Consider the following 72089-nt stretch of genomic DNA (forward strand, 5'->3'; position numbering starts at 1 on the left):
GCCTTAATCACAAAATAAAATTGTATACCAGTGTTTCTGAAGTGAATGGTGCTAATGCGGCAGAGAAATATAAAAAAAAATTAAATTTAAATTTTGAATCTATCCCGAGCATCGCCGGGAACGTTCAACTATTTATTGATTTTGATATGATTGATTATATTCAATGAATCGGTTTCGAACTACCGCGAGTGTATTAGAAGTAATTGATTGTTCGGAAAATTTAAACAGTTCACATTGTTTGCCTTTTTTTATTTTAGGATAATTGAAAAGTGTGTATCAATATCACAAAGTTGCATGTTTTTGAGTTCAGGAACAAGGAGAATAAATATAATTTTCATTTTTTATTCTTTCTTCAGTTAATCAGGGTGTACAATTTTTCTTGAAACGGCACAGAAATTTTATAGTTTTATATTCAATTTTTAAAAAAATTTGAAATTTTGAAGCTAAGAAAATCTTCACAAATTCGATCTTAACCGTTTTGTCTGCAAAGCCTACAACTATTCACTGGGCTTGCGTGTTTGGAGTGTGTAACTGCATAAATCTAGTTTATATATAAAAAAAATCCGCTTTGTTTCAATCGTGTAGGTCATTCGCATATCCAGGTGCGACAGCCGAAGTGGTGAGGTGTCTCTAATTATTAATACAGCGCTATTTCGAACGTATTCACACCAAGCCGCTGTGCAATGTCCGGGACAGTGCCGTGTTGTCGCCGTGAAAATGAAAAAATATCGTTGCCGACGATATTTTCTGCGTCCCGGAGAGTGCATGGCAGCAACTTGCGATGATGTGACTATGTGGCAGTGAAATATTTTCGTTTTTTTTTGCATTCGCGCCACAGCTTGGACACTGCCCGAAAGCAGTGAGAATAGCGCTTAACTCTGTTATTGTAATTCGCATATAACTTTATATAAACAACCCATAGGTGAATAGGTATGACAAGAGTGAATAGATAAAGGGGACTGACGCAAGAAAATCCAAACGGACCGTCAAACGCTGACGGTACACGAGCAAAGTGAATAAACTTTACTACCACGCTAGACTTGTTAGCAAGGGTATTGTAATCACTAAAAAAAAGTTTACAATAATTTAAGTTTTTATTCTTTTTGTTTATTTTGATCATTCTATCATTTAAAAGAGCGTACAATAGATTGATTTGAATTTTATTCAGTTTGTTCATTTAATTGAATCATTTCCTGGTAACAACAGGATATGTGTATGAACGCAGCGTTCCAATTGTGTAGACTTGCTTGCCCGATCGATGTCGCAATCGCTGAATTTTTCGTATCAGTCTAGGAAGTAAAATTAAGGAAAAAATAAACAATTGTTCTCATTACGGAAACTTTGAAATTTTACCAAGGTTCTCCCGCTGGAGCAATTTTACCTATCCGTTTCAATATTTCTGAGCCTTCCAGTTGATCATTGGATCATGTTGTAATAGTTGTTCCTAGAGTTTCCACGAAACTGCTTGGAGGCAACAGTTCGGCAGCAGTCCCAGCAGCAGTAGTAATAGTCCCAGCAGCAACAGTAGTCCCAACAGCAGCAGTAGTCCAGCAACAGCAGTTTCTGGATTAGGATTTACTCTGGTCAAATTAAAAAAAAAACACACACACAAAGTAAGACAAACCTTCTTCATGTTCTCGTGCTGGTATGTTTCACTCAAGTTCGGCATTGGAAGCTTCAAGCGCACCCGGTATAGACCTCAGCTTCCTGTGACTACGGCCGCGTACAGATTCCGCTCGTAATTAACATGAAGCTACTCAAAATGACAAAAAAAATACATTTTATTCATCACTTGCAATTATTTTCTTGTTTACTTACATTGCAAAGTCGGGTGTCTCCGGTAGTAAAATAGTCTGCTGGAAGACAGTGAAAGTCAATTCACAGCTTTGCAAGAATCCGTGTGATTCCTTGGAAACTGCAGCGTATCGCCAAAGTGTTTATCTCCAAACGAAGTGCATTGTGAAGAAGTGACCATTGTATCGTCGGATAACGACACAACTCAAAATTTTGAATATTTATTGTCGTAAACTATCATCTCACAAAGCTTCTAGCAAAGCTGTGTCCATTTTGCTCCACTAACCAGTACAGAAGCTTATGGGACCACATTTCCCATGTTTTTCCCGAAACAAGTAGGTTGGCTGATCGTACTCACCTGTCTCATTGTTTTTCATTGGACCCTAGGAATGAATGCAAGATTTTTCTAAAACTGCAATACTTTTCAACTAAAATCGTGCGCCCTTTGGGTCAGTTTTATTGATGATAGGGAATTATTTTCGTTAAGAGAAAGTCACACAAAGGTATAATAGAATTTAGAGTAAAGGAAAGGTAATTGATGGGGGAGCCTGAGAATAAACCCATGGTTAATTCTTATTGATATCGACTGACAAAGCAGACTCTGTAACCTTGCGGCCACGCAGCTTCCGTCTTAAAAGGTTATGCAATTGTGCTCGCGATAAAAAAATATTTTTGTTGGTGTAGACAAACGAAATATTTTAGAAAAGTTAATGCACATTTATTCACGCATATCATGTGAAATTTTCAAAAAAAAAAAAAAGCACTACAGTCATTGTACCAAAACATAATTTTTCCAACGTCTCTCGCGGTGAACATGTTACAGAAAGAACTTCTTATCAGAAACACAAAAACAAAATATAATCTGTATTGAAAAATAGCAAATATTTGCTTCGTCTAATACCTGCTTAACAACTTTGCAAAAGACACTGAAGAGCTAGGATGTCTCTAAAAAGAGCTATAGCTGTTCAAAGTTAAATATGGCGATTTAAATGCAGAAAATCTTGTTTTCTGCCAACATTACCAATGTACCGGCGTCAGTAGGATTCCCATCAGAAGTAACCTATCGTCACGAGTTTGTACACTTAGCAAAACAAATTTAGGTCAATATTCTAGGCGTAGAAAGAATCTACAACGTGTTTCAAAGGTTACTTCTGATGGAAATCTGACTGACGCCGGTACAATGGCAGTGTTAGCAGAAAACATGGTTTGCAACATAAATTTCTACATACTCAACTTTGAACAGCTCTAGTATTTTTTGGGACACCCTAGCTCTTTAGTGTCTTCGGCCAAGTTGTTAGGCATCAAAAAACCTACCATTTGAAGTCATGAAACCTATCGTTTGAGCCATTTTGAGCTCTTTAGATTGGAAAATGCATAAAAGTTGGTTTTTCCATACAAATCTCCATATAAATTTGAAATGCAATGCGCCAAGCAGAGACAAAACCAATCGACTTCCGATACATTTAGGATTGTTTGGGGCCCCAAATAGAACAAAACAAACTTGGTTCTGGCTTTCTGCTATCAAGTTTCGTTTTTTCCATATATCGATTCCCCACCCTAGTACATATCCTTCCATAAAATACAATAAGTATTTCGATTGTTTCAAATAACACAAGTGTATAAATACCGATGAATTTAGAATTGTTAAAAGCCATATGGTGAGCGCATACTTTACTTTCACTGATAAGTGGCTGTATCTGTTTTGACAATGCAAAAAGCGATAATTCACATAATTATTTTATATAATTTAATTATTATATTTGCCCAGTGGAAGTTACTTCGATGTACCCAAACATTGAGCAATTTCGGATAGGTATTATGTAACATTGGTTTACCAACAATAAAAAGTAAAAAGAGTAAAAAGTTTTGAAGCACTGTTTTCAGACACTCTGTCTTTTGAAAGATTTCAAATTAATTTTGAAACGATGTAAAACGAGCTTACCATTGCACAGTGGTTCAATGGGGCAAAAAGTGGAACTTAATTCCATAGCGCCTCTCATCTTCATCCTAGCTTAAAAGTGTCTTCGGAACAATTATTTGTATGAATGACCATAATCGCAAATTGTCAAAAAGTATGAAAAAGTTACTACACTAAAAATAAAAAAATCAACTTTTTTGTGTTAAGAAAATTTAAGAATATGAAACTTTGTTGAACAAATGAAAAACCTATCTTTTTTCGGTACAAAGTTATAAAGTGTATTACATGGAACTTACTTAAAACTTAGTTTTTTGTACTTAACTTTTGTTAGTTGCATTTTACACGAAAGTGTTGTTCATAGGGATTGTTAGGGCACATATAACACACATTTTTGTCAAAGACCGTATATCTCCAGGACTTTTCCTTATAAAGTTATATCATAATTTACCTTATTTATTCGAAAAGTTCAACAACGTATAGGTTAAAAAGGGGCAAGTGGAATCATGATGTCAATACTTTTCCTTAAGGTTAAGCTGAAGTACTATAAACTCCTTTAGGTTCCATTTGTCCCAATTCACCTATATAAAAGTACGGCTTAACACAAGAAATACTAACTTTCTTGTGTTAAGAGAAAGAGGAATGATTTATTCGGCAAAGTTTTATAACGTGAAAAAATATCAAACTTTGCTGAACAAATGAAAAGCCTATCTTCATTAGGTACAGAGTTACAGAGTATATTCTATAAAAGTTACTTAAAAGTTAATTTTTTGCACTTAACTTTTGTTAGTTACATTTAACAAGAAAACGTAATTATAGAGAAGCATTTGGACATACAAAACACACGGTTTTTGTTGAAGGCCACACATCTCCGGAACTTATCCTTACAAAGTTGTAGCACATTTCAGCATATTTTTTCGATAACTTTAACAACGTATAGAATAAAGATCAATCCACCTAGGGTTGGGACGGATGGAACTAATAACAGTTTTGAGCACTCGAGCTAAACTTCGAGAAAAAGTATTGACATCATGATTCTGATTGCCCCTTTTCACTTTATACGTTCTTAAAGATATCGAAAAAATAAGCTAAAACATACTATAACTTTGCAAGGAAAAGTCCTGGAGATGTGTGGCCTTCAGGTGTGTTTTGTATGTCCAAATGCTTCTCTAGAATAACGTTTTCTTGTAAAATGTAACTAACAAAAGTTAAGTGCAAAAAAATAACTTTTGAGTAACTTTTACAGACAATACTCTGTAACTTTGTATTGAAAAAAAGATAGGATTTTCATTTGTTCATCAAAGTTTCATATTTTTGAATTTTCTACAATTTTGCTGAATAAACTATTCTTCTATCTCTTATTTTTTCTATTTTTAGTATAGTAAACTTTTCATTTTTTTTGACAATTTGCGATTATGCGGGTCATTTATGCAAACAATTGTTCCGAAGACACTTTCAAGCCAGGATGAAGGTGAGAGGCGCTATGGAATTAAGTTCCACTTTTTGCCTTAATCGACCATGTTTTAAAAATAAGTTAAAGAATAATCAGAAACTAAATAGGGTGCTCTACTAGTGATTAAAAATATTTTAACAGTCAACACGGTTTATTTGATTGAGTGTCTTTGGCAAAGTTATAGTTGTAGATAACTATGTTGTCTTTCGAAAAAAATAACTGTGAAAAAAAAATTACAAAATAAATTGTTGGTTCTGTTTTTCAAACCAGTAGAATTTTTTTTCTTTAATTTCTACATGATCGGACAGTCCGCAATATTTAGGGAATCTTTTTCATTTACAAAAAAAAAGCAGATTATTTATGAAATGAGCTGTTTTACATAATTAATTTTTGATTGTAAAATTTAAATATTTATATATTTAATATGTTTAAAACAAAAAATTTTTTCCAGAGAATATTTTTTTGGAAAGACAAAACTATTATCAACAACTCTACCGAAGACGTCACACCGATCAAACAAACTGTTTTATCTCTAAAATATTTATAATCATCAATGCCGTCGTGTTTCAAAAAATTGAATCAATAGCACAAAATTACGTCTTCTGCCCAAAGAAACGTCTATGCAAAGTTTGAAACTTCCAGAAGAGTATTCTACGCTTGCACAAAAGAGTTTCCTAAACACTACCGTTTTCATTTTCAAAAAACAACAAACATTTAATTTTTTTTTTGAAAAATTTGGTAAAATCGACTGAAATAAAAACGCGTTTCTGTTATGTAATAGCCCTAAAAACAAAATTGAGTCCAATCGGTTGTTAAAATTTTGCTTCAAGAAGACCGCTTTTAAAAATTTTAATATCCGTAAGTCGCTTGTCGTGCGAGGGAAACGTAGCTTCCAAAAAACGCGTAAGTTTCAAAATCCGCGAGAAAATACCGAGTAAATTCTGAAATCCACGTGAAAAAATTTTACTTGTTTGAATTTTTTAATCATGTTTAAAAATTAAAAAGCAATGTTATTTCCATCTGCGAATGAACATGAATATCAGAAAAAAATACCAAAAACCATTTAAAACTTATCGCGTAAAAAACGACTCTTCTGAGAAATTCGGGTGAAAAACACGTAAATTTCAAAATTCGTGGTACATTTTACAAGTACAGTAAAGTTTTTTTTTACACGATTCTACGTACCGTGCAAAAAAACCGCGTTATTTGGAAAAACGACGTAAAAAAAATCGTGTAAAAAAACTGTAAAAAACAGCCTACTATAGTCTGTTACCGTTACTGTTACTCATTGCAACAATTTTACGCGAAGACGAAAAATCGTGCAAAAAAAAAAACCGCGTTATTTGAGAAACGACGTAAAAAAAAGTCGCGTTATTTGGAAAATCGTCGTAAAAAAACGTGTAGAATAAAACCGCTTATAAAAAAAACCGTTTAAAACAAAACCGTGTAAAAAAAGACTTCACTGTATTTAGAAGATTTTCCATTTCTTACCAGTCCGTATCCGCCGTGTAAAAAGCGATTTTGTTGATTAAAAAAATGGAACTAATCGGATTAGCACACTGAAAGTAATTTTAAATGTTTCTTATTTTAAACTAATCTAATATTTTTGGAAAATTTAAAATGGCGAAAAACATCATAGTAAATTCGGGACCTGAATTTAGTGGAAAAGATGAACAAAACATATAATTTTTCCCATAAATTTGGCTACAGTTTGAAAAGCTAATCTGTTAAAGCTTATCAAACATATCTGTTCTTCTTATATTTATTTGGATCAGCATTAACACAGGCTTTTTGCTCAAAATAAATTGTGTTTTTATTATTTTTATATTTAATTTTTAAATTTAAATTTTTAAATTTAAATATTTTTTTTCAATATTGATTATATTGTAGGTAAAAAGACAAAATATGTAATATTAATTTCAAAAACTATGCGCTAATAAGCAAGCAAGTCTGTTGCCAATTGCCGTTTTTCTCAACTGCTATTGTGTAAAACTAATATTGAAAAGCTTGAAACACTCGATACTCGCTAGATCAGTTCAAAATAAAAAATAATCAAGTTTTAAACCGTCTCTCGTAACCACGTTTATGAGATGCGGCAAAGTCAATGGTACGGAAGCACGCCTCATGCTTGGAAACTTCTGTGTACAAATATGCTGTTGGGGTAAAAGTTTTCAATATTACAGAAAAAAAATTTGATTTACACAAAAAACTGGACCAAAAAATTTCCAGTTTAGTCGATCAAGTCTATGTTTCGTGAAGCTTTAATGATTAAGGGCATCCCTTTTGAGAATCATGAATCATCATTTTATTCTACAACGAAGTTTTGCAAAATTACAACGATTTATGCAAGTTTTCATTTCTTACAAAGTGCACTGGTTTTAGTACATGCGCTCTTTAATATTTCAAAGCAAATTAATTTTTTTTTAGTTATACAGCAAATTATAAATTTCGCAACATGTAAATACATATATTTACTTTTCCAGCTAAATATTATGTGTTTACAAAAACGCATTTGCCATTGATTTATAATCAATGTTTTGAAACAAAATTTAATAACAGTTCCCTTAACAGTGGCTAAGAAACAACGTGTCAGTCTAATTTTGGCAAAAAAGATACCTAAAGAAGTGCAGTTAAATTCCACAACAAAACTTTTTTGCATTGTTTCAATTCGATCAACCCGTTTCTAGCAAGCATAGAAGACTTTATAATTTATTTTTACTAAACGCTTGCAAAAAAACTGACAATTTTCGTCCTACACATTGAACAATTAAAAGCATTTTTTATTGACTCCACAAGCGGTTTGAAAAAAAAAAAACAACCAAAACGGCCGGACATTCATATTATCCTTGTGGTTCGAACTGTTTTTTTGTTTGTTTTTTTTTTTTTTTTTGCTGAAACACTGACCTGGCAAGTGCAATGGCACTTATTAAAGATGCAGAAGAGTAATCACCAACACCAAACCAACACCAAAACAACACACTTGCTGGTTACCAACCAGCATTCGTTTTTCATCTAGCGCGGATCAATTCCGTTTTAAATTGGCTAGATTTTCCACTTCACTTAAGAATGACATCCACCGCACTTAACTTTCTTGGGCTTTACGTTTTTATTCACATGAAAATAATAAATTTCACACTGCTGCACTGCCCATTCCAGTAAACGTATCACCGAAAACAACACCCACCATTAATTAGAAGCCGCATAAACACTTTCGACACTTTTTAACCCGCCGCGACAGTATTTTCTTACTTTAAACACGCGAAAACAAATTTTTAACGCGACACGAAATAATTAAACTTCAATCACAACTCGATTGAAAATAAAAATATGTTTGCGCTACGTTTGCTTTCGATGAGAATAAACAAGAGTTCAATACACACACCAATACAATAAATCGTGCATCTGTTTGCGCGACGTTGCTATCGGTGAGAATAAGGTCTGCGCCAAAGCGAGAAAGACAGAAAAAAACCGAAAGAATATGCCCGCGGCGCCAAAAGAGAAAGACGAAAAAACAGAAATAGAGCGTCCAGCGCACACACCAATGCGAGAGATCGTGTATTTCGAGCGAATTTCGTTCAACCCGCATGAATTTTGAGAGAAGCGGGTCGGATGGTCCGAATCGCGTTCCATGAAATTCTGACTGGGTCGTAAAAAAAATGAGTAGCACCCGATCCCTGAGTAAGAGACATCTCCGGAAAGAGACGGATAAAGTGTGTTGTGACATGCTACCTGCACTTACTTGTCTCTTTGGAAACAAATGTACAGTGCAATCAGAACTGCTCTTACTCGTCTCTTTAGAAATTTATGTGCAGTCTCCCAACGGCGTGTGCTTTGCACGCAAAAAAATGAGTAGCACCCGATCCCTGCCTATACGTTCCCATTTCATTTGATTATAATCGAACTTAAGCAACCGTTATGTATTAAATCGTTAATAAAACAATGAAAGTCTATTATCTCAAAGAGTACATAACTTATTTGAACATAACTAGTGTCATACGAACGAGTCATCTCTCGAACTTACAAATAACAAACTTCATAACAATTTGATATGTGACTTAAACGTTATGGGAAGAAAAGAAATTCAAAGACTATTTAAAACTACCTGCTTTGATCGATATTTGTGGCCTCAACATAATTTAAATGTGATATCGTACTATTTGAACGTTCCAAATTTATTGATTCCTTTCGATGTGTTTAAAGTCTGCAAATGCACGACGAATCGGTCATAGGATATGGTCAAAGTCAAATAACAACTCGTTTGAAATGATTGGTTTTATCGAAATGACAACATCCTCGGCTTTTGGCTTCTGTACATCGCCTTAATTCTGAATAATTTAATATTGGGTGGTATTCGGTCATTTTCAGCAGATTTTCTGGCATCAATCTGACACCGGAAAACCCATATTGGTAGGTATTTAGTTATTTTGTTCGTTTTCCACAAACTAAAAGTGGTCGTCTTTCAATTCAAAATGGTGTCCAGGGTCAATGTTTGGTTTCTATACATCATCTCGATTACGGAAATATCCATATTAAGTTTTATTCGGTCATTTTCGACTGTTTCCTAGAAGTTGCCATTTAGCAATTCAAAATGGGTTCTGAGGTCAATTGTTAGCTCATTGCATCATTCTGGTTCCAGACATACTCGTATTGGATGGTATTTGGTTATTTTAGGCTGTTTTCACAAACCAGGAGTCGCCATCTAGAATTTCAAAATGGTAATAAAGATAATTTCTGGCCTCTGAGCGTCATTTTGGTTGAATGTTTTTAGAGGTAACAAATATGTCCTTTATGGTTCGACGCCCATCCCTCTTCTGGAAGCACATGTTTCTGGGAAACAGCTGAAAATGATCGAATAACACCCAATACCGGAAGTCGCCATCTTAGAATTCAAAATTGTATCTGTGTTCGATTTTAGCTCCTGTGTATCACTCGAGATCCGGATATTGTTATATTGGGTGGAAATCGGCCATTTTTGGCTATTTTCCAGAAACCGGAAGTTGCCATCTTACAATCCAAAATGTTGCCTGAGGTCGATTCTGGAACATATTTGTTACCTCTAAAAACTTACACCTTTGTTACCTCTAAAAACTTACACTTACCATTTAGTTGGTTAGCTCTCGAGATGTGCAGAAATTTCTGTTTCATTTGTATGGAACCCCTCCGTTCCAAAAGAGGGAGGGGTGTCGAACCATTGTGGACATATATGTTACCCCTAAAAACATTCACATGCTAAATTTGGTTCCCTTTACTCGGTTAGTTCTCGAGATGTGCAGAAATTTATGTTTCATTTGTATGCCACCCCTTCCTTCTAAAAGAAGGAGGGGTGTCAAAATATTATGGACTTATTTTTCACCACTAAAAACATTCACCTGCCAAATTTTGTTCTATTTAGTTGATTAGTTCTCGAGATGTGCAGAAATTTGTGTTTCATTTGTATGAAACCCCTCCTTTCCTGAAAAGGGAGGGGCGTTCAACTATTATGGACATATTTGCTACCCCTTCAAACATCCACATGCCAAATTCGGTTTCATTTGCTTGGTTTGTTCTTGACTTGTGCAGAAACTTATGTTTCATTTGTATGGGACATCTCCCTTCCAGAAGAGAGTGGGGTCTCAAACTATCATAGAAACCTTTATCTGCACCAAAGCCCCTACATACAAATTTTCACGTCGATCGGTTCGGTTGTTTTCGAGCCTATATGGAAAAGACAAACAGACAGACATACAGACCGGACTGCATACATATACATATAAAAGTATAGATTTCAACATCATTATTTTAGAACCTAAAGAGTGAATATTTATTTGTTGGATTGGAGCGTGCATGTAAATCTTTTTTTACAAATAAAAGTTTGAATGAGAAGACTGAGTCTGACTGCTAGGGGATTTAATTCAGGTTTTTCTTATACCGTCAGTAATATTCAGATACTTTTTTAGGATATTTTTCCTGATTGAGCTTCGCCAGTGATATCGGTGAAACGTTGATTCCAGCAAGGTCTTTGTTGAATAACTAAATTTTCTGTGCTCTGGAGTATTCTTTTTGAATGCTTTCTTGAGAATATAATATGGGTATTTATGTCGAGCTCGTAAACAAATACCCAGCCGTAAAAATACTCACCTCCATTGACGAGTAATGGAAGATACACAGTTTACGGCTGGGTATTCATATACGAGCTCGATGTGAAGACCCCTAATGATACGATTGTTGTAGTAGATGGTATCTCCGCTATTTCGTATACAGATGCAGATGGTTGCAACTCCGTCGGTAGAAAGTTTCTTCCACATCCTGATGTTGATGGTTCCATGAATGAATTGTGTAGATGCTCTTCGAGATCAAATTCATTTTTCACTTTGATACAATAAAATCTACACGAATCACAAATTGATAAAGACGTATTAAAATGAGCTTGACTGTTCAATATTTTTAATTTTGCAATAACGTTTTCGTTTAATTTGCGTAAGTTTGATGAGCACCGACGATCAGGAAAGGGTTTACAGCACTTGGGCTTGGTGTATTTCATTTTCACTTTATTCATCTTCACAAAATGCAAACTGTTACTAACACTTCTGGAGAAGTGCAATCGTATTTATAAACGAAAACAGATATTATAGGTAACCCAGTATTTATGTTGCGTACTTTACAAACAGTTTTTTTTATAAGTGAGTGGGGGGGGGGCGGTTTTTAGTAGTTTATGTATTTGGGATAAATATTACTAAATAATGAGTATGTGTGTCCAATCACAAATGGTGACTTCTCAACACTGTTAGAAAAATTGTAATTTCAATTGTTAGGATTTGTTTGCTTTCGCAATTAGGACTTATCATTCGCAGGGATTTAAACCCAGGCTTCAGAATACTCCTCTTCGTTGAAATGTGTGGATGTAAAATATTGCTCTTGATACCAGTAGGCAGCAAACACGTGCCGCTTATGCATTCCACACATAGTTTTGCTTGATTTGATACAGCTCTTAAGCAAAAAACATCAAAGGTAGCAATTTTCACAACCACGAACTTTTATAAACGCAATCCAAAAAAGAGCACTGTGTGCGAAGAAAAAACATTAATTTACACATCTCCGATTGAGTGAGCACTGATTTCAGCTGCTCAGTTCTCGACGGAGTAAAGATTTAAAATCCAGTTGTGGTTTCAAACGAATTCTTTATAGAATTAAATTGCTCTCGGGTTTTGTAGGATTTCCTTTGCTTTGCCTAAGTAATGCAGTTGACATTGATATTAATGCGTTTCGCGTTGACGGTGTTAAGAGATTTTGAATATTGATCTCATCTACGTGACCTTTCATATGATGAAATATTTCCTTCTTTCTTGTTCGCCTGCAAAAACCAAGCAATTACCAGCAACACCGTCAACGAATATTAAAAAACCTAAATTAATCCACCTAGCGGTCAGACTCAGCCTTTCTCATTCAAACTTATTATTTGTAAAAATAGATTTACATGAATGCTTAAATCCAATCAAGGGGTATATTCACTCTTTGGGTTCTAAAATATTGATGTTGTAATTAAAGTATAAAATATGAAATTTGACGTAATGTTAGTACTTAAGAAATATCGAAATAAAAGCAATGACTCTTAATTTCGAACAATTTAATCACGAGCGATGCCGGGAACGTTCAGATAGTACGATACCACATTTAAATCATGTTGAGGCCATATATATTGATCGAAGCAGGTAAAGTGTTGAATAGTCTTTGAATTTCTTTTCTTTCTAAAACTTTTAAACAGCATATCAAATTGTTATGAAGTTTGTTATTTGTAAGTTTGAGAGATGACTCATTTGTATGACACTAGTTATGTTCAAATAAGTCGTGTAATACTTGAGATAATAGACTTTCGTTGTTTCACAAATTAAAACATAACGCTTGCTTGAGTTTGATTACAATCAAATGAAAAGGTAACGTATGGGGCAGCCAAACTTTGAAACCACGTGTTCAATCATAATTCATCAGTTAACCCTTAACTAGCCCGTTCATCTGATACCAATATTGTTCAAATCGGTTGCGTAGTTTCTAAGATAATGAAGTTTCGTGATTTTCACATTTCGATACATTACAGACGAAGTTACAGACCGATTACTGCAAAATTCAATAGGCTGTTATGAGGTAGGTAGACCTTTTATTTGATACTAATTCTGTGGAAATCGGGTCAACCATCTCTGAGAAATATGAGTGAGTCCAAGTAAGTTGTCTTGGAATATGTTTCTTTTCATAGCTGGATTTCACATTTTCAAACATAACAGGCAAAGTAATAATCCGTTTGTAGAAAAAAATCATTAGGGTCTTATGGGGCAACAAGACCTTTCATATGACACTAATTTTATAAAAATCGGGCCAGCCATCTCTGAGAAACGTGAGTGAGATTAAATAGTCTCCAGAACACGTTTCTTTCTATAGCTTCTGAACCACATGTTCAATCTTCATAAAATTCAAAAGTTAAGGGTTTTTTAGGTAGCCCGTTCATTTGAAACTAATTTTAATCATATCAGATGTGTGGTTTCTGAGATATTGATGTTTCGTGATTTTTACACTTTGATACATAACCTCTAAACTAGAAATCAGATTACAATTAAATTCAATAGGGTCTTATAGGGCAACTAGACCTTTCATTTGCAATTAATTTCATTGAAATCTGTTCGGTCAGACCATCTCTGAGAATAGTGAGTGCGAAAAAAGGTGCACATACACACGTACACACCCACACACAAACATATACACCTATACATGCTTATATGCAGAAAATGCTCGATTAGTCTAACTGAGTCGAGTAGTATATGACATTCGATCATTTGAATCACTTTTCTACCTTTTAATTAGCCAGTGATCGTTAGGAGGAAGTCAATATGTTTACTTTCATTATGTGATTTCACATTTTCAGGAACAACGGACAAAGTTACAATCCGATTGCAATGAAATTCAATAGCAACCTATGGGGCAACTAGACCTTTCATTTGACACTAATTTTGTGAAAATCGGTTCAGCCATCTCTGAGAAAAATGAGTGAGTTTAAACAACCTCAGGATAACTTTTCTTTACATAACTTTTGAACCATATGTTCAATCATTACGAAATTCAAAAGTTAGGGGTTCTGGAGACAGCCCGATCATTTGAAACTAATTTCATTAAAATCGGTTGTGTGGTTTCTGAGATATTGATGTTTCGTGATTTTAACATTTTGATACATAACCTCTAAACTAAAAATCCGATTACAATGAAATTCAATAGCAATCTATGGCGCAACTAGACCTTTCATTTGCAATTAATTTTATGAAAATCGGTTCAGCCATCTCTAAGAAAAGTGAGTGAGAAAAAAAAGTTGCACATACATACACACACACATACACATACACACATACACACATACATACAGAAAATGCTCAGTTCGTCGAAAGGGGTCGAGTGGTATATGACATTCGGCCGTTGGGACCACTTTTATACCTTTGGTTTTTCCAGTGATTGCTATACCTTTCTAGGAGAAAGGCAAAACAGATTACATTGCATCATGGTTAGCACAGTAGCTGGCAGGGCAAGAAATGACACTACACATTTGTGAGTAGAGCAAATCCACCCGGTCGACTCAAATTGTTAATCAGATGAGCTAGATCGCGCCAAATGACCTATAGTCGAATATCGACAATTTTCAATTTAAATGAGACGTTGCACACGTATTTGGCTTAGCAAACTGAGCATTTTTCACAGATGGAGAGATTTGAGCTATATTTTAAAAGGGCGTATGCCTCTTGGCATAGGTTTTATTCGAAGCATTGTAGCCAAGAAACTGTTGGTTGTATAGAAAAATTGTCTGAGAATGAGTTGTAGGGAATTAAAAATGCATCATAAAAAAATGTACACTGTACAAAAAAAAACTTTTTGACCAAAAAAAATTAAAAATAAACATTAAATTTCAATTTAAAAAAAAAGAGTTGAATTTTTTTTCAAATAAATTTGACATTAATACGCAACTTTAAAAAAAATCCATTTTTTATTCTCACTCACTTTTCTCAGAGATGGCTAGACCGATTTTCATGAAATTAATTGCAAATGAAAGGTTTTGTTATCCCATAAAACCCTATTCAATTTTATTGTAATCGGATTTTTAGTTTAGAGGTTATGTATCAAAATGTAATAATGATGAAACATCATTATCTCGAAAACTACACAACCGATATTAACAAAACTGATTTCAAATAAACGGACTAGCTGAAATACCCTTAACGTTTGAATTTCATAAAGATCTAGTTGCCCCATAAGACCCTATTGATTTGTTTTGCAAACGGACTATTACTTTGCCTTTTATGTTTAAAAATGTGAAATCCAGCTATGAAAAGGAACATATTCCGAAGACTACTTGAACTCACTCACTTTTCTCAGAGATGGCTGATTTCCACGAAATTAGTGTCAAATGAAAAGTCTAGCTGCCTCATAACTTCGTGTTGAATTTTACTGTAATCGAACTCATGCTTGTCTTTTCTCCTCAGAAAACCTCTAGAGTGCAGGAGAACATCTTGCACTGCGAAAACTACTGCTCTCACACTAAAGAGCAAATCATCGCTCATGCTGGAAGAGAGCGACAAACGATTTTTATCTGCTGAGCTTCCTGAAAACACTGCGGGGAAATCTGAGATCTCTCCCTTGCGGGACAATAAACTATGGTGTACTTTCTCACACGTGTGACGTCACGCACAATAATTACACTGCAGAGCTATCTGTGGTGCGTTTCACAGTTAGTTTCTTTAACATGTCAGAAGAGGAAAAGAGATTGGGAGAAAAAAATAGACTGCGTTGCTCGTGCCGCTCGTGCCGGTCGAATTTACTCTGGCGAAATTCGTTTTCGCAGTGTAGCTACACAAGGACTACACTTTTACCCGTTAGGTTTTTTTCACATTCCGGACTACTCGCAAGTGGACATTGTTGTGTGCTTCTGCGTTTTCTCAGTAGAGTGATTCATCCCTCTTGTTTCTATCAGATGTGGGGTGAGCTGGAAGTGTGTTTGTCTCTCTGTAAGCTGATTGAGACACTTTGGAGTGAAGAAAAGAAGCAGTGTGGTGAAAGCATTTGCTACACGCAGGCACATACTGGAAGGAAAGTGCGCGGTGAATTTTTTCTCCTCTCCTTTCACATACTGAGGATAATGACAAGCATGATCGAACTGTAACTTCATCTGTAATATACCGAAATGTGAAAATCACGAAACTTCATTATCTCAGAAACTACACAACCGATTTGATCAATATTATTATTATGAGGGTTAACTAATGAATTATGATTGAACACGTAGTTTCAAAGTTGGCTGCCCTATACTTCCCATTTCATTTGTTTATAATCGAACTTAAGCAACCGTTATGTATTAAATTGTCAATAAAACAACAAAAGTCTATTATCTCAAAGAGTACACGACTTATTTGAACATAACTAGTGTCATACGAACGAGTCATCTTACAAACTTACAAATAACAAACTTCATATCAATTTGATGTGGCTTGGCTCAAAATGTCCATACATTTTGAAAAGAAATTCAAAGACTATTTAAAACTATACCTGCTTTGATCGATAAATGTGGCCTCAACATAATTTAAATGTGGTATCGTACTATTTGAACGTTCCCGGAATCGCTCGTGATTAAATTGTTCGAAATTAAGAGTCACTTCCCTATTTCTTAAGCACTAACATTACGTCAAATTTCACATTTTATACTTCAATTACAATATCAATATTTTTAAACCCAAAAAGTGAATATTGGATTGGATTGAAGCGTTCATGTAAATCTATTTTTACAAATAATTAGTTTGAATGAGAAAGGCTGGGTCTGACCGCTAGGTGGATTAATTTAGGTTTTTTATTTATTTATTTCGTTAAGCAAATGTAGACTACAGTTATAATAATACAATGTTTTCTTATATTATATACATTATTTCCAGTAGTTAGTCGTTTTCTGATTTGATTTCTGCCCATAGTGATGTCGATATTCTCGCAGTGCTGATTATAGTGACGCATCATGCGATTTATTGGGCCATTTTTGAGTAGTTAGTTCTGTGAGAGTTTTCCGAAAATATTTTACGATTTCTTAGTTGACGACTAGGTGCATAAAAATTAAGTTGCGATAATAATTTAAAGGATTGCACCCGTTGAGAAATAATGTCATTGAAAAAATAAAGCATTAGATGTTCGCGGCGTCCTTTAAGTGCTTGTATGTATATAAGCACTGTTGCCAACTGTACAGATTTATCTGGAAATGTACAGATTGTCTCGGTTTTTCCGGTACAGAATTCTGTACCGTTCAGATTACAGATTTCGAGAAAAAGTACAGATAAGTACAGACTTTTTAAATGGTTAGAGATTAGACAAAACTTATTGACCGACTACAACGATACAATGAATGCGATCTTGCAATCCACGCACTTAGAATTTACTGCCAAATCCCGGTAATTTGCTGCCGAGAATGGCACCACTCGGTTAAAAAACGGCAGCTATTACATTTTTTCGTCTCGATTTCAGGGGTTATATCTAGTGGTCCCCTTGGCTCTGTGGTTAGCGATGTCGGTCGGCTAGCCCTCCCACACGGTTGTGATATCGGGTTCGATTCCCGATCGAGTCGAGGATCTTTTCGAGCTGGAAATTTCCTCGACTCAGCACTGGGGCACGGTGTATCGTTGTACTTATCCTACACATGCAAAATGTGCCAAAAAACAATATCGATAACGAATTCTCTCAACTAATCTAGTTGATCGAGACCGCTATTAGCCCCAAGGCTAAGCGTGCGATATTGTTTTTTATCAACCAAAAAAAATTTTTTTTCGCCATTTTTATTGGCCTAAATCATGCTAAAAATATCCAAGAATCAAAATCTACATCGCACAAGTACAGATGAGCAATTCTCGCTGAATCTAGGCCACTAGGTGCACAAGGTCTTTCGAATTTGATATAAATGCACATAGTTATTAGAAATAGAGAAAAAATGATAATGCCATTTTTGTTTGATCGAACTTGTTGACCCCTTGGTCACCAAGGGGCGAAACAGTTTTCAGAAAAGTTGAAATGTAAGCAATTCTTGATGTATTATTTGAGCTATATCTATAGAATTCGTAATGTAAAGTACTACAAGTAGCACTTTTCTGTAAAGAGGAATGATAGGGCTTTCATTTGAAGTGATCAGAATTCGGGCCGCCATCTTGAATTTGGCCGCCATCTTGGATTATATCAGAAAAATGCAATTTTGACCGTGTTCGCAACTACCGATTTTCGATTTGAGACCAGAAAGCTGAGAAAAAATGCTATAAGATGCAAGAAAAAAATTTGGTGAGCATCAGTGTTAACCCATCAATTGAAGCTATTTTTCAAGCTGAGTTTCAAAATATTCATCGTACATCGCGCGATCAACGTAGTAACCTGTCTACTGAGACCAAGTGGATGCACATGTTATGTCCATTTGAGCATGTTCTGTATGTGTGCGTGTATGTGTGTGTGTGTGTATGTGCAGATTTTTATTCTCACTCACTTTTCTCAGAGATGGCTGATCCGATTTTCATGAAATTAATTGCAAATGGAAGGTCTTGTTGCCCCATAAGATCCTATTGAATTTCATTGTAATCAAATTTTTAGTTTAGAGGTTATGTGAAAATCATGAAACATCAATATCTCAGAAACTACACAACCGATTTGAACAAAATTGGTCTCAAAAGAATGGGCTACCTAGAAAACCCTCAAGTTTTGAATTTCATAAAGATTGAACTTGTGGTTCAAAAGTTATGGAAAGAATCGTGTTCTGAAGACTGTTTAATCTCACTCATGTTTCTAAGAGATGCCTGTACCGATTTTCATAAAATCAGTGTCAAATGGAAGGTCTATTTGCCATGTAAGACCCCATTGATTTGTTTTGTAATCGGACTATTACTTTGCCTGTTATGTTTAAAAATGTGAAATCCAGCTATGCAAAGGAACATATTCCGAAGACTACTTGGACTCACTCACTTTTCTCAGAGATGGCTGACCCGATTTCCACAAAATTAGTGTCAAATGAAAGGTCTAGCTGCCTCAGAAGACCCTATTGAATTTTACTGTAATCGAACTGTAACTTCATTTGTAATGTGCCGACTTGTGAAAATCACGAAACTTCATTATCTCAGAAACTACACAACCGATTTGATTATTATTATCAGATGAGCGGGCTAGTTAAGGGTTAACTGATGAATTATGATCGAACACGTGGTTTCAAAGTTTGGCTGCCCTACACGTTCCCATTTCATTTGATTATAATCGAACTTAAGAAATCGTTATGTATTAAATTGTTAATAAAACAACGAAAGTCTATTATCTCAAAGATTACATGACTTATTTGAACACAACTAGTGTCATACGAACGAGTCATCTCTCAAACTTACAAATAACAAACTTCATAACAATTTGATATGTGGCTCAAAAGTTATGGAAAGAGAAGAAATTCAAAGGCTTTTTAAAACTATACCTGCTTTGATCGATATATGTGGCCTCAACATAATTTAAATGTGTCATTCTGTGCCGAACACGCATCAGTACTGGACGTGTTTGGTGATCGGTCCGATAGAGTATAAAACAAAAGACGTGTGAACAAGTGTTGGCATTGTTTGCCTGGTCGAGTGAAATAAATCCGGGTTCAAGGTCGTTCCTTTGTGCAACTGTTTCGCATCGTGACTGCCAGCTGGTGCGTAAGCCGATTTGGCTGCTGGCTGGATTGTGCTACAGCAGTGGACGAGACACAAACGAGGAAAAAGAAGAAGCCATCAGTGTCAGCGAGTCGTATCGCTGTGTGGAGTGATCTCACACCTGGCTCGCTGCTGGTGGCTGTTTGGTGCTGCTGTATTGGTGCTGCTGGCTGTAACGGCTGCTACTTCGAACGATCGGACAACCAACCTTACTGGAAGGGAGAAATAAAAAGGTACGTGTTCTTGTCAGCGCTAGTGCGCTAGACTTAAGATGGATGTAGATCCCTCGCCTCCCGCGCCACCATCCCCGAACCCCTCTGACCCTGACCCTTCTGTTACCCCCTCCCCTGTTCATTCTTCAGTCCCCCCTCGCCCCAGGCTTTACCCAGACGGAGCCCAGGGCAGCTATACTGTTTATTTTCGGCCAAAGGCAGGACCGAAATCGAAAAAGTTGAACCTCTTGCAGATTTCTAAAGACCTGACGAAGGAGTACAAGGGCGTGACCGAAATTTCCAAGGTCCGGCCTAACAAGCTCCGTGTCGTGGTCGGTAACCTGAAAGAGGCCAACGATATAGCTTGCTCTGAGCTCTTCACACGCGAGTATCGCGTTTACATACCCGCACGAGACGTGGAGATCGACGGTGTCATAACCGATTCGAGTCTGTCCGTCGAGTGTATACTGCAAAGTGCCAAAGGGTGCTTTAAGAACAAAACGTGTCCCGAAGTAAAGGTGCTCGACTGCAAGCAATTGCGGTCAGCATCGATCATCGGTGGCAAAACAGTATACACTCCGTCAGACTCGTTTCGAGTTACGTTCGCCGGGTCTGCACTACCAAGCCACGTCTCGATCCACCGGGTTCGTCTCCCTGTGAGGCTCTACGTGCCCCGCGTCATGAACTGCCTGAATTGCAAGCAGTTAGGCCATACAGCCGCCTACTGCTGCAATAAGGCACGTTGTGGCAAGTGTGGGGAGTCTCATGCGGAAGATTCTTGCAGTGTTAACGCTGAAAAGTGTATTCACTGCGGAGAAAATCTGCATGAGCTCTCGACATGTGCGGTGTACATGCAGCGCAGGGATAAAATAAAACGGTCTCTCAAAGAGCGTTCAAAGCGTTCCTACGCTGACATGCTGAAGAAGACCGTTACCACTTCTCCCGTTACTTCGAACCCCTTCGATCTGTTGCCCTCTGAGGAAACCGATTCTGACGATTCACCAGCGGGAGCATCTTACGCCAATCCTGGGGAGTCTAGAAAGAGGAAAAGTGTTTCCTCTCCTAAACTTCCCAGAAAAGGTCCTAAGATTTCTCAAAGTGAAATGAAGGTTACAAACAAACCAAACAGTGCTGCGGAAAAACCGAAGCAAACTCCTCCTGGGCTGGCAAATTTAAAGTCCCAGAAGGAGTTCCCAGCACTGCCAGGAACATCTAAAACCCCAGTTGCTCCTTTTACACTCCCAGTTGATGAAACAAACTCTGGATTAGTGAAATTTTCTGACATTGTGGACTGGATTTTTGAAACTTTCAATGTACCCGATCCAATTAAAATTTTTCTTACAGCATTCCTCCCAACAGTTAGATCATTTTTGAAGCAGTTGACTGCCCAATGGCCTCTCCTTGCAGCGATTGTATCCTTCGATGCCTAATTCAACTGCGTATATGAAGGATTCTATCTCTGTCTTACAGTGGAATTGTAGAAGTATTTTACCAAAAATTGATTCGTTTAAAGTTTTGATAAATAAAAACAAATGCGATGCATTTTCCCTTTGTGAAACTTGGCTTACTTCAAATATTGATCTCAACTTCCATGATTTTAATATTATTCGCCTTGATCGAGACACCCCATATGGAGGAGTACTTTTAGGGATTAAAAAGTGCTATTCTTTCTATCGTATTAACCTCCCCTCGATTCCAGGCATCGAAGTTGTCGCATGTCAAATGACAATACAAGGTAAAGAGCTTTGTATTGCCTCAATATATATTCCCCCCAGAGCACAGGTTGGGCAACGGCTGCTCTTTGATTTAATAGAACTTCTTCCCTCGCCACGTTTGATTTTGGGAGACTTCAACTCTCATGGCGTGGCTTGGGGTTCCCCATACAATGATAACCGCTCCTCTTTAATCTATAACCTTTGCGATGACTTCGACATGACTATTTTAAACAACGGTGAAATGACACGTATCCCGAAACCTCCAGCGCGCCCAAGCGCTTTGGATCTATCCTTATGTTCGACGTCGCTACGGTTGGATTGCACATGGAAGGTAATCCTCGATCCTCACGGTAGCGACCATCTGCCTATTCTTATTTCAATTACTAACGGGTCAACTCGCATGCGACCAATTGACATTCCGTATGACCTCACACGAAATGTCGATTGGAAGTTATACGAGGAAATGATTTCAAAAGCGGTCGAGTCGATTCAACATCATTCACCACTTGAAGAATACAACCTCCTCGCGGGCTTGATTCTCGACGCCGCGTTGCAAGCCCAAACGAAGAAATATCCCGGCGTAACGATCAAAGAACGGCCTCCCACTCCGTGGTGGGACCAAGAGTGCTCCGATGTCTACACGCAAAGATCCGACGCGTTTAAGGCCTACCAGACGGGAGGTATACCTGGCGACTATTTACGGTATTCGGAGCTTGATACCAAGCTTAAAAGCTTGGCTAAAGCAAAGAAACGTGGATATTGGCGTCGGTTCGTGAACGAGACGTCGAGGGAGACATCGATGAGCACTCTTTGGAACACAGCCCGAAGAATGCGGAATCGCGTAACGGTCAACGAAAGCGAGGAGTCTTCAAGTAGGTGGATATTTGATTTTGCCAGGAAAGTATGTCCGGACTCTGTTCCTGAGCAAAATATTGTTCGCGATGCGTCTCCGGGCCACGACGCGATAGAATCACCTTTTACGATGGCAGAACTTTCAGTTGCCCTCCTGTCCTGTAACAATAACGCGCCTGGATTAGATAGAATCAAATTCAACTTGTTGAAGAATCTACCCGGCAATGCCAAGAGGCGCTTGTTGAACTTGTTCAATAAGTTCCTGGAGCAAAACATTGTACCGCAGGATTGGAGGCAAGTGAAGGTGATCGCCATCCAAAAACCAGGGAAACCAGCTTCTAATCACAACTCTTATAGGCCGATTGCAATGCTATCCTGTATCCGGAAATTGATGGAAAAAATGATACTCCGTCGTTTAGACCACTGGGTCGAATCAAATGGTCTACTATCAGAAACTCAATTTGGCTTCCGCCGTGCCAAAGGGACGAATGATTGTCTTGCGTTGCTTTCAACAGATATTCAGCTGGCGTATGCTCGTAAAGAACAAATGGCGTCTGCGTTCTTGGACATTAAGGGGGCTTTTGATTCCGTTTCTATTGACATTCTTTCGGGTAAACTTCACCGACAAGGATTTTCTCCAATTTTGAACAATTTTTTGCACAACTTGTTGTCCGAAAAGCACATGCATTTTACGCATGGCGATTTGGCAACTTTTCGCATTAGCTACATGGGTCTTCCCCAGGGCTCATGTTTAAGCCCCCTTCTTTACAACTTTTATGTAAATGACATCGACGAATGTCTGGAAAATTCATGCACGATAAGACAACTTGCAGACGACAGTGTAATCTCTGTTACAGGAGCCAAAGCTGCCGATTTGCAAGGACCATTGCAAGATACCTTGGACAATTTGTCTGCTTGGGCTTTACAGCTAGGTATCGAATTCTCTCCGGAGAAGACTGAGATAGTAGTTTTTTCTAGGAAGCATGAACCTGCTCAGCTTCAAACACAATTAATGGGTAAAACGATTTCTCAGGTTTTGGTACACAAATATCTTGGTGTCTGGTTCGACTCTAAAGGCACCTGGGGTTGTCACGTGAGGTATCTGATGAAAAAATGTCAACAAAGAGTGAATTTTCTTCGTACAATAACCGGACAATGGTGGGGAGCCCATCCAGGAGACCTTATAAGGCTTTACCAAACAACGATATTGTCTGTTATTGAATACGGGTGTTTCTGCTTCCGCTCCGCAGCAAACACACATTTGATCAAACTGGAGCGAATACAATATCGTTGTTTGCGTATCGCCTTAGGTTGCATGCAGTCGACCCATACGATGAGTTTGGAGGTTTTAGCTGGAGTACTACCATTGAAAAACCGCTTCTGGAGCCTGTCTTCTCGTATTCTAATCAAATGTGAGGTCTTGAACCGTCCCGTGATTGAAAATTTTGAAAGGTTAATCGAACTTAATTCTCAAACCCGTTTTATGACATTGTATTTCAATCACATGTCCCAAAATATTAACCCTTCTTCGAATATTCCAAATCGTGTCGACTTATCAAATACTTCTGATTCTACTGTGTTTTTCGATACATCCATGATAGAAGAAACTCGTGGAATCCCGGATCATTTACGCGTGCAGCAGATCCCTAAAATTTTTTCCAATAAATATCGAAACATCAACTGCGACAATATGTACTACACTGACGGATCACTTCTTGATGGGTCCACTGGCTTCGGTATCTTCAATAACAATTTAACCGTCTCCCATAAGCTCGATAATCCTGCTTCTGTTTACGTCGCAGAATTAGCTGCAATTCAGTACACCCTAGGGATTATCGAAAAAATGCCCACGGACCATTATTTCATCTTTACGGACAGTCTCAGTTCCATTGAGGCTCTCCGATCGATGAAAGATGTTAAGCACTCTCCGTATTTCCTGGGGAAAATACGGGAACATCTGAGTGCTTTATCCGAAAAATCTACTCAGATTACCTTAGCGTGGGTCCCTTCTCACTGCTCGATACCGGGTAATGAGAAAGCGGACTCTTTGGCTAAGGTGGGCGCAACAAACGGTGATATTTATGAAAGACCAATTGCCTTTAATGAATTTTTCGCACTTGTACGTCAGAATACGATCATCAGTTGGCAAAATGCTTGGACCAGAGGGGAATTGGGAAGGTGGTTACATTCCATAATCCCCAAAGTATCGACGAACCCGTGGTTCAAGGGGTTGGATGTAGGTCGGGATTTCATTTGCGTGATGTCCCGGCTTATGTCCAATCACTATAGATTTGACGCGCTCCTCCGTCGTGTTGGGCTCGGGGAAAGTGGTATCTGTGCCTGTGGTGAAGGTTATCACGACATAGAGCATGTGGTTTGGTCATGCCCTGTACACCGTGACGCCAGGTCTAAATTAATAGCTTCCCTGCAGGCCGAGGGTAGACAGCCGGCTGTTCCTGTTCGTGATGTCTTGGCGAGCCGTGACCTATCCTACATGTCCCTTATATACGTTTTCCTGAAATCCATCCACGCCCCAGTCTAGTCCCGTTCCCCTCCGTCTACACCCAACAAAACGACAAGAACACGTTTGAACCTTAAGCACGAAACCAGCAACCAGACCCCGCACAACAGAACCAGAACCCAATGACTACGAGCCTCTGTCCCAACTCACGACATCGTGGCTCAGCAGAACGAATCCATACATGCCATTCGACGATTATCAGACGACCATTGAACAACAAAACACTGATTGGAAATCCCATGCTAGTTTTAAGTTAGACTTAATTTCAGCTCGTAGTCGGCAGCGAGGATAAAAAATTTGCTTTAGTTTTTAAGTCATCAGATATAATTGGCGCCGTTAAACATTAAATTGTATTTGTGCCGTGTCAAATAAATGTTATGTGAAGAAAAAAAAAAAAATAATTTAAATGTGGTGTCGTACTATTTGAACGTTCCAAGTTAATTGATTACTTGCGGTTTGTTTGAAGTCTGCGAATACACGACGAATCGGCCATAGGATATGATCATAGTCAAATAACAAATCGTTTGAAATGATTGGTTTCATCGGAATGACAACATCCTCGTCTTTTGGCTTCTGTACATCGCCTTAATTCTGAATATATTCATATTGGGTGGTATTCTGTCATTATCAGCAGACTTTCTGGCATCAATCTGATACCGGAAATACCCATATTGGGAGGTATTTTTGGTTGTTTTCCAGAAACTAAAAGTGGTCGTCTTCAAATTCAAAATAGTGTCCAGGGTCAATGTTTGGTTTCTATGCATCATCACGTTTACGGAAATATCCATATCGAGTATTATTCGGTCATTTCCGACTGTTGCCTATAAGTTGCCATTTAGCAATTCAAAATAGTGCCTGAGGTCAATTGTTAGCTCCTTGCATCATTCTGGTTCCAGAGATACTCATATTGGATAGTATTTGTTTATTTTAGGCTGTTTTTCACAAACCGGTAGTCGCCATCTTGGATTTCAAAATGGTATTTAGGATACTGGTTAAAGAAAAATTCATATTGGGTGATATTTGGTCATTTTGGACTGTTTTTCAGAAGCCGAAAGTCGTCATTTTGGACTTTAAAATTGCCTGTGAAATCAATTTCTGTCATCTGGGCGTAATTCTGGTTCCGAAAACATTCATATTGAATGGTATTTGGTCATTTCCGGCTGTTTGCCAGACACCGGAAGTCACCATCTCAAAATTCAAGATTGTGTCTGTGATCAATTTTTAGCTTCTGTGCATCTCTCTGGTTCCAGAAATACTAATGTTCAATGGGAATCGTCCATTTCAGGCTGTTTTCCAGAAACCGGAAGTTGCCATCCTACAATTCAAAATGTTGTCTGAAGTCGATTTGTGGCTCCAGTTCATCATTACGGTTGCGGAAATGCCCATATTGAGTGGTATTTGGTCATTTGCCGCTGTTTTTCCGACACCGGAAGTCGCCATTTTGGATTTCATAATGGCATTTGGAGACAATTTCTGGATTTTGAACAGCATACTGGTTAAAGAAAAGCTCCTATTGGGTGATATTTGGTTATTTTCTGCTGTTTTCAGAAACCGAAAGTCGCCATCTTAGAATTCAAAATGCTATCTGTGGTCGATTTTAGGTCCTGTGTATTATTCTAGATCCGGATATTATTATATTGGGTGGAAATCGGCCATTTTCGGCTGTTTTCCAAAAACCGGAAGTTGCCATCTTACAATCCAAAATGTTGTCTGAGGTCGATTATGGAACAAATTTGTTACCACTAAAACCATTCACCTGCCAATATGGTTCCATTTAGTTGATTAGTTCGCGAGATGTGCAGAAATTTGTGAAGAAACGTGTACTTCCGAAGAGGGGGGGGGGGCGTCAAACCATTATGGACATATTTGTTACCTCTAAAAACATTCACATACAAAATTTGGTTGTATTTTCTTGATTGGTTTTTGAGCTGTGCGAAATTTGTGTTTCATTTTCATGGGATCCCTCCCTTATAGAAGAGGGAGTCGGGTTTTAAACCATTATGTACATATTTGTTACCACTAAAAACATTCACCTGCCAAATTTTGTTCCATTTGGTTGATTAGTTCTCGAGATGTGCACAAATTTGTGTTTCATCCAACTATTATGGACATATTAGTTACCCCTTAAAACATCCACATGCCAAATTCGGTTTCATTTGCTTGGTTTGTTCTTGAGTTGTGCAGAAATTTATGTTTCATTTGTATGGGACCCCTCCCTTCCAGAAGAGGGAGGGGTCTTAAACTATCATAGGAACCTTTATCGGCACCAAAAACCCCTACATACAAATTTTCACGACGATCGGCTCGGTAGTTTTCGGGCCAATATGGATCAGACAGACAGACAGACTTGACTGCATTTTTATATGTGAAGATTACAACATCAATATTTTAGAACCTAAAGAGTGAATATACATTTATTGGATTGAAGCGTTCATGTAAATCTATTTTTACAAATAAAAAATTGAATGAGAAAGGTTGGGTCTGACCGCTAGGTGGATTAATTTAGGTTTTTAATACTGAGCAGTTCCACAAAAAATGTCCCAGTTTGAATATTTCATTTAAATTGTCATTATTAATTTGGCTGAAACTTTGCATAGATGTTTCTATAGGCAAAAAATGTCATTTTATGCTATTGGTTTAATTTTTTGGTGCACGAGTCATTTTTGAGAAGCTACTGAAAATGCTATTTTGGGAAGGTATTGATGATTACAAATATTTTCAGGGCCATAACGGTTTGTTTGAACGGTATGACGTCTTCGATAAAGTTGTAGATTATACTTTTGTCTTTCCGAAAAAAAATATACACTATAACTTTTTTTTGGTTGCATTGTTTCAGTTATTTTTTGTAGTTCTTATAAAAAAATAGATTTTAAAAAAATGTGCTTTTTAGATAGATATCGGCTCTATTATCGTCAGATTTTACCTATTATCGCCCGGGGGGTAAATGATGTCCTAGAGCGTTGAATTTTTGCATGATGGTTTTTCATAATGCAGATTATCTTCCTGCAAAAGATTAGTTATCTATGTCTTCGTTGGCCCCCCGGGCGATAATAGCTAAAACCTGACGATGAATTTACATTTTTCTCTTTTATTTTATTCAATAAAAAATCATTTTAAAATGTTTATTTTTTTTGGTGAGACAAAAATATCAACTACAACTTTATCGAAGACGTCATACCGATCAAACAAACCGTTTTGGCCCTGAAAATATTTGTAATCATCAATACCTTCCCAAAATAGCATTTTTCGATAGCTTCTCAAAAATGAGTCGCGTTGCAAAATATTAAACCATTAGCGCAGAATGGCATCTTTTGCCTATAGAAACGTCTTTGCAGAGTTTCAGCCAAATTAAAAATGACAATTTAAATAAAATATTAAAACTGGGACATTTTTTGTGGAACTGCTCAGTATTAAAAATCCTATCGCTTTTTTAGTATCACACATGCTAGTGTTGTACTCATTGTTCTCACTAAACTTGAAAAAAAAAAGTAGTGGCGTACTAGTTGTAGCATTAATCGATTATGATATATGGACATATATGGACATAACATGTGCATCCACTTGGTCTCAGTAGACAGGTTACTACGTTGATCGCGCGATGTACGATGAATATTTTGAAACTCAGCTTGTAAAATAGCTTCAATTGATGGGTTAACACTGAGCTCACCAAATTTTTTTCTTGCATCTTATAGCATTTTGAAGTAGAATACTTCTCTCAGGAAGATCGGCTACATAGGGATGTGAAATGAAAATCTAAAACCGAAAAAAGTGAAAAATATGTCCAATTTCATATGCTAATAAATCGGTTAGTATTCGATGGATTTCCTTCGTTCTTGCAGCAACAGATTGGAAAATCTTCTAAGATTCTTCCCAAAATAAGAAAATTGTAATTTTATTATTCACACTATTGTACTATTGAAAACAGTCAAGCCTTGTCAAAACGAAAAATTCGACCTCTGATTGGTCGTTATATGATTGCTTCCCAAGCACGGTCGACAGGATCATATACCTTGCAATTGGAAACATGCTATTTGGCCTATATAAGAGCCTGTTTCAGCCGGAGCCGCTCATAATAGTTCAAGACAGCGACAACAGCAGTCGTCCTTCCTTAGCAGCAGCACTAGCCCTGTGGTTAGTCACCACGTCTCAGGAGCAGCGCGGTTTTTCTCAGCGTGTGCCACCAGACAGCTATTATTCCCCCCGTGCTGGGGCAGCATGAAGATTGCCATCAGGAAATCCAATTTTGGTATCAAAATGCCTTTTTTAAGGCAAATAAACAAGTCATTGAAAGTTAATAATTTTTGTCAACGCAAGCAAGCATTCTGTGTTGCATCCTAGCAATTTAAATCTGTCGCACCCGTCGAATTTACTGAATGTGAAATAGCTTCCACAGTGCATGTTGTCCGTGTATCTTAATTCCCCCAATGTTAGGGCTGCTCAAAGGTTGTAATTAGCAACCGATTTTGAACCGCAAAATGCTTTTTTCAAGGCAAATAAAAAGATGATTGAAGGTTAATAATTTTCTGGCATCAACACAAGCAGACATTCTGTGCGGGATGCAATCAAATTCTGTTGTAGATGTCTAATTTTTACTTTATTTAGTAAACCCCCCACTGTAGGGGCAGCGCAAAGGCTACGATCAGCATAACCGACATTGAATAATAAACTGCCCTGTTAGAACGCATTCACAAAAGCAGTTAGCTCGACTATGCAGAGCTAATATGAAGTCGATTCAATCAATCAGCATAAATAGAATTTCGTCGTCTCCCAGCTGCCAAGTTGCAACATGATGCAACACGCAACAGCGAGCAAACGAAATCGCTTGATGTTACAAACCGCAATAAGATACGGGTTAAAACCGTAGCGTGTGTGAGAGCACCATCGGTGTTTATTCGCTGGATACAAAAATCAAATGCGAATTTTGGAATAATTCGTCTAAAGAACATAAGGAAATGGTAAACCTGAACTGAAAGGCGTGGCCTATTACGTAGCACCCTTCGGTTATAAAAGAGTGTTTCTGGGAAAACTAGCTACATTCATTAGTCGGAAGATTAACTGGATGGACCGTCCACAACGTTGACAGCAGTAACAGCAGATATCGGCACTCAGCAGTAACAGACCATAGCAGCGGGTCGCGCCTGTGGCTGCCTTCAAATTAAACAAATCACTTGCCCTGTGGTTGGTCACCACGTCTCAGGCCTCTGCCAGGCTGAACGCCAACGCGAGCGATCGGGCGAGATTTTTGCGGTACATCAGCCGGCACTTCCTCTAATGGAAAAGTAGGATCATTTTGTTTAGAAGAATATTACTGTCGGTAATATTACAGAGATGCAATTGCATCATATCCGATATGGAATTGAACAATTGTTTTTTTGAGGACAAATAAAACACTTAATTTGAAGAGTTAGTAGTTTTGGGTACCAGTAGCAGTATGGTAACAGCCTCAGCGGTAGGTGCAGCCGGTACTTCCCTAAGGCCGATGTAATAAGGAAGTAAATGGAAGCGGCACGGCGAAACAGTTCGGGTGTTTTTAGACGCGCGTCATTTTTCGTACGATAGCGGCGGTATTAGCGGTAGATGCATTTGCCAACACTTACTCCAGTAAAGCCGTGTCTAATTTTCAATGTGAAAACACCTTTCTATTGTGTTGGCCGTGCGCATTAGGCCTCTGCCAGGCTAAACGCGATAAGCGGCGCGAACCGATACGCCGGCCGTAGGTTAATTTACAGCCGTAAGTAGAGCTGTGTAAAAGTATTCTGCTTCAACCTTGCGGTCGTGGCTTTGCACACAACCCTCCTGTGATTTTTTTCTCAGCTTTCTGGTCTCAAATCGAAAATCGGTAGTTGCGAACACGGTCAAAATTGAATTTTTCTGATATAATCCAAGATGGCGGCCAAATTCAAGATGGTGGCCTAAATTCTGATCACTTCAAATGAAAGCCCTATCATTCTTCTTTACAGAAAAGTGCTACTTGTAGTACTTTACATTACGAATTCTATAGATATGGCTCAAATAATACATCAAGAATTTCTGAAATTTCAACTTTTCTGAAAACTGTTTCGCCCCTTGGTGACCAAGGGGACAACAAATTCGATCAAACAAAAATGGCATTATCATTTTTTCTCTCTTTCTAATAACTATGTGCATTTATAGCAAATTTGAAAGACTTTGTGCACCTAGTGGCCTAGTTTCAGCGAGAATTGCTCATGTGTAGCATACATGAATCACGCGGAGAGAGCGAGAGATTATTTCGGTCTTAGCTTTTAGCTAAGCCCTTTCGTATGTATATAACAATTCTTCCCTTTTAACAAAAGTTTATAAATAGATGAAGAAAAACAAAAGTTTATAAAATATCGTAAAACAAAATTATATGATCCGAATGCATGTAGATGTAAACAAAATATTCATTTATAATAACTGAAAGTTGAATCTCATTAATAGCTTTGGAAACAACAATTTTAACTGTAGTAATTTAATATATAATAATTCCGAAACTTAACTTGAATGCGTTCTTTGACGCTATGCTTTTTTTGCAATTGAATGCATTTCTTAAATCGAACATGTAAGAAAATATAAGTATGCGTTCTTTGACGCCTTAGAAATCAGCTAAATGTACGAGCTCATTCATTAATACTCTAATCAATCGACCGCACTTTACTTGAAATGCTTGAAAAATATTTTTCCTTTCATTTTTAGTCTTTCCGATCTTCTCTGCTGTACCTCTGCTTCGTCCGATCGTTTTCTCTTTGTCGCTTCCTTGGCCGATTCATCCAGAAATCCAAAAAACTCCCCCTCGGATCCGGCATCCGAACTCCGATTTCTTCTGCAATTCCTCCTACTCGGTGCCACTATATTCTGCCGTACTCTAAACATTTTGGGCAGCCTCAATTGCGCGCGATGCCTCAATTGAGCGGGGGCCTAGTGTGGTTGGTAACGTCTCCACCAACCACGCTCGACGCCTGGGTTCGAATCCCACCGCCGACATAGGTGTCGATGGTTGTGGGTTGGCGTGATTCACTCACAACCAACCCAACTGGTCTAGATTCAATCCTAGCCGACACCGGGAGATTTTCTGAGGCGAGAAATCTCTGGGATCACGCCTTCCATCGCATGAGGAAGTAAGCCGTTGGCGCCGGTCCGTTAATAAACGGGTCGTGAGTTAGGGTCCTGGGTGTGAAGTCGCCTCCCTAGGCGTCGGTGATTGGCCACAACAGTGGCGGAACTAGACCGACGGAAAATAAGCGAGAATAAAAAAAAAAATTGCGCGCGATGCGCCCTCACCACTACGCTTCCAACACTGATCTGATTCATCCGATGAATGATCCAGGGCCGTAGGCTTTAGCCTATTGAAGAGCAGTTCTAAATTGTTACTGGCACTAGAACTTGGTCGAGGCTCATCCGCAAATCTAACCGTAGGTCTTCTCTGGCAATTCCGCCGAACCTTACCAGAATAATTGCTTTGTTGAATATTACAAATTTAAAATTATTTTTTCCTATTTAATATATAAAATAAAATTAACACTATTTATTATCCCTTTTTTATATTTTGTTTAATCACTGTAATTTTCTCCATTCAATATTTACCCCAATTTACTTTTATTTAAATTCATTTATTTCTTGTTTTGCCCCCAAAGATCTTGATTTTATTCTACTTCACACAAAAAAAATCTTTTCCTCTCCACAAAAGCGTTTAAGACTTCCTTTGATCCAAGAAAATGTTTTCCTTTGTTGTCACAATTGCGCTCAGTTTCCTTTTATTCCGTATGACAGACCATTCTTCTCATCACAATAGATATAAAATTCCTTTCGTTTCACACATTGGCCTTTTTGTTCTTCATAACAATAGCACTCACAACCTCCTTTGTTCTTGATAATAGCTCTTTTTCGACACTACAATGGCGCTCAAAATTCTTTGTATCACATAAAGGCTTTTTTCCTCTTCTACTTACAATTGCGATCTAATTCCCACACACTATTCCTCTTTTGTTTAAATTTCACATACTTTTCCTCTTTTGTTTAAATATAATTTCTTGCCTTTTCTTTAAACACAATACATAATGCCCTTTTTTTAAAAAAAATTACAGATATCGAACCAATATGCTTTTTTTTTAAATACAATTACCGCCTTTTCTTTTGCAACCTTGAGCACCGTCGCACTACCAAGATTTGCAGAAAAAAAATCACGATTTTACACACCGCCTGCACCTTCCCGGCTTATCCACCGTAATCCAATGGCGTCCGCTGCGTTTTCCAAATCGGCTTTTCGCGTCCCGTTCCAGCAACCCGATCGATCGAAAGCGTACCGTAGCCTTTTATTTTTCTTAAATCGCCAACACTCGCGAAACCGTAAAACTCACTTTTGAAATAAAATTTACTACTTCCGAACCGAAATTTATCCTCGTCGCCAATTGTTAAATCAAGTTCTTTTGGAAAGATGGCGGAAATAGGGACTTTCGGAGCAACGTTTAAAAAGCAACAGCCAGGTTTGAGTGTCAAAAATCTACTGCCGCCTGCGACCCACTCAGCGGTATTTATTGGTGAAGTATCTCACAAGTGTGTGTGTGTGTGTGTGTGTGTGTGTGTGTGTGTGTGTGTGTGTATAAAGAGTATGTGTAGCATACATGAATCACGCGGAGAGGGCGAGAGATTATTTCGGTCTTAGCCTTTAGCTAAGCCCTTTCGTATGTATATAACAAGTTTAGTTTTTAAATAGTTTATTTGACACGGCACGATACAATTTATGTTTAACTGAGCCAAGTACATTTTTTTTAAATTCTAAATTAGCAGGGAAAAAAGGGAGGCCTTTTCTTTATTCTCGCGGCCGACTACGAGCTAGTGGGGATTTAAGGTGAGAGGAGGGGAGTTACAATTTTGATTTCAACTATATTGAGTTATACGATTTATTTATTTGTACATGGCTAAGCAGTGATGTTCTATTTGAGCAGTTTGGACTGAGGTGTCTGCGTGAACATGAAGATGCCGAGTCTTCGTTTGGGTGTCTCCAGCTTAGTGTATCATCTTCTTTCAGCGTGTAGCGGGAATGGTAATCTAACAAATAGATAGAAGAGTTTCATATTTTAATACCAGCGTGTTTTATGAACACGTATAGCTGTGTCATGTACTGGAGATCACCGCTTCCCAGAATGTCTCTAACGGGTACGTTCGGTTGTTTTCCTCGGGCCCGAAGGGAATCTATAAGCTCAGACCTAACACCACAGTATTCGGTACACGACCAAACAACATGCTCGATGTCATGGTAGCCATCGCCACAAACGCAGTGATTACTGTCTACAAGCCCTATACGAAAGAGATGCGTGTTTAACGTATAGTGATTGGACATAAGTCTGGACATCACGCGAATGAAGTCCCGACCTACATCCAACCCCTTGAACCATGCTTTCGTCGATACCTTAGGAAAAATGGAATGTAGCCACCGTCCCAGTTCATCTGAGTTCCATGATGATTGCCAACTGTTGAGTGTTCTCTGACGCAAAATGCTATAAAATTCATCAAAAGCAATTATATCGCCGTCAATAGCACCCACCTTAGCTAAAGAGTCAGCCTTTTCGTTACCCGGAATCGAGCAATGAGAAGGGACCCACGCTAAGGTAACCCGGTAATTTTTATCTGTTAAAGCACTTAAAAACCGCCGTATTTTCCCCAGGAAATACGGGGTGTGCTTCACAGGCTTCATTGATCGCAGAGCCTCAATGGCACTGAGACTATCTGTGAAGATGAAGTAGTGGTCTATGGGTAGGGTTTCGATGATTCCAAGAGAGTACTGAATAGCAGCAAGTTCTGCGACGTACACGGAAGCAGGAGCATCGAGTTTGTAGGAGGCGGTAAAATTTTCGTGGAAAACACCGAAGCCAGTGGACTCATCTAGATTAGATCCGTCAGTGTAAAAGCTTTTATCATAACTAACATGTTTAAACTTATTGGAAAAAATCTTAGGGATCTCTTGGGGTCGCAATTGATCCGGGATACCAGAAATGTCTTGTTTCATGGTGGTGTCGAAGAATATAGCATTATTAGAAGTAGCTAAAAGTGCGACATTGGAGGAATCGTATGAAGAAGGATTAATATCTTGAGCCATATAGTCAAAATATAAAGTCATAAATCTGGATTGAGATTGAAGGTCGACCAACCTCTCGAAATTTTCAATTACTAATGGGTTCATAACTGTGCATCGAATTAGCAACCGGTAAGAGAGATTCCAAAAACGATGTTTCAACGGAAGAATACCCGCTAGCACTTCAAGACTCATCGTATGGGTCGACTGCATGCAACCCAAGGCAATACGCAAACAACGATATTGTATTCTCTCTAATTTTATAATGTGCGTGTTCGCGGCGGAGCGAAAGCAGAAACAGCCGTACTCAAGAACTGACAATATCGTTGTTTGGTATTACCTTAGAAGGTCTCCTGGGTGAGCACCCCACCAAGTTCCGGTAATCGTACGAAGAAAATTAATCCTCTGTTGGCATTTTTGTGTCAGATACCTAATATGACAAGCCCAGGTGCATTTGGAGTCGAACCAGACCCCGAGATATTTAGCGACTAAAACCTGAGAGATCGTTTTACCCGTTAGTAGGAGCTGCAGCTGAGCTGGGTTATGCTTCCTAGAAAAAACGACCAGCTCAGTTTTCTCCGGAGAGAATTCGATACCCAGCTTAAGAGCCCATTCAGACAAATTGTCTAAGGTATCTTGCAATGGTCCTTGCAGGTCGCTAGCCTTGCCACCAGTAATGGATACAACGCTATCGTCTGCAAGTTGCCTTAGCGTGCATGAATTTGCAAGACATTCATCGATGTCATTGACGTAAAAATTATATAAGAGAGGACTTAAACATGAGCCCTGGGGGAGGCCCATGTAACTAATTCGGGAAGTTGTCGAATCGCCATGTGAGAAATACATATGCTTTTCTGACAACAAATTGAGCAAAAAGTTATTCAAATTTGGTGAAAGTCCCTGCGAATGAAGTTTCGCGCTTAAAACTTCTACAGAGACAGAGTCAAAAGCCCCCTTAATATCCATGAACGCAGAAGCCATTTGCTCTTTTCGAGCAAAGGCTAGTTGAATTTCAGTAGAAAGCAACGCTAGGCAATCGTTCGTCCCTTTGCCCCGGCGAAAGCCAAATTGAGTATCTGAAAGTAACCCGTTTGTTTCGACCCATTTGTCTAACCGTAAGAGGATCATTTTCTCCATTAATTTCCGGAGGCAAGAGAGCATCGCAATCGGCCTATATGAATTGTGATCAGAGGCAGGTTTCCCGGGTTTCCGAATAGCAATGACTTTTACCTCCCTCCAGTCATGCGGAACAATATTTAGCTCAAGAAACTTGTTGAATAAATTCAACAAGCGTCTTTTTGCAGAGTCGGGTAGGTTCTTCAACAGGTTGAATTTTATTCTATCTAACCCTGGAGCCTTATTGTTGCACGACAGGAGAGCCATTGAAAATTCCAACATCGAAAATGGAGGCTCTTCCGTAGTTACTAATAACGCGTCGCGAAAGGTTTTCTGTTCCGGTACAGAGTCTGGACAGACCTTTTTGGCAAAATCGAGTATCCAGCGATCTGAATACTCCTCGCTTTCATTCGAAACGTCACGGTTCCGCATGCGCCTGGCGGTATCCCAAAGAGTGCTCATCGCTGTTTCCCTGGACAACGCGTTTACGAACCGCCGCCAGTACCCGCGTTTTTTCGCCTTTACTAAGCTCTTCATCTGCCTGCCCAGTGCCTCGTACTTTCGAAGCAGGTTGACAGTGCCGTACTCCCGGTAGTCCTTATACGCCGCGGACCCTCGCGCGTACAGCTCAGAGCACTCTTTGTCCCACCATTTGTTGGGAGGGCGCTGTCTAATCGTTACCCCGGGTATCGGTTTCGTCTGAGCTTGAGTCGCGGCGTCGATTATCAAGCCAGCTAAGAACGCGTATTCTTCCTCCGGAGGAAGTTGCTCGTGAGTCTCGATAGATTGCGCTATAATAGACTCATAACACTTCCAATCAATATTACGTGTAAGGTCGTAGGAAATATTGATTGGGTTCGGGGGAGTTGAACCATTAGCAATTGATATAACGATTGGAAGATGATCACTACCGTGGGGATCGTTGATTACTTTCCACCGGCAATCTAGCGCTAGTGATGTCGAGCAGAGGGATAGGTCAAGCACGCTTTCACGTGCTGGAGGATTAGGTACACGTGTCGCTTCCCCAGTATTCAAAACTGTCATATTGAAGTCGTCGATCAAGTTACAGATTAAAGAAGATCGGTTGTCGTCGTACAGCGACCCCCATAGCGAACAGTGAGAATTAAAATCTCCCAATATCAAAAAAGGCGCGGGAAGCAACTCTGCTATATCAGTGAGATGCTTCTGTTCAATCCGCGCGGATGGAGGCATATATAACGAAACATGGCATAGGTCTTTTCCATCCATATTCGTTTGAATGGCAACGACTTCAATATTCGAGATCGAGGGGAGGTCGATTCGGAAGAAGGAATAGCACTTTTTAATCCCTAAAAGTACCCCTCCACCGTGTGAGTCTCGATCTCGACGAATAATGTTAAAATCGTGGAAATTGAGTTGATCGTTTGAATTGAGAAAGGTTTCACAGAGCGCAAATGCGTCACAATTGTATGTATTTATTAAATGAGAAAATAGATCGAATTTGGGGATGATACTTCTGCAATTCCACTGTAATACAGTGATAAAATTCCTAACCTCTTTCGCCGTATTAGTCATCGAAAGATATGATAGCTGAAATGAGGGGCCAAGTTGCTGCTAGTTGCATCAAAAAGGTTTTCACTGTAGGAAGAAGGGCAAGAAGAATATTTTGTAGGGGATCTGGTATGTTGAATGTTTTAACTATCCAGTCCACAATATCAGAAAATTTTATGAACCCTGTTTCTATTTTATCTTCTGATCGAGAAATGGGTGCCCGAGGGGTTTTTGGTGCCCCAGGAAGCGGTGGGTACTCCTGGTTTGATTTAAAATTAAAACCGGGAGGTACTTGCTTCGGTTTTTCTTCACCGCTTCCTTTTTGTGTTGGCTTATTGGTCATTCCGCTAGGGGTTATCTTGCGACCTTTGCGAGAAAGATTAGGAGAGTTGATCATTCTCCTCTTCCTAGATCCTTCTGGCATGGCATAAGAACACCCTTCGACGGGATCGTCAGATGTACCCTCATCGGTTGGCAAAAAGGAAAAGATGTTTCCTGTCGAGGGTGGCTCAGCACTCTTCAGCATTTCTGCGAAAGAGCGCTTTGATCGTTCCTTGAGGGAACGCTTTATTTTTTCCTCGCGCTGTTTGTACGCGGGACACGCCGAAAGGTCATGCCGAGTTCCCTCGCAGTAAAGACACTTTTCAGTATCCTCACTGCAAGCGGTCTCAGCATGATTGCCTCCGCACTTGCTGCAGCGTGCCTTGTTGCAGCAGTAGGTGGCTGTATGACCTAACTGCTTGCAGTTTTGGAAATGCATGACCCGCGGTACGAACAGGCGTACAGGCAGACGAACCCTGTCCAAAGAGATGTAGTTCGGCAGTGCGGATCCGGCGAATGTTACACGGAAGGAATCCGAAGGGAAGAATTTCTTCTTCCCTTCTTCGATGGATACTGAATGCAATTGCTTGACATCCAGTATCTTTACAACTTGAATCAGGGGGTTTTTGAAGCAGCCAACCCCGTGACGCAAAATGTCATCGACCGTGAGGCTTCCTTCGGTAACCACACCGTCGATCTCCACGTCCTTGGCAGGGATGTACACGCGGTACTCTCTCGTGAAGAGCTCGTAGCTAGCAATTGCGTTTGCTTGCTTCAAGCTACTCACAACAACTCGCAGTTTGTTCGGTCTAACCTTTGTAATTTCGGTTACGTCCGAAAACTGTTTTGCCAGGTCCTTGCCGATTTGAATTATATTTAGAGGCTTCTTTATGGGCCTGAAGTAAACTACGAACGGACCTTTCGAAGCATCTGGGTAAGCTTTCACCCGTGTTGCCGGTACCCTTGGTACGGGGCTAGGTAGCGGGGAAGGTAGAGGGGAATTGATGGGGGAGATCTCAATCTCTTCCCCAGTTGTTTCCACATCCAGGAATAGTTGCACCTGCATGTCGTCCATTTTGCGGAAGCGTTACGCTCTACCGCACACAAACGATAAATATTCGAATGTGGGGGGGGGGGGGGGGGTCAAATAGTTGCTATTAAATTTTAAAAACAATTTTTCAAACTACAATGGATCAAAATTAAAAAAAAGGCAGTAATACTAATACTAATAACAATAGTAATAATAATAATAATAATAATAATAATAATAGTAATTATAATAATAATAATAATAATAGTAATAATAATTATAATAATAACAATAATAATACTATTAATAATAATGATAAAAATTCTAAAGTGAATACTTCACCGAACGTCTAAGTCACGACCTCACGGCTGATAGTAGGATTAATCGAGCGTCTCCGCAGAACAAACAATGACGATCCAGCTTCGTGTTGTGACACAGTGGCCGTATCCTACACGCGACCTTGTAGATGCCACTTGTAGTTGACTTCCACTCGCTCGATCGTATGGTGGTCCGTGCTGCTAGCGGGGTAACAGCGGTGCGGGAGAATTATTCTTGCTGATATATCAGCTGCGTATCGGATCACTGGCGGGGTAGCCTGCCCCTACCAGTGTGCAGAAGATGTTTCTGCCGATAAACTACCGGCTATTGTTATCGCGCAGCACAAGAAATAATCGACAAAAAAACACCCGTACGATAACTCGTGTATTGTTATTTTGCAAACTCAGACGGAGATGAACAATTTGCGTCTAATCGAGACGAAAGCAAAACAACGAATGATGGCTTTGCGTATATAACAAGTTGGTTCCAGGGTTTTTATGTCGTCGACTAATCGCTTCAGATCCGCTGACAATTTTTCGTCAAGCCCAAATAATGTAATTTCCTTCTGTAAAGCTTTGCTTAAGATCGCTGAATAATCGCTGGTGTCTGATTCCTGAATTACTTCTGAATCACCGATTCCAGCTCTTGCTACATTTCATCAGAAACTGAAGTGTCCAATACTTTTGGTTTGTTGAAGATAAAGCTGATGTTAGCCAGGCAGGTTTTAGAGCTTTTAAATGCCAGAAGTTGTAATTTTTTTAATTTAAACTGTTGTCTAAGGTCAATTTATAGCTCCTTGCATCATTCCGGATCCGGTGATACTCATAGTGGGTGGTGATAGAAGATAGAATTTAACTAGATTTAAGTAATATGCAGTTGCTGATTGTTTTACACCCAATTGATGCAGTGCATAATATCGACCGCGTAAATTTCAAGCATCTCAACTTACTCCTTTCAACTCTCACAGATACAAATAAGTTAATCCCGAGCCATCCCCGAAGATACACTTGTAATGATAAGGCAAATGAGTCAGTAGCCATCCGATAGCGATTCAATAAAGACGGACACCGTCCAGCAGTGCGGTGTATCAATATAAAAAAGGGAGTTTCGGTGTACAATAAACGAAGTTGAATAAAGCCACCTTCTATAACAGCGAAGCGTAACGAGAAAAAGTTTTGTTTTGGGTTTTTACTAAAATATTCAACCCCCGAACCGCGAAACAACATATGGTGCCGTGACCAGGATCGCGGTTGAAGCTGGTCTTTCTCCTAGGGATTAATATAAAACGCTTCGCTTGGCGTCGTTCCGTCATTTTGCTGGCACTCTAGCAGGACTAATAACAATAGGAAATATTCCAGTAGCAGAAAGTTATATCATACGTTTGGAACAACAACCACGACAACTAAATGAGATATTAGGAACTAACGACATAACGGCGAATGGCATCAAACTAAAATTTACGAGGCATTTCTTATAATTGGCCACAGGTGAGGTGAGCTTTCCAAAAAATGTAATTTGTTTTTCGGTACTTCGTGTTTTTTTAGTATTATTGCATGTTATACCTGCTTGGTGCATTCTATACGGTGATTTCTGATGTCGTGATCGAATCGGAACATGGAGTTTTGAGCGAATCGGAGCCTTTCATCGGAAATATTTTGGGAAATTTTGAGTGCCGTTCATCATCAGGGAACGGCTTTATATGCAGTAATCAGACGGAAATTAACTCAAGACAAATAAGTTAGAGGAGGCGAGGGTTAAACAAAAAAAAACAATACAATTTTTATACAAGGCCTATTTTGGACAGGCCTCAGGTGAGTACCTGTCCAAACGATTTCATTTTGGTTAGCGGTACTTCCTGGATCTGTTACATTTATTTCTCGGTCGGAGCGGACTTCGTCAGTTGTGTAGCTGGTAGTGGTAGTGGGTATGGCAGATAACGTCATCAAGGAAAAAATTAAGCGCCGGGAGCACATGTTCGCTTCATTGAAACGCCATATTGAATTTCTGGAGACGTATAGCGCGGAAACTCAACACGGTCAAGTTTCAACCAGAGTGGAAAATCTGGATAAGAAATGGGAGGAATTCGAGATGTTGCAAGAGGAGATTGCAGAGCTTGATGAAAATGGAGATTACGAAGAGGATCATTATCATTATCAATATTTTCAAATTCGTTCGAGTTTACTCGAAAAAATGGCACCGACAAACCGTCCCGCCGAAGGCTTGGATAATACAATCGGTCGAAACAACAGCGCGATGGGAGTACACAGCGGGGTCCGTTTGCCCCAGATAACACTACCGGACTTTGATAGTGACTATAGAGATTGGCTGTCTTTCAAATCTACATATGAGTCCCTCATCCATGAGACGGTCGAGCTGAGTGGAGTGCAAAAATTTCATTACCTGAAACCAGCATTAAAGGGTGAGGCGGCGAAGCTCATCGAATCGTTAATGATTACAAATGACAATTACACGATAGCTTGGGAAACGATACCGAAACGGTATTCGAACGAATATTTACTGAAAAAGAGGCATTTGCAAGCATTGATGGAGTATCCAAAAATTTAGCAAGAATCGGCAACTGCAATTCACGGTTTGGTTGATGAGTTCGAACAGCGTTTAAAAATCCTTGAACAATTGGGTGAAAAAACTGAGAGCTGGGGAGCGTTGGAGGTTCACTGGATGTGTTCGAAGCTTGATTCAAAATCTCTTCAGCTCTGGAAAGATCATGCCGCATCGGTAAATGAGCCAACTTACGCCGTTTCAATCGGCTTTCTAGAAAAACGCACTAGACATTCAAGATGACAATTACTAATGATGAGCGAGTCTCGACTAAATGTCCATACTGTGGAAAGGAGCATTACATGGCGCGTTGTGCCAAATTTTTTAAATTGAATCACAATGAGAGATTAGACCTGGTTAACAGTAAGTGTCTTTGTAGTAACTGTTTTCGCTCAGGCCATTGGGTGCGGGATTGCAATTCAAACTTTAAATGCAGAACGTGTGGAAGGAAGCATCACTCGCTAATTCATCCAGGCTCTCAAGTAAACGATGACCAATCAGCGAACGTTTCAAGAGAGGCTCCAAACTTAAGAAATGAGCACGGTGTATCTTCGCACATGGCGACGAATAAAATAGAGGCGGAAGCAAACAACGATGAAGAAGAGCATCCATAAGGATCATATAATGTGGGTATTAAATCTAGTCGATCATGCGTATTTCTTTCTACGGTAGTTTTGACGGTACGAGACCGCAATGGAGACAAGCAGTTAGCAAGAGCTTTATTGGATAACGGTTCCCAGGCTAATATAATGAGTGAAAGGTTGAGTCAAATATTGGAATTAAAACGAAGGTCGGTTAACATTCCTATTTGTGGGGTCGGAGAGGCAGAGTCAATTGCTAGACACTCAGTTAGTACAGTTGTTAGTTCCAGGCTTACAGATTTTTCGGTGAATGTTGAGTTTCTCATTCTGCAGAAAGTGACTTCGGCGGTACCTGCGGTCACGGTTCCTGTAACATGTTCTAAAATACTGGAAGGCCTTCAGTTGGCGGACCCTGATTTCAACACAAGTAGTCGGGTAGATCTTTTAATTGGAGCGGAGTATTTTTATCGATTCTTCTATGAACAGCAGATGAAACAAATCAATCTGGGAGCTGGGCTACCAGTTCTAATAGATACAGTTTTTTGGTTGGATAGTGTCAGGAAGAGCCTCAAGAGAAAATAGTAGTCCAGTCAATTGTTGTCTAGCTACGACGGCGGATAATCTTGATATTTTACTCGAGCGATTTAGGAAGTTAGAATCGGAGATCGTCCCGCATGGTCCAAAGAGGAACAAGACAGTGAGGCATATTTTGTAGAAACGCACCGCAGACTTGACGATGGACGGTACGTTGTGCAATTGCCAAAGCAACTCAATTTTGACAGGATGTTGAGCGACTCGAAAGGTGTGGCTTTGGAACGTTTCTTGAAAATTGAAAAACGGTTAGAGCATGATGTAGAGATGAAACAACAATATCATGCCGTCATTCAAGAATATTTAGACTTGGGTCACCTACGAAAGGTTTCAGAGGAGGAACTTCGTTTCGAATCTGAAGGTTTAGCTGATAGACACACATATTTCTTGCCTCATCATGCTGTTATCAAGCAATCAAGTAGCACAACAAAGGTTCGCGTTGTTTTCGACGGGTCGGCGCGTTCGAACAATGGATACTCTTTAAAAGATGCCTTACTGAAGGGACCTACCATTCAGGATGAACTCTTAAGCCTACTTTTAAGATTTCGTAAACACGAAGTAGCGCTGGTAGCGGATATGGAGAAGATGTATAGGCAAGTGCGCGTGGATGCGAATGATGCTCGCCTTCAACGAATCTTTTGGCGATTTTCACCCACTGACCCCATCGGAATTTATGAATTATTAACGGTTACTTTCGGTTTATCACCTTCAGCCTTTTTGGCAATAAGAGTGCTTCATCAGTTGGCGATCGATGAAGGACGTGACCACCCAAAAGCGAGTTCAGCACTGGTCAACGATTTCTATGTTGATGACTACATCGGTGGTACTTCTAGTATTGATCAAGCAATTCAACTACGAACCGAGCTTAACGACTTGGTGTCTAAGGACGGTTTTATCTTGAGAAAATGGTGCTCTAATTGCCCAGTGGCGTTGGCTGGAATACCAGGAAACCAGCTGGGAACCAATCTTTCAATTTTCTTTGAATCAAATCCGGTAGATAAGATTAAGACTCTAGGCATCACATGGGAACCCAGTTCTGACCAGCTTCGGTTTCTTTTCGAGTTCAACAACACAAATGTAGCCTGGACTAGGAAAAAAATACTTGCCAATATAGCTAAGCTCTTCGACCCACTAGGATTGATCGCTCCAATTGTAGTTTCGGCAAAAATACTAATGCAACAGCTCGCACTACTTCAGACTGGTTGGGATTCTGTAGTGCCCACAACGTTGGAGAAAAAATGGGTCGAGTTTTACAATCAACTGGCAAGGCTCTCTGAGCTAAGTATTGATCGATTTGTCTTCATTTCTGAATGGAATGACGTACAAATTCATTGTTTTGCGGATGCGTCAGAATTGGCTTATGGATCATGCTTGTATGTCAGGTCCCAAGATCAATATGGAAATATTCGCCTCGAGTTATTGACCTTGAAGTCCCGCGTCGCTCCTCTAGAGAGGCAGACTCTTCCGCGCTTAGAACTGTGTGCTGCTAAGTAGGCTGCAATTTTGTATTCGAAGGTGCTGAAAGCATTAGGCCTTAATGAGGTTCAATCATTTTTTTGGTCTGATTCCACAATTGTTCTTCACTGGTTGAAGTCGCCTCCTAATACTTGGAAAACCTTCATAGCCAACCGTGTCTCAACCATCCAGACATTAACCCATGAACATGAATGGCGACATATTGCCGGAATGGAAAATTCAGCAGATTTAGTGTCAAGGGGGATGTCGGTTCACGATTTTTTACGAAGCCAACTTTGGAAAAAAGGGCCTTCATGGCTGCGAGAGCCTCAAGACAACTGGCCATCACAAGTATATTCACTTAACCATTCGGAAAGGGACCTAGAGACCAGACCGTTAGTACATGCAGTAGCTGTAAGAAAGAACCCTCATTTCATTTTCACTATACGCTCTCAACTGGAATCACTTTTGCGGATCGTTGCCTACTGTGTACGCTTTTATAATAATTGTCTCAAACCAGAAGAACGAAATCGCTCTCCCTATCTTACAGTTGGCGAAATAGCGAATGCTAAGACGTTGTTAGTTAAGCTAGTGCGATCAGAATGTTTTAAAATGGACATAAAACAGTTAAGAAAAACCGGATACGTTGCTCGCAGCTCTACGTTGATACTATTTAACCCGTTTTTAGATAAAGATGCTGTAATCCGAGTGGGTGGTCGACTGCGGCACTCGAAGCAGAATTATTCCGCGATACATCCAGCTCTTTTACCGAATAACCACCTATTCACTAACATGCTTATTGAGTATTTTCATCGTCAAACCATTCATGGAGGTCGTCAGTTAACTTTGTCAACAATCCGGCAAGTGTTTTGGCCTATACACGGCAAGCAAGCAGTCAATTCCGTTTTGAGAAAATGCTATCGTTGTTTTCGTGCTAAACCTACACCCATTGAACAACCTACCGGGCAGCTTCCAGCGGCACGTGTACGTCCCAGTAGACCCTTTATTGTTACAGGAGTTGATTATTGTGGCCCGTTTTATTTGAAGCCACCTTATCGTCGAGCAGCTGCCCCCAAAGCGTATATTGCCGTGCTCGTCTGTTTCGCAACAAAGGCGATGCACCTGGAAATCGTTAGTGATTTATCCACTGCGGGTTTTCTATCAGCTTTCAAACGCTTTATCGGATACCATGGCATACCATGCAAAGTGCATTCAGACAAAGCAAAAAATTTTGCAGGTGCCAAGCATGAATTGAACAAGTTGTATCGTATTTTGAACGAAAAGTCCAGCCAAAAACTTATTGGAGCTGAATTATCCCAGTGGGGAATTTCCTAGCAGTTTATTCCTCCAAGGGCTCCTAATTTCGGTGGTTTGTGGGAGGCCGCCGTTCGTTCTGTAAAAACTTGCCTGAAAAAGGAAATCGGAAATCGTCCGCTCTCACATGAAGATATAGGCGTCCTAAATTGGCAATAAATACAATTCCTAATGATTAGCGAGTCTCGACTAAATGTCCATGTTGTGGAGAGGAGCATTACATGGCGCGTTGTGCCAAATTTTTTAAATTGTATCACAATGAGAGATTAGACCTGGTTAACAGTAAGCGTCTTTGTAGTAACTGTTTTCGCTCAGGCCATTGGGTGCGGGATTGCAATTCAAACTTTAAATGCAGAACGTGTGGAAGGAAGCATCACTCGCTAATTCATCCAGGCTCTCAAGTAAACGATGACCAATCAGCGAACGTTTCAAGAGGCTCCAAACTTAAGAAATGAGCACGGTGTATCTTCGCACATGGCGACGAATAAAATAGAGGCGGAAGCAAACAACGATGAAGAAGAGCATCCATTAGGATCATGTAATGTAGGTATTAAATCTAGTCGATCATGCGTATTTCTTTCTACGGTAGTTTTGACGGTACGAGACCGCAATGGAGACAAGCAGTTAGCAAGAGCTTTATTGGATAACGGTTCCCAGGCTAATATAATGAGTGAAAGGTTGAGTCAAATATTGGAATTAAAACGGAGGTCGGTTAACATTCCTATTTGTGGGGTCGGAGAGGCAGAGTCAATTGCTAGACACTCAGTTAGTACAGTTGTTAGTTCCAGGCTTACAGATTTTTCGGTGAATGTTGAGTTTCTCATTCTGCAGAAAGTGACTTCGGCGTTACCTGCGGTCACGGTTCCTGTAACATGTTCTAAAATACTGGAAGGCCTTCAGTTGGCGGACCCTGATTTCAACACAAGTAGTCGGGTAGATCTTTTAATTGGAGCGGAGTATTTTTATCGATTCTTCTATGAACAGCAGATGAAACAAATCAATCTGGGAGCTGGGCTACCAGTTCTAATAGATACAGTTTTTGGTTGGATAGTGTCAGGAAGAGCCTCAAGAGAAAATAGTAGTCCAGTCAATTGTTGTCTAGCTACGACGGCGGATAATCTTGATATTTTACTCGAGCGATTTAGGAAGTTAGAATCGGAGATCGTCCCGCATGGTCCAAAGAGGAACAAGACAGTGAGGCATATTTTGTAGAATCGCACCGCAGACTTGACGATAGACGGTACGTTGTGCAATTGCCAAAGCAACTCAATTTTGACAGGATGTTGAGCGACTCGAAAGGTGTGGCTTTGGAACGTTTCTTGAAAATGGAAAAACGGTTAGAGCATGATGTAGAGATGAAACAACAATATCATGCCGTCATTCAAGAATATTTAGACTTGGGTCACCTACGAAAGGTTTCAGAGGAGGAACTTCGTTTCGAATCTGAAGGTTTAGCTGATAGACACACATATTTCTTGCCTCATCATGCTGTTATCAAGCAATCAAGTAGCACAACAAAGGTTCGCGTTGTTTTCGACGGGTCGGCGCGTTCGAACAATGGATACTCTTTAAAAGATGCCTTACTGAAGGGACCTACCATTCAGGATGAACTCTTAAGCCTACTTTTAAGATTTCGTAAACACGAAGTAGCGCTGGTAGCGGATATGGAGAAGATGTATAGGCAAGTGCGCGTGGATGCGAATGATGCTCGCCTTCAACGAATCTTTTGGCGATTTTCACCCACTGACCCCATCGGAGTTTATGAATTATTAACGGTTACTTTCGGTTTATCTCCTTCAGCCTTTTTGGCAATAAGAGTGCTTCATCAGTTGGCGATCGATGAAGGACGTGACCACCCAAAAGCGAGTTCAGCACTGGTCAACGATTTCTATGTTGATGACTACATCGGTGGTACTTCTAGTATTGATCAAGCAATTCAACTACGAACCGAGCTTAACGACTTGGTGTCTAAGGGCGGTTTTATCTTGAGAAAATGGTGCTCTAATTGCCCAGTGGCGTTGGCTGGAATACCAGGAAACCAGCTGGGAACCAATCTTTCAATTTTCTTTGAATTAAATCCGGTAGATAAGATTAAGACTCTAGGCATCACATGGGAACCCAGTTCTGACCAGCTTCGGTTTCTTTTCAAGTTCAACAACACAAATGTAGCCTGGACTAGGAAAAAAATACTTGCCAATATAGCTAAGCTCTTCGACCCACTAGGATTGATCGCTCCAATTGTAGTTTCGGCAAAAATACTAATGCAACAGCTCGCACTACTTCAGACTGGTTGGGATTCTGTAGTGCCCACAACGTTGGAGAAAAAATGGGTCGAGTTTTACAATCAACTGGCAAGGCTCTCTGAGCTAAGTATTGATCGATTTGTCTTCATTTCTGAATGGAATGACGTACAAATTCATTGTTTTGCGGATGCGTCAGAATTGGCTTATGGATCATGCTTGTATGTCAGGTCCCAAGATCAATATGGAAATATTCGCCTCGAGTTATTGACCTTGAAGTCCCGCGTCGCTCCTCTAGAGAGGCAGACTCTTCCGCGCTTAGAACTGTGTGCTGCTAAGTAGGCTGCAATTTTGTATTCGAAGGTGCTGAAAGCATTAGGCCTTAATGAGGTTCAATAATTTTTTTGGTCTGATTCCACAATTGTTCTTCACTGGTTGAAGTCGCCTCCTAATACTTGGAAAACCTTCATAGCCAACCGTGTCTCAACCATCCAGACATTAACCCATGAACATGAATGGCGACATATTGCCGGAATGGAAAATCCAGCAGATTTAGTGTCAAGGGGGATGTCGGTTCACGATTTTTTACGAAGCCAACTTTGGAAAAAAGGGCCTTCATGGCTGCGAGAGCCTCAAGACAACTGGCCATCACAAGTATATTCACTTAACCATTCGGAAAGGGACCTAGAGACCAGACCGTTAGTACATGCAGTAGCTGTAAGAAAGAACCCTCATTTCATTTTCACTATACGCTCTCAACTGGAATCACTTTTGCGGATCGTTGCCTACTGTGTACGCTTTTATAATAATTGTCTCAAACCAGAAGAACGAAATCGCTCTCCCTATCTTACAGTTGGCGAAATAGCGAATGCTAAGACGTTGTTAGTTAAGCTAGTGCGATCAGAATGTTTTAAAATGGACATAAAACAGTTGAGAAAAACCGGATACGTTGCTCGCAGCTCTACGTTTATACTATTCAACCCGTTTTTAGATAAAGATGCTGTAATCCGAGTGGGTGGTCGACTGCGGCACTCGAAGCAGAATTATTCCGCGATACATCCAGCTCTTTTACCGAATAACCACCTATTCACTAACATGCTTATTGAGTATTTTCATCGTCAAACCATTCATGGAGGTCGTCAGTTAACTTTGTCAACAATCCGGCAAGAGTTTTGGCCTATACACGGCAAGCAAGCAGTCAATTCCGTTTTGCGAAAATGCTATCGTTGTTTTCGTGCTAAACCTACACCCATTGAACAACCTACCGGGCAGCTTCCAGCGGCACGTGTACGTCCCAGTAGACCCTTTATTGTTACAGGAGTTGATTATTGTGGCCCGTTTTATTTGAAGCCACCTTATCGTCGAGCAGCTGCCCCCAAAGCGTATATTGCCGTGCTCGTCTGTTTCGCAACAAAGGCGATGCACCTGGAAATCGTTAGTGATTTATCCACTGCGGGTTTTCTATCAGCTTTCAAACGCTTTATCGGATACCATGGCATACCATGCAAAGTGCATTCAGACAAAGCAAAAAATTTTGCAGGTGCCAAGCATGAATTGAACAAGTTGTATCGTATTTTGAACGAAAAGTCCAGCCAAAAACTTATTGGAGCTGAATTATCCCAGTGGGGAATTTCCTAGCAGTTTATTCCTCCAAGGGCTCCTAATTTCGGTGGTTTGTGGGAGGCCGCCGTTCGTTCTGTAAAAACTTGCCTGAAAAAGGAAATCGGAAATCGTCCGCTCTCACATGAAGATATAGGCGTCCTAAATTGGCAATAAATACAATTACTAATGATTAGCGAGTCTCGACTAAATGTCCATGTTGTGGAGAGGAGCATTACATGGCGCGTTGTGCCAAATTTTTTAAATTGTATCACAATGAGAGATTAGACCTGGTTAACAGTAAGCATCTTTGTAGTAACTGTTTTCGCTCAGGCCATTGGGTGCGGGATTGCAATTCAAACTTTAAATGCAGAACGTGTGGAAGGAAGCATCACTCGCTAATTCATCCAGGCTTTCAAGTAAACGATGACCAATCAGCGAACGTTTCAAGAGAGGCTCCAAACTTAAGAAATGAGCACGGTGTATCTTCGCACATGGCGACGAATAAAATAGAGGCGGAAGCAAACAACGATGAATAAGAGCTTCCATTAGGATCATATAATGTGGGTATTAAATCTAGTCGATCATGCGTATTTCTTTCTACGGTAGTTTTGACGGTACGAGACCGCAATGGAGACAAGCAGTTAGCAAGAGCTTTATTGGATAACGGTTCCCAGGCTAATATAATGAGTGAAAGGTTGAGTCAAATATTGGAATTAAAACGGAGGTCGGTTAACATTCCTATTTGTGGGGTCGGAGAGGCAGAGTCAATTGCTAGACACTCAGTTAGTACAGTTGTTAGTTCCAGGCTTACAGATTTTTCGGTGAATGTTGAGTTTCTCATTCTGCAGAAAGTGACTTCGGCGTTACCTGCGGTCACGGTTCCTGTAACATGTTCTAAAATACTGGAAGGCCTTCAGTTGGCGGACCCTGATTTCAACACAAGTAGTCGGGTAGATCTTTTAATTGGAGCGGAGTATTTTTATCGATTCTTCTATGAACAGCAGATGAAACAAATCAATCTGGGAGCTGGGCTACCAGTTCTAATAGATACAGTTTTTGGTTGGATAGTGTCAGGAAGAGCCTCAAGAGAAAATAGTAGTCCAGTCAATTGTTGTCTAGCTACGACGGCGGATAATCTTGATATTTTACTCGAGCGATTTAGGAAGTTAGAATCGGAGATCGTCCCGCATGGTCCAAAGAGGAACAAGACAGTGAGGCATATTTTGTAGAAACGCACCGCAGACTTGACGATAGACGGTACGTTGTGCAATTGCCAAAGCAACTCAATTTTGACAGGATGTTGAGCGACTCGAAAGGTGTGGCTTTGGAACGTTTCTTGAAAATGGAAAAACGGTTAGAGCATGATGTAGAGATGAAACAACAATATCATGCCGTCATTCAAGAATATTTAGACTTGGGTCACCTACGAAAGGTTTCAGAGGAGGAACTTCGTTTCGAATCTGAAGGTTTAGCTGATAGACACACATATTTCTTGCCTCATCATGCTGTTATCAAGCAATCAAGTAGCACAACAAAGGTTCGCGTTGTTTTCGACGGGTCGGCGCGTTCGAACAATGGATACTCTTTAAAAGATGCCTTACTGAAGGGACCTACCATTCAGGATGAACTCTTAAGCCTACTTTTAAGATTTCGTAAACACGAAGTAGCGCTGGTAGCGGATATGGAGAAGATGTATAGGCAAGTGCGCGTGGATGCGAATGATGCTCGCCTTCAACGAATCTTTTGGCGATTTTCACCCACTGACCCCATCGGAATTTATGAATTATTAACGGTTACTTTCGGTTTATCACCTTCAGCCTTTTTGGCAATAAGAGTGCTTCATCAGTTGGCGATCGATGAAGGACGTGACCACCCAAAAGCGAGCTCAGCACTGGTCAACGATTTCTATGTTGATGACTACATCGGTGGTACTTCTAGTATTGATCAAGCAATTCAACTACGAATCGAGCTTAACGACTTGGTGTCTAAGGGCGGTTTTATCTTGAGAAAATGGTGCTCCAATTGCCCAGTGGCGTTGGCTGGAATACCAGAAAACCAGCTGGGAACCAATCTTTCAATTTCCTTCGAATTAAATCCGGTAAATAAGATTAAGACTCTAGGCATCACATGGGAACCCAGTTCTGACCAGCTTCGGTTTCTTTTCGAGTTCAACAACACAAATGTAGCCTGGACTAGGAAAAATATACTTGCCAATATAGCTAAGCTCTTCGACCCACTAGGATTGATCGCACCAATTGTAGTTTCGGCAAAAATACTAACGCAACAGCTCGCACTACTTCAGACTGGTTGGGATTCTGTAGTGCCCACAACGTTGGAGAAAAAATGGGTCGAGTTTTACAATCATCTGGCAGGGCTCTCTGAGCTAAGTATTGATCGATTTGTCTTCATTTCTGAATGGATTGACATACAAATTCATTGTTTTGCGGATGCGTCAGAATTGGCTTATGGATCATGCTTGTATGTCAGGTCCCAAGATCAATATGAAAATATTCGCCTCGAGTTATTGACCTCGAAGTCCCGCGTCGCTCCCCTAGAGAGGCAGACTCTTCCGCGCTTAGAACTGTGTGCTGCTAAGGAGGCTGCAATTTTGTATTCGAAGGTGCTGAAAGCATTAGGCCTTAATGAGGTTCAATCATTTTTTTGGTCTGATTCCACAATTGTTCTTCACTGGTTGAAGTCGCCTCCTAATACTTGGAAAACCTTCATAGCCAACCGTGTCTCAACCATCCAGACATTAACCCATGGACATGAATGGCGACATATTGCCGGAAAGGTAATTCCAGCAGATTTAGTGTCAAGGGGGATGTCGGTTCACGATTTTTTACGAAGCCAACTTTGGAAAACAGGTCCTTCATGGCTGCGAGAGCCTCAAGACAACTGGCCATCACGAGTATATTCACTTAACCATTCGGAAAGGGACCTAGAGACCAGACCGTTAGTACATGCAGTAGCTGTAAGAAAGAACCCTCATTTCATTTTCACTATACGCTCTCAACTGGAATCACTTTTGCGGATCGTTGCCTACTGTGTACGCTTTTATAATAATTGTCGCAAACCAGAAGAACGAAATCGCTCTCCCTATCTTACAGTTGGCGAAATAGCGAATGCTAAGACGTTGTTAGTTAAGCTAGTGCGATCAGAATGTTTTAAAATGGACATAAAACAGTTAAGAAAAACCGGATACGTTGCTCGCAGCTCTACGTTGATACTATTGAACCCGTTTTTAGATAAAGATGCTGTAATCCGAGTGAGTGGTCGACTGCGGCACTCGAAGCAGAATTATTCCGCGATACATCCAGCTCTTTTACCGAATAACCACCCATTCACTAACATGCTTATTGAGTATTTTTATCGTCAAACCATTCATGGAGGTCGTCAGTTAACTTTGTCAACAATCCGGCAAGAGTTTTGGCCTATACACGGCAAGCAAGCAGTCAATTCCGTTTTGCGAAAATGCTATCGTTGTTTCCGTGCTAATCCTACACCCATTGAACAACCTACCGGGCAGCTTCCAGCGGCACGTGTACGTCCCAGTAGACCCTTTATTGTTACAGGAGTTGATTATTGTGGCCCGTTTTATTTGAAGCCGTGACAAAGCAAAAAAATTTTGCAGGTGCCAAGCATGAATTGAACGAGTTGTATCGTATTTTGAACGAAAAGTCCAGCCAAGAACTTATTCTAGCTAAATTATCCCAGCGGGGGATTTCCTGGCAGTTTATTCCTCCAAGGGCTCCTAATTTCGGTGGTTTGTGGGAGGCCGCCGTTCGTTCTGTAAAAACTTGCCTGAAAAAGGAAATCGGAAATCGTCCGCTCTCACATGAAAATTTTTCAACTTTGCTCGTCCAAATAACAGCTGCCTTGAATTCACGTCCACTCGCCCCACTGTCCGATGACCCTACGGACTTAAAGGCTCTAACGCCAGCTCACTTTATCATTGGTGCTCCCATGCAAGCGTTACCTGAACCCGATTTAAGAAATATTCCCACTACTCGCCTAGCTCACTACCAGCAACGACAACAATTGTTCCAGCACTATTGGCATCGCTGGAGCAGCGAATACCTCAACGAACTCCAGTTGTCCGGCAAGAAGCAACGCCCCATAGCCATTCAAGTGGGACGTATTGTAGTGCTACGCGAAGACAATCTGCCGCCGTTAAGATGGCCCTTGGCGAGAATCATCGACGTACACCCCGGCACCCACGGAGTTGTTCGTGTTGTCACGGTAAAAACGATTGACGGAATATATAAGCGCCCAGTCAACCGAATTTGTCCATTACCTACAGAAGAAGCAAACGAGAAGCTCTCGTAGAATTTGTCATTAGTAATATTTGTGTTTCTAAAAATTGTATGTAGTTTTAACATGTTCATTATTTATTGAAGCTAGTTCAAGGGGGCCGGTAATGATAGAAGATATAATTTAACTAGATTTAAGTAATATGCAGTTGCTGATTGTTTTACACCCAATTGATGCAGGGCATAATATCGACCGCGTAAATTTCAAGCATCTCAACTTACACCTTTCAACTCTCACAGATACAAATAAGTTGATCCAGAGCCATCCCCGAAGATACACTTGTAATGATATAGCAAATGAGTCAGTAGCCATCCGATAGCGATTCAATAAAGACGGACACCGTCCAGCAATGCTGTGTATCAATATAAAAAAGGGAGTTTCGGTGTACAATAAACGAAGTTGAATAAAGCCACCTTCTATAACAGCGAAGCGTAACGAGAAAAGTTTTGTTTTGGGTTTTTACTCAAATATTCAACCCCCGAACCGCGAAACATCAGGTGGTATTTGGTCACTTTGGGCTTTTTTTCAGGAACCGTAAGTCACCACCTTGGATTTAAAAATGGCATTTGGAGACAATTTTTGGCCCCTGAGCGTCATTCTGGTTTAAGAAACACCCATATTGGGTGTTATTTGGTCATTTTCGGCTGTTTTCCAGAAACCGGATGTCACCATCTTCGAATTCAAAATGGTGTCTGTGGTTGATTCTAGCCCCTGTGTATCATTCTGGTTCCGAAGATACTCATATTGTATGGAAATCGACCAATTTTGGCTGTTTTTTAGACACCAGAAGTTGCCATCTTACAATTCATAATGGTGTCTGAGGTCAATTTTCAGCTTAATTCTCGTTCCAGAGATACTCATATTGGGTGATATTTGGTCAATTTCGGCTGTTTTCCAGCACGGAAAAGTCGCCTTCTTACAATATAAAATGTTGTCTGAGGTCGATTTGTGGCTTCAGTGCATCATAACAATTCCGGAAATACGCATATTGAAGGGTTTTTGGTCATTTGCCGCTGTTTTTCGGAAACCGGAAGTCGCCATCTTGGATTTCAAAATGGCATTTGGGAACAATTTCCGGCCTCCGTGTGGCAATCTGCTTGAAGAAACGCTCATATTGTGTGGTATTTGGTCATTTTCGGCTGTTTTCCAGACACCGGAAGTTGCCATCTTACAATTCAAAATGTTGTCTGAGGTCGATTTGTGGCTTTAGTACGTCATAACAATCCCGGAAATACCCATTTTGGGTGGTATTTGGTCATTTGCCGCTGTTTTTCAGAAACCGGAAGTCGCCATGTTGGATTTCAAAATGGCATTAGGAGACAATTTTTGGGCTCTGAGCGTCAATCTGGTTGGAGAAACACTCATATTGGGTGGTACAGGTCGGACACGGTTATCCGAAAAAAATGGTTCGATTATCTGGAGTATTTTTTTCTATATTTCTGTAACGCACTTTTGTCTTCCGGGTCATTAAAAGGTTCGAGGTTGTTCATAATTTGCCACGTTCTGGTGCAAGAGCTAAAAAAGCTACGGATGCAGTGCGATAATCTTGTGTTCTTCATCTGGAGGCACGTTGAGCGTTTCGTTTTGTTTTGATCCGTGAAGAGATATTTGCTGTGTGATGCTTTTCTTAATTTGTTGCGCACCATGCTGAAGACCAAAGCACCTAGCCCGAGTGCGTGTGGGTTATGGAGCTAGAGCTACAATCAAGCTCTGCTTGAGATGCTGTGCGTACTTTACCAAGTTTGATTAGGAATTTTGTAATATGTTTTTTTTTTTTTGATTATAAACTCGTTTTTTGAATAAAGATTGATGATTATGCTTCCTAAAACGACGGAAAGTATCAAAATAGTGTCTTGATTATATTCCACTGTATTTTCTGGCTGAAGGTTCAAACATATGAAGCAATTTAAACCTCATATTACAGGGAATATTTACCGAAACGCATGCTTTTTTTAAACGAAACAAACAAATCCAAGTAATTGCAACTGTTGCAAAAATTGTAAAAAAATGTTCACGGCATGTTCTTTTGAAACTATTAAACAGAGCATTATTTTGCTGGTTCATTACATCAAATTTCATTTCATTGAATTCATGACATTTAATTTCAAAAACAACACAAATATAAATCACCCGCACACGTCGTCAGCGCTCACCCTCTGCACTAGCTGTTACGTGTAATATACACACTACACAGCAGAGATAAGCAGAATACAAGAAGACGGAGATGCCACGAAGCAAAAAAGCAAGCAAAATGATTCGGGGCTGCATCGTGCGCTCTATGTAACTTTAGAAAAACACCAACGAAGAGATATCCGCTCTGTGGTGGTATTCTTCATTTTTCGCGTGTCGAATCATCGACCGAAGCACCCAGCTCAAGTACGTGATACCTAGTAAGCAAGAGCTCAATTTTTGTTCCGCCTCTAGTGCGGTGCGTGCTTTACCAAGTCTGGTTTCCAGCATTGCAAAAAATCGCTCCTTCGTTGCGTGTTTCCAACTTGCATCGATTTTTTTTTTACGATCGCAAAACATTCAACTCCGGCGTCAGTCGAATCACGAATCATGGTAAAAATGAACATCGGTATCACGTATACTTTGTCCGAGTGGATCACGAGAGCAGAGTGGCGAGCACAGATACATGAGGTTAAGTTCATATGGGCATGTTGACCAGTTCGGTGTTCGCAAGATTTTGGGGCCCCCTTGAGTGGTGGGCCTGGTGCGGACCGCACCAACCGCACCCCCCTAGCTACGCTACTGCATGTTTGTTACACCTAAAAACATTCACCTGCCAAATTTGGTTATATTTGCTTGATTGGTTCTCGAGCTGTGCGTAATTTGAGTTTCATTTGTATGGGAACCCTCCCTTATAGAAGAGAGAGGGGTGTCAAACCATTATGGATATATTTGTTACCCCTAAAAACATTCACCTACCAAATTTGGTTGTATTTGCTTGGTTTGTTCTCGAGATGTGCAGAAATTTGTGTTTCATTTGTATGGGACCCCTCCCTTCCAGAAAAGGGAAGGGTGTCGAACCAATATGGACATATTTGTTACTCCTAAAAACATCCACTTGCCAAATTTGGTTCCATTTGCTTGGTTAGTTTTCGAGATGTGCATAAATTTGTGTTTCATTTGTATGGGACCCCTACCTTGCAGAAGAGGGAGGGGACTCGAACTATCTTAGTCACCTTTCCCGGCCCCTAAAACCCCTATATACAAAAATTCACGCCGATCGGTTCGGTAGTTTCCAAGGCTATATGAATCAGACAGACAGACAGAGCTGCATTTTTATTTGTTTAGATAGATAGATAGATTCATATGAATTATGCGTAGATACACTACTGTTCGTTTTTCATGTATTAAACTCCGCATTTTGTTCTTGGCACAATATTAGATTAGGCCAAAGTTCATGTAATTTCTGCAAAATTATAGTTTATTGTAACTTAACCATATTTTCGGTAGTTGTTCACGAAACATTCAAGCATACATTGCCGTATTTTGGACCGAATTCATTGCTTAAATGTATGCGTTACAAGCTATGAAACAAAAAGTATCATTTTTTGGCACAATCCCCGGCAGACAGTACGGCAAGAAACACAAATTTAGCTGTAGAACATGAACATCCCATTACAAACGCGCAAAAATTGGATACTTGGGCTAACCAGAATAGTAATGAAAATTTATCAAAATTTCATTTTGTTGGGTATCATATAAAGAATATGAACAAGGAGTAACAGAATGGAGCAATATTTTCCAACAACCAAAAATTCTATCCGGCACACATTCGTTCCGATTCCAGAAAATAAGATACAAGCAAAGCTGTTTTTCAATGATAAGGTATTAACTACTTATGATGTATATAAAATTTAGAGTGAATAGAAATATATGTTTTAAAATAATAAAACCCGAAAATGAATCTTTATGAGCAATTCTCGCTGAAACCAGGCCACTAGGTGCACAAGGTCTTTCGAATTTGATGTGAGTGCTAATAGTTGTTAGGAATAGAGAAAAAATGACTATGCCATTTTTGTTTGATTGAATTTGTTGACCCCTCGGTCACCAAGGGGTGAAATAGTTTCTAGAAAAGTGGAAATTTTAACAATTCTAGATGTTTTATTTGACCTATTTCTCTGAAATTCGTTATGGAACCTACTACAAATAGCACTTCTCTGTAAAGACGAATGATAGGGCTTTCATTTGGAGTAATCAAAATTTTGGCCGCCATCTCGAATTTGGCCGCCATCTTGGATTATATCAGAAAAATGCAATTTTAGCCGTGTTTGCAACTACCGATTTTCTATCTAAGACCAGTATTGGAATGCTGAGAAAAAATGCTATAAAATGCAAGAAAAAAATTAGGTGAGTGTTAACCTGCCAATTGAACGAGTTTTCCGAACGAAGTTTCAAAATATTCAATGCAATCACTACAATCAACGTAGTAGCCATATGCTGAGAGCAAGTGGATGCGCATGTTATAACCCTACTATAGGCAATATATATCGTAATCAGGTAATTATGCAACTAGTACGCCCGCATTGAGAATAGTGTAATTAATATATGCAACACGAGCATGTTAGAGCATGTTATTTTTTTTTATATTAATATTAATTTCCGTTCTTTTTCGTAGGTTATTTTTCATTTCTCAGAGCAAATTGAATATTGTTTGATGTTGATTACGGCTAAAAATTGCACTCTACGTACGTAAAGTTATATTTATTTTTTGACTTACTTCCTTTTCCGTCAGTGTGAATGTACTTTTTTGAAATAAGGGAAAATATTCATCTTAGTACAAAAAACATATGGTGAAGCAACAAAAGACAAGTACAGAATTATGGTCCTAAAAAGGAGGATTAATGTTTTGTGATGTCAAACCCGCGGTCCCCGTGGTTCTGTGGTTAGCGATGTCGGTCGGCTAGCTCTCCCACACGGTTGTGATATCGGGTTCGATTCCCGATCGAGTCGAGGATCTTTTCGAGCTGGAAATTTCCTCGACTCAGCACTGGGGCACGGTGTATCGTTGTACTTATCCTACACATGCAAAATATGCCAAAAAACAATATCGATAACGAATTCTCTCAACTAATCTAGTTGATCGAGACCGCTATTAGCCACAAGGCTAAGCGTGCGATATTGATATTGATGTCAAACCCGTTCGGCAAAGTAGAAGATCGGATGAATAATGACAATTTGCTATGTATAATCGAGAGATTGAATCTAGTTTTGAATCGTCACCCTATAATTTTCAGCAAAATCTGCATACGCAATGGCTTCATTCGGTTTAATTTTGTGGATTTAAAAGTGAAATACGATATAGTCCTAATAAGTTTCATTTTACTTATGCTAATTTACTTTAGGAACAGACAATGAACTAAGTATTGTTTCAATGAACTACTAAAAGTGTCTACGAACTCTTCAAATGAACAGTTCTTTCGCACTAATTGATACTGATTCTTAAACTGCACTGCACTAGTTTTGTTCAGCAATTTATTATTGAACTCAAAAGTATCCGGAAATTTATTGCATTTCAAAAAATAACACTGGAGGGAAGAGTTTCTACATATGGCTACTACGTTGATTGCACGGAATGCATTAATTATTTTAAAACTTCGTTCGGAAAATTGGTTCAATTGGTAGGTTAACACTGATGCTCACCTAATTTTTTTTCTTGCATCTTACAGCATTTTTACTCAGCTTTCCAATGCTTGTCTCAGATTAAAAATCGGTAGTTGCGAAGAGTGTCAAAATCGTATTTTTCTGATATAATCCAAGATGGCGGACAAATTCAAGATGGCGGCCAAAATTCTGATCACTCCATATGAAAGCCAAATCATTCGTCTTTACAGAAATGTGCTACTTGTAGTAGGTTCCATAACAAATTTCAGAGATATTGCTCAAATAAAACATAGAATTGCTAAGATTTCCACTTTTCTAGAAACTATTTCATCCCTTGGTGACCGAGGGGTCAACAAATTCGATCAAATAAAAATGGCATAATAATCGTCTCTCTATTCCTAGCAATTGTTTGCATTCACATCAAATTCTAAAGACGTTGCGCACCTAGTGGCCTAGTTCAAGCGAGAATCGCTCAACTATTATTCGAATATATCATTTGAAACATTTTAACCTTCTTTGAGAAATGTTCGCACAATCGACTTGTTGCCAAAGAATGAATTGTATAATATTTATCATACATTTCAATGAACTTATGTTCTTTTTTTTCTTATCCCAGCTGGTCTCGAGGTATGATGCTGGCCTAACAAGCCAGCCGTCGTAGGTTCGAGTCTCGGCTCGGGAGAGACTGTTAGTGTCAATAGGATCGCAGCGCTAGCCCCGCAATTGTCCTGTTCACTTTACAGTTGGTTGCGAAGTCTGTGTATAATAAACAGAAGGTCGAGTTCCAAATCGGAATGTAGCACCAAGGCTTTGCTTTTATGTTTTTTTTCTGGAGAACCACGGACAAATTGAGAAAAACTTATACACTGGATTCCCTGAATATTCAAGATTTTTCGAACTTAAATTCAAAATAACTCGAAAACCGAAGCATTTGGAATGTTAACTACCAAGAGCTTTTTGATTTGAAATGACTGCCTCAATTTTTAAAATCGTTAGAATACATTTATTTCGCAATAATTATATAGTCAAAAGTTTTTTAAACAAATTAATCTTACATTAAAAAAAATTATATTCATTTCTCAATCCTGGGTGATTTTTTTAAATGTTGAGTAGTAACTTCTGGTTTTATTAACAAAATCATTTTTTTGTTTAAAGGGTTATATCTACCAAAAAATTTTTTTTTTCGCAATGTATTTTTATTGGCGTAAATCATGCTAAATTATCCAAGAATCAAAATCTACATCGCCCAAGTACAGATCTAAACTCAAAGTTCGTTTGAATCAATTTTTACCGAACAACTCTTATACACCAAAATCACATTTTTCGTTTAATTTGGCGATGCTCGTTTTTCTTTTTATTTCGAGACTTTGTAAACTAGCAGAAGTGTTTCAAATTTGAAGTATAGAGATCTCTGCATCAAATTTCGACAGTTATAGCGTCTCTACAGAACGTGTTCACTCACAATTTCCCTTTGTTTAGTCTATCAGCCGTTCTCGTTGTGTACATTCTTTGTTTGAGTTTTTCTATGCTTTTTAACTGTGAGCCATAGTCAAAAGTACTTAAATATGAGTGACAAGTTTGAGTTTTGCGTGGGATCGGGCGCCAACTGTGTCAAGGTCGCTAAGCATCGCATGTCCGACATCGCGAAAGCGGCTAGGCGCAGCCATACATCAGATGACAAAAAGGAAGAAGTGGAAAGTTAAATCCAGGAAGGACCATTTTACGACGCAGGGATAGCTGACTGAAGGTAAAAAAATTACTAGGGGCTTTGTTATTGCGATCCTTAAGATTGATAGCATTTTGAAACTTTGAACGCGTTTTTCTCAAAACCATGTTTTCAAAATCGGCGAGCCGTAGAACTGAAAAAGTTTACATCCGATTGACTTGAAATTTTAACTGTAGCTTCCTCATTAGATTATCTAGAGAAATACACACGATTTAAGAGGTTGATTAACAACAACTAAAGTTATAAACAATCAAAGTCGATTTTTTTTGTAGCAACAGAACTTTTTTTTAAACCGTTGCCATATTGCGAAGAAAAATTCTAAAAATATAATCATGTGTACTTCACTAGCGACACTTATGTAGATAATGGAAAAATTTTTGTTTTGGTTATAGGTGGAGTAGGGCACGACTTCTACTGCTCGCCGCGGAACAACTTAAAAAAAAAGCGGTTAGCGGCAATCGCTGCATAGCCGCCATTTTGTAACAAAAATAGCAATAAAAATTTTTTTTCTATTCTGCAAGAGTTGCTCAATCCATTGATATATTATTTATATACCTTATATCTTAAATGTCCTGTAAAAAAAATCATGAAGAAAGCCTTGCTTTTTTGAGCATTTGGTAGATATAACCCCTTAATTGAAATTTACTGTTTATTTTCAATTTTTTTAGTCAAAAAATCACAAAGGTTGTATCCAAAACCACGACCGCAAGGTTGACATAGAACTACATAAGGTAGTTTGCTACATTACTCGTATTGAATATGTTTAAAATTTTGTGCGTGAGAGGAATTGAAGTGCTAACGAATTTAAGTTTGAAAATACATTACTAAACAGGAATACTACAAACACTACACAACGCAAACAAGTTTCAACAGTCAGAGTGCATGCAGATTGATATAACATTTTACTTTTAGTTCTAGCGCAAAACGAGAATATATTAAATCTACAGTATTTTTTTCTTGTTCTTATAGGACAATTGTTGTATATAGTATAAAATGTTGATCTGTGCATACGTGTGCTACCCCGGTAGTGGGGACTGAGACATTTTTCTGGAAACACAGTGAAAAGCCGTTTTCACACTGAAAATTTGACGGTCCATATATTTTGAATGCCGGCATCCCAAAACGTTTGTGTGTTTATATATGTACCAGTTTTCGAAAATATTTTTAGAACGTAATTTTTGTAGATTGATATTATTTTTTTATTCCCCACAGCATTTTCAGTATTTTATCTTCTCGCACGAAACACTGCCAAAATAAGAACTGCACGGCGCTTTAGTTTCCAAGAGATCGCTGGAAATAATTGAAATTTAAACGTTACTGATGTTATGCAAGGAAATGGTGCAACAGTACTTTTGTTAAAAGTTAAAGCAAAGGAAAAGTCTTATCTTCCTAAGTTTGAGATAGATTGATTGCGTAACTTTGCAACTGTAATGGACATTTTTCAGTCCATAATTTCTATAAAATGTAAGCCCAAATTTAAAAAGTTTTGATTAAAAAGAATAATTTTTTACAAAGGATATCTCTAGTTGCTTTTTTAAATTTTTTTAGAATCCAGTTTTTCACAGTATTTTCTTCAGAATTCTTCTAGTTTATTCAAAAAAATTATTGGCAACTCTGCATGCAATAGTCGTGTGGAATATGAATAGTGTTCTTCTCTACGGCAAAGAACAACCGACCTGAGTTTACCAAGTTTCAGTACTAGCGAATAAGACGAATTGGTTCTCTATTTGGTGCTCTATTCGAAGATGTTGAGGCCTGACAATAACTACTTCTTAATTGTTCTGTTAAATTTGAATCACCCACAAGCAGCGCTCCAGAATACCGTGCTGGATCGAAATCCGTACACCTAAGCACATGATAATCTTCGACGGTCAATATAAAATCAAGAAATCACATATTGCTTTAAACTGACATGATTACCTATAGGTCTACTTATATTTTATCACTATTTTCAAGCAAAATGATTAAAATCACTCCGAAACTCAAAAAAAATTATGTTTAAATAGAACATGTTTTAAATCTAAATCCGTACACAGTTTTTTGTATGAATCAAAACACGTTCACTTTCGAATCGAAATCCGCACACACGCGTTATAGACTGGATCAAAGTCCATACAACAATAAATCAAAATCCATATAGATATAGAATTACAAAAATGAACATCTTTTATTTATAATTTATCTTTAAATTTACGAATAAATATATTTTGAGGATCAATTGGTTCCTAAAGTTTTACATGGATTTCTAATTTTTTATATCAGCTGAAATAGTGCAATTGTCGTAGCGTTTCGTAGTAACTGGGACGCCGGAACCTCTCGAAGCTTTCCGATACGACTTTCCCTTGAGCACCTCAGTCACAGCTCAGCTTGTTTTCTTCCATTATATGCTGAAAACAGGAAAAAAGTTCAACAATATATGCATGATACACACGCTGTACGGATTTCGATTCGAGCAATCAACAAGAATCAAAATCCGTACGGCACAGTTTTTGTTGAATAAATACAACTTACACTATTTACCAGACAATATACAGCTCGAAAATGACAAAGACTTACCTTTTCCATCAATTTCAAAAAAATTCACAGAGCTCACACTTATACCCCACTTGAAAATCGTTTTTATCTGAAAAACGTTTCCTTAGTAAATTCTCTAACGATACAACGAAATGACAACTGAAACCGATACACGATTGAATTTTCATTTTTAATATTTTTATTTCATGGCCTACTGGCGCATAGTTTAATTTAACAGAAGGCCAACAGCTCAACGGATATGTACATGCAACTATCATATGAATTTTCATTTTTATAATGCTCAAAACTGAAGAAAAACATCAAGGTGTACGGATTTCGTTACTGTACGGGTTTCGATCCAGCACGGTACAACAGTATACCAAAATGTTGAATAAAATACATTGTATATTTGCAGGTATCCTCATCGCTTTGGCTTTGATATATCTTGTTTACGAGAAGTGCCGAAAACACCGCCATCATTATATACACGCATAGTTCATTCGTGCGCAACGCAATGCGTATGGACCAATAAGGACCCGAAACAATAGTTTTCAACAAAATAAAGAAAACATTTACAGTAGCTATTTTTAATATATGTCAAAAGTATTGTAAGTTATTAAAATAAAATTCATGTGTGTAGGTATACCTATATCCTGGGTATAACCTACCAGGACTTTCTCCAGAAAACCCTGTACGTGCCGTCGGCACGGAATTACAACTCGAGACTTGAGCGGTAGATTAAACTTACTTTATTCACACAAAAGCTTAAATAGTACCCTACAGGTAACTCAGAGCGAAAGGCTTTTCCCCTTCGATCCGGTCACCACATACCTAGTTGTTCTATACTGGCTTATGGCATTTCTTGGCCTGTCTCTTTCTCGTGCTTAACTTTTAGTACATTTTGGGCATTCTGATTGAGAGCGCCATAACATGTGTTTCCAAACACGTGCGCCAGCGTAAGCGCTAAGAGCCCGCGCGTGAGCATGGGCGACGCTGAGCGACGATACCGTTTGTCGAGTTCTTTTTTGTTTATTCAATGCCTTGGTGGCTTTAGTGACTATTCATCGCGGAAGGCAAAGTGTTTTCGTCAACGCTTGCATAGCAGAACCGTTCGCGGTCTTTCTTCAAGATCTTTCCTGCTTTCTTTACAAATGGTCTTGTTTTTGGGGGACAACGGCGGACGGCCGTGTTCCGATTCTATACTCTACCTGTTTTTATATATTATTAAGGGGGGATTTGTTAGTAGCTTAAGTATTTATGATAAATATTAGTAAATAATGAGTATGTGTGTCCAATCACAAATGGTGACTTCTCAACACTGTTAGAAATTTGTAATTTTAATTGTTAGGATTTGTTTGCTTTCGCAATTAGGACTTATCATTCGTAGGGATTTAAACCTACTTGTCAGAAAAGGGGAAGTAAACTTACAACTAACTTAATTGCTAACTTATTGGCTATAAAGAGAGCTTATCGTAGCAATTGAGGATTGCAACGATTTTTGTCGAAAATTGTTAATAATTTTATTTGACATAGCTTCTAATGGTTCAACACCAGTAAGTCTATGTAATTCGAGTGTACCAAACCAAGGAGGACGCTTCAAAATCATTTTCAGAATTTTATTCTGAATCCTTTGGAGCGTTTTCTTCCTTGTTGAACAGCAACTTGACCAGATCGGTACAGCATAAAGCATTGCTGGTCTAAAAATTTGTTTGTAAATCAAAAGTTTGTTCTTTAAACAAAGTTTAGAATTCCTGTTAATGAGAGGATATAAACATCTCGTATATTTGATGCACTTGGCTTGTATACTCTCAATGTGCTCTTTGAAAATAAGTTTTTTATCATAAATTAGTCCCAAGTACTTAACCTTGTCGGACCAACTTAAAATAACCCCATTCATCTTGACAACGTGATTATTGTTTGGCTTGAGGAAAGAAGCCCTAGGCTTATGCGGAAAAATTATCATTTGAGTTTTAGAAGCATTGGGAGAGATTTTCCACTTTTGCAAGTAGGAAGAAAAAATATCTAAACTTTTCTGCAATCGACTGCATATGACACGAAGACTTTTTCCTTTTACGGAAATGCTTGTGTCATCGCAGAACAATGACTTTGTGCATCCTGGAGGCAAATCAGGAAGATCTGAAGTGAATATGTTGTACAGGACTGGACCCAAGACTGAACCTTGAGGCACACCTGCTCTGACAGGAAATCTATCAGATTTTGAATTCTGATAGACAACCTGCAGAGTTCGATCAGTAAGATAATTTTTTAAAATTTTGATTAGGAAAATTGGAAAATTAAAAGTTTGCAATTTCGCAATCAAACCTTTATGCCAAACACTGTCGAATGCTTTTTCTATGTCTAAAAGAGCAGCTCCAGTGGAATAACCTTCAGATTTGTTAGCTCGTATCATATTAGTAACTCTGAGCAATTGATGAGTTGTGGAATGCCCATGGCGAAATCCAAACTGTTCATTTGCAAAAATTGAATTTTCGTTGATGTGTGACATCATTCTGTTAAGAATAACTCTCTCAAACAGTTTACTTATTGAAGAAAGCAAACTGATTGGTCGATAACTTGAAACTTCAGCTGGGTTCTTATCCGGCTTTAAAATGGGAGTAATTTTTGCATTTTTCCATAATTTGGGAAAATATGCAATTTTGAAGCAGCAATTGAAAATTTTCACTAAAAATTCCATTGTGCTCTCAGGGAGATGTTTGATTAGTATATTAAAGATTCCATCGTCACCAGGTGCTTTCATATTTTTGAAATTTCTAATAATTGATTTAATCTCATTCAAGTTAGTTTCAATTATTTCTGCAGGTAAAAAATTCTGGGAAGAAATTAAATCAAATTGACGTGTGACTTCATTTTCAATTGGACTCACAAAATTCAAATTTGAGTTATGAACACTCTCAAACTGCTGAGCAAGTCTTTGAGCCTTTTGTTCATTGGATACAAGAAAACGTTCACCATCTTTTAAAACTGGAATAGGCTTTGAAGGTTTCTTAAGAATCTTCGACAGCTTCCAAAATGGTTTTGAATATGGTTTCAATTTTTCAACTTTAGTCTCAAAATTTTGATTTCTCAGAAGAGTAAATCTATGTTTAATCTCTTTCTGTAAATCTTTATAAATAGTTTTAAAAACAGGGTCACGAGAACGTTGATATTGACGTCTGCGGACATTTTTCAAACGAATTAGAAGTTGAAGATTTTCGTCAATTATTGATGAATCAAATTTCACTTGAGCCTTTGGAACAGAATAATTCCTGGCATCAACAATTGCACATTTTAATGCTTCCAAAGCGGAATCAATATTCACTTCGTTTTGCAAATCAAGCTCATTATTGAAATTTCTCTCAATATAATTTTTGTATCTTTCCCAATTAGCTTTGTTATAATTAAAAACAGAGCTCATAGGGTTTAAAACTGATTCATGTGATAAAGAAAAAGTTATTGGAAGATGGTCAGAATCAAAGTCAGCATGTGTGATCAAATCACTACATACATGACTTTGATCTGTCAGCACCAAATCAATTGTTGAAGGGTTTCTTACAGAAGAAAAGCATGTAGGACTATTCGGAGACAAAATAGAATAGTATCCTGAAGAACAATCATTGAATAAAATTTTGCCATTGGAATTACTTTGAGAATTATTCCATGAACGATGTTTAGCGTTAAAATCGCCGATTATGAAAAATTTCGAACGATTTCTGGTGAGTTTTTGTAAATCACCTTTAAAATTATTTTTGAGCTCGCGTGTGCATTGAAATGGTAAATATGCTGCGGCAATAAATAAAATCCCAAGTTCAGTTTGAACTTCAATTCCCAAAGTTTCAATAACTTTCGTCTCAAGATGGGGAAGAGCACGATGTTTGATTCGGCGATGAATAACAATTGCAACTCCACCGCCGGAACCCTGAATCCTATCATATCTATGAACCACGTAATTGGGATCATATTTTAATTTTATGTTAGGTTTCAAAAATGTTTCAGTAATAATTGCAATATGCACATTATTTACTGTTAAAAAATTAAAAAGCTCATTCTCATTGGCCTTCAATGAGCGAGCATTCCAATTTAATATTTTAATTGTTTTATTTAAAATCATTGCTAAATTTTAAATTAGAAACAATTTTAATAGTAAAATTTGTGCCTATTTGAATGGCTTCAAACATTGATTTTGCCTGCAACATGGCGTTCATAAGATCGAACATTGCCTGTTGCAAAAAAGAAAGTTTACCTGCCGTAATAGGCCCCAGGCAGTTGACATTAGAAAAAATATTTTCGGCAGCAATATTAGCTGGAGTAATAGGTGTACAATTATTTTCTAGCGTGTTTTGCTTACCCATATTAACGGTCATTTTCGAACTACCAACACTAGGCGGTATAATGTTCGAACTACCTGTAACCTGTGCATAAGTTAAACGGGTATGCAAAGGAGTAGGTAAACTATGCGTCACTGGTACGCTTGGAGAATTTTGTTTTGAAGTTGGTTTTAATTGAGAAATTGAATTTTGTTTACCTTGCCTTGCCTTAACAATTGCTAAACGGACTGGGCATTGATAAAAATTCGACATATGGTTGCCGTTACAATTCGCACAGCGAAAATTTTTACTCTCTTTCACAGGACATGTGTCCTTTGTGTGAGAAGAGTCTCCACAAATGAGGCATTTTTGGTCCATGTTACAGAACTTTGAACCATGGCCATAACGTTGGCAAATACGGCATTGGGTGATATGCTTTTCACCTCCGCCAAACTTTCGATATAATTCCCATTTTACACGCACGTTATATAAAGCATGTGCTTTTTCAAAAAATTTTAAGGTATTAACCTCACTGCGGTTAAAATGAATTAAATAATTTACAAGGGAAATTCCAGTTCGCTGACTGTTTTCGCCTCGTGATTTTTGTTTCATTAGAATTACTTGGGTAGGGGCTATGCCAAGTAATTCTGTTAAAGTAAGTTTGATCTCATCAACGGTTTGATCGTTGGTGAGACCTTTCAAGACAACCTTGAACGGCTTGGCGTTCTTGGTGTCATATGTAAAAAATTTGTACATCTTGTCGGTTAAATACTGAACAAGACGATCTCGACCCTTTACTGAGTCGGCTAATAAGCGGCATTCACCTCTACGGCCAATTTGATAGGTAACTTTAACGTCAGAAACAAACGTTGAAAGTTCCTTTTTGAATATATTAAATTCAGAAGAAATAGTTACCACAATAGGTGGAACTTTCTCCTTTTTTAAAGATTTTATATTTTGTATAGTTTCATTATTGGTAACTTCCATTTCACCAGCTTCTTGCTCAGGCAAAATATCAAAAGGATTGTCACTACAGACACTCGATGTGTCAGAAAGAGATGCCTCTCTTTTCCTCCCCGCAGCGATGCGAGGTTTCTTTTTCCGTCCAGCCATTTCAGGTGATACGAAAAAAGTTAAAACAAATGTTAAATTCAAAAGTAGGTAGTCTTGAGAAAGACTGATGGGAAATAACTTTCAGGTAGTCTTTAAAAGACACACTGACAAAACACAAACTTTGAAGCTATAGGCAGTCAAAGACCAGTCCACAAGCAACCGAAAAAACGTCTGTCTCTACCTGTTTTTCATTTCTTTCAACGGAAGGCTTACTGTCTTTCGGACTAAGCTAAAAATGCACCGTATGACAAAACTCTGCGTGACGGAACATAAGGTATTTTCTGCGCGGGGTGTGACGTCACACATGTTTTATCAGTTATATAAGTCATTACATTCATATTGCATGCGCAATGTATAACGTAAACAAAGTCTGCGAAAAAATAATACTTGAAGCATGTAACAAATATATTTTTGATATTTTATTGAATATTCACGAAATCTCTGCGTTATATGAGTACATGTTCTATAACTCATATTATGTATTGAACATTCCCCCTTTGCTATTTTAAAATGGTGCATCTCACGATGTAGTCGAATTATTTAAGATCGTTGAGATTCCGCACATAGCCTTCCTTCAGGCATTTTCCTTCAGGCGCTTTCGAGTGTATTAATATTATTTTTATTTATTATTAAATCATCTGAAAACTTATCGTCCTAATGAATGAAAACTTAAATTACTTAGACTGAACAGATATTAAAAAGCTAAATTAATCCACCTAGCGGTCAGACTCAGCCTTTCTCTTTCAAACTTATTGTTTGTAAAAATAAATTTACATGAATGCTGAAATCCAATAAAGGTATATTCACTCTTTGGGTTCTAAAATATTGATGTTGTAATTGAAGTATAAAATATGAAATTTGACGTGATGTTAGTGCTTAAGAAATAGCGAAATAAAATAAATAACTCTTAATTTCGAACAATTTAATCACGAGCGATACCTGGAACGTTCAAATAGTACGATACCACATTTAAATCATGTTAAGGCCATATATATTGATCAAAGCAGGTATAGTTTTAAATAGTCTTTGAATTTTTTTTCTTTCCAAAACTTTTGAACAACATATCAAATTGTTATGAAGTTTGATATTTGTAAGTTTGAGAGATGACTCGTTTGTATGACACTAGTTATGTTCAAATAAGTCGTGTAATTCTTGAGATAATAGACTTTCATTGTTTTAACTATTTAATTCATAACGGTTGCTTAAGTTCGATTATAATCAAATGAAAAGGGAACGTATAGGGCAGCCCAACTTTGAAACCACGTGTTCAATCATAATTCATCAGTTAACCCTTAACTAGCCCGTTCATCTGATATCAATATTGTTCAAATCGCTTGTGTAGTTTCTAACATAACGAAGTTTCGTGATTTTCACATTTCGATACATTACAGACGAAGCTACAGTCCGATTACAGAAAAATTCAATAGGGTGTTATGAGGCAGCTAGACCTTTCATTTGACACTAATTTTGTGGAAATCAGTTCAACCATCTCTGAGAAAAGTGAGTGAGTTTATGTAGTCTTCGGAATATGTTTCTTTTCATAGCTGGATTTCACATTTTTAAACATAACAGGCAAAGTAAGTATCCGTTTGCAAAAATATAGGGTCTTATGGGGCAATTAGACCTTCCATATGACATTGATTTTATGAAAATCGGTCCAGCCATCTCTGAGAAACATGAGTGAGATTAAATAGTCTCCAGAACACGATTCTTTCCATAACTTCTGAACCACGAGTTCAATCTTCATAAAATTCAAAAGTTAAGGGTTTTTTTGGTAGCCCGTTCATTTGAAATTAATTTTGTTCAAATCGCTTTTGTAGTTTTCGAGATATTGATGTTTCGTGATTTTTACATTTCAAAACATAACCTCTAAACTAAACATCTGATTACAGTAAAATTCAATAGGGTCTTATGAGGCAACTAGACCTTTCATTTGCAATTAATTTTATTGAAATCGGTCCAGCCATCTCTGAGAAAATCGAGTGAGATTGAGAGAGCGTTACACACACACATACACACACACACACACACACACACACACACACACACACACACACACACACACACACACACACACATACACACACACATACAGAATTTAGGCTTCTATCACTTAGGTACGATTGCAACCATTTAACCAGGTCTTCGGAGACACCCATTTTAGCGAGTTTGTGGATTAATATCGAATATTACTCCACAAACTCGCTAAAATGGGTGTCTTCAACCTCGACAGCGAATCGCTGGACGGAGGACCCTCTGCTTCATCCTTAATCCTACTTTCTCCACAAGGGAATGACGAGAGTCAAATGGACTTAGTTCCCGGTCCACAGACAAGGCCCGATGACGAAGGGAAACCCGAATCATCGGCACCCCTTGTCAAGCGACTTTCAAATGCGCAAAGGCGGCGACTGAGCAAAAATCTTCGCTCCGGTCTCTCGTACGAAGAAGCCAGGAAGCTGGCCCTCCTTCCAACAGAGCAGCCTGCTCAATCGAACCAAGTCGCCGTCAAGCGACAGCGGTCGGACGACTTGGTGTCCCCAAACACCAGTACTAAGTGTCCACAGCCTAAGCCTTGCGGTTACTTCTGCTACCCACCCCAGCTCCCTACTCACAACGGACCAGCTTCA

General features: G+C 38.9%; 3 protein-coding genes and 1 long non-coding RNA gene across 4 annotated transcripts; 3 read left to right on the forward strand and 1 right to left on the reverse strand.

Moving 5' to 3' along the window:
- Positions 1–1166: 1166 nt before the first annotated feature.
- Positions 1167–2593, reverse strand: LOC129722147 (uncharacterized). Its single transcript, XR_008727560.1, has 3 exons — positions 1625–2593; positions 1354–1563; positions 1167–1289 (listed from the first exon to the last, which is right to left on the reverse strand). It is a non-coding gene; the product is annotated as an uncharacterized LOC129722147 (long non-coding RNA).
- Positions 2594–41465: 38872 nt separating this feature from the next.
- On the forward strand, positions 41466–42104 carry LOC129719949 (uncharacterized). Its single transcript, XM_055671358.1, has one exon. The coding sequence runs from the start codon at positions 41466–41468 to the stop codon at positions 42102–42104; it is 639 nt and encodes a 212-aa protein (XP_055527333.1).
- A 1358-nt stretch (positions 42105–43462) lies between these two features.
- On the forward strand, positions 43463–44764 carry LOC129719950 (uncharacterized). Its single transcript, XM_055671359.1, has one exon. The coding sequence runs from the start codon at positions 43463–43465 to the stop codon at positions 44762–44764; it is 1302 nt and encodes a 433-aa protein (XP_055527334.1).
- A 2555-nt stretch (positions 44765–47319) lies between these two features.
- On the forward strand, positions 47320–48621 carry LOC129719951 (uncharacterized). The gene has a single exon (XM_055671360.1). The coding sequence runs from the start codon at positions 47320–47322 to the stop codon at positions 48619–48621; it is 1302 nt and encodes a 433-aa protein (XP_055527335.1).
- The last annotated feature ends 23468 nt before the right edge of the window (positions 48622–72089 follow it).

Source organism: Wyeomyia smithii, chromosome 2 (genome assembly GCF_029784165.1).
Source record: "Wyeomyia smithii strain HCP4-BCI-WySm-NY-G18 chromosome 2, ASM2978416v1, whole genome shotgun sequence".
In the NCBI taxonomy this organism is placed as follows: Eukaryota; Metazoa; Arthropoda; class Insecta; order Diptera; family Culicidae; genus Wyeomyia; species Wyeomyia smithii.

What these genes read in the sequence shown, in the direction of transcription:
- LOC129719949 (XM_055671358.1), top strand. Translation starts at nt 41,466, where the DNA reads ATGGCAGATAACGTCATCAAGGAAAAAATTAAGCGCCGGGAGCACATG.
- LOC129719950 (XM_055671359.1), top strand. Translation starts at nt 43,463, where the DNA reads ATGTTGAGCGACTCGAAAGGTGTGGCTTTGGAACGTTTCTTGAAAATT.
- LOC129719951 (XM_055671360.1), top strand. Translation starts at nt 47,320, where the DNA reads ATGTTGAGCGACTCGAAAGGTGTGGCTTTGGAACGTTTCTTGAAAATG.